Below are 56,609 nucleotides of genomic sequence, written 5' to 3'. Positions count from 1 at the left end.
ATATACTGGTATTTGATAATAATAATAATAATAATAATAATAATAATAATAATTCAACTATAAAAATGTGATATTTGCGTTATATAAATTATCTTATATAATTTTTAAGTTTGTGCCTTTTTGTCAATAATGTTGCAGGCGCGTGTACGTTGGGTGTGGGGTGGGGTGGCGTGGTCTAAACACCCCTCTTCAAAACAAATTTCTACCTGCCACAGTCTAGACCTCCCCCCTGCATAATTTACTGAACATGTGCCTGCTTTGTCAATTTTGCTGATTTTCAAAAATTAATTTTTATTAAGGTTTATCAATTAATAGAAATAGTGGGTTTTAGCAGCTCAATGGGCCACTACACCGACTAAGAAAAAACAGTAACCCTTGAACAATTATCATACTATCAATAATATGCACACACAATTTACAAAGATATTTTTAAACAGACTAACTATTCATGACACTTTTACACCTGACAGTTTTGGTCACAATAGGCATTCAGGCTCCCTTTTTGGGAGTAGAGGTGGGGTGGATGCAGGCTGATTTTTATTGCCCGAATGAAACGAAAATGTCCGAATCTGGAACACAACGTATATAATTTTATATTCGCATTACTACCAAGACGCTATATAGGATTCCAAACAAATCAGTCTGCATTTTTACATGGATTACAACTAATATTGTGAGTAGAATGATAGAAATACATGGTGAAGATTTCAGGCCAGCTCATTTTGCCCGAAAGTGTCCATTGCCCCCCCCCCCCCCCCAGCACTTTTATATTGTAGTAGGGCCTAACTGGTCATTATAGTACTAGTTATTAGTACTAACTACTAGAACTAAGTACAGTTTTCAAAGTTTTATTTCAGGGATTTTCAGGAATCATATATATATGTAATAAGAAAAATATCGGAAATAAATTCCAGAGGACTAGGAATACTAGGATTAAAAGTCCTGTGGACCAGGAGTACCAGGAATAAAAGTCCACGGACTTACATTCCTCGGAATCCACGTCCCACAGACTTAAATTCCTAGGAATACAAGTCCCACAGACTAGGATTCCGAGGAATGGAAGTCTGATCGGACAAAGATTAAGAAAATCACAAATAATCAGATCGTGATTTACCATCAAAATATAAACTTATAAAACATATTATTAAAAATTATGTTGGTATATACAGAAATTGTCTTTTGCTGTTCGCCAAATGTTAAGTTTTTTGGAGTTACCAGTTTTCATATATATATATATTTAAAACAATTTTGGGCTACATATTGATTTTTAGATATATATTTCTACGTGCTGAACACATAAACACATAGCCTACTTTATATCTGTAGTTGCATTATATACTTTTGAAAAAAGCAAGATATTCGTCCTACTTCAATATGCTAACAAAAATGTAAGACGATTACAAAAATTCACTCACGTATCTGATCCACAAGTCTATGACGTAAAACAATTATTAAGTTTATACTCAAACTTAAAAATAATATTTTGACATAGAGATTTGAACCTACAATAATCTCAAGAAACTCGTACACTTATCCATCACACTACGAGGGATGGCTGCCAAAACATCACTTTTTTTTCTCGTGTCTTTCTGGCAGCTCGTGCAAATTGCCGAGTATAATAAACGGGCATCTAATTTGCCGGACTTTGTATTTCTGTCACTGTTGTAGAAGGAATTTAAGTCCGGTAGGAATACAAGTCCTAGGATAAAAACAACTTAAAAATAAATCAGGTATGAAAGTCCGGGTAGGACTATGGTTCCTAAGCTATGGAGGTCCGATAGGACTACTGTTCCTAGGGACCTGCGTTCCTTTTACACCGGCCTTTCATATTAAAATAGGAAAAGAGATTGCGCCCAATAACCTATTATACGAAAATTGGTTATGATTCATCAATTACTGAACGCCAAGATTGAATCTTAAACCTTCCATTTAGAAGAAAAATTAAAAGAACTTACGTCAGTATTAAGATGTAACAGTAACACGGATTTTTTTTATTAGGCCTATCACTACTGCAGTTGTAATCCATGTGAAAACGCGCAGTGATTCGTTTGTAACCCCTATATAGTTGTTTGGCAGCAATGCTAATTATGAATAAATGATGTCCAGATTCGGTACCTTTATTTTAATGCGGGCAAAAACAGTCCACACACACACACACACACACACAGACAGAAAGAGATAGACACACACAACCGCTACACAAATAGGAGTCTGTACGTCTATGGGCTGTTTAATCCTATTTCATAGTGCGACATTAATTTTATCATAAGACGGAATCGCCGAGAAAATTTTAGATTGCGTCGGATAGCCCACCGCGTTGTGTACGGTTGGGTGGGCAAGCAATGGCGTCACTAGCGGAACACGATGTTCGATTACCTCATTCACAGCGGCTGTTGGCGGTGACTTATATCGATAGTCCCGGTGTTGTTCTTCCTGCCCAATCAAGCGTGCAAGCACGCACGTTTTCCCGCCAGCAGTCGTCATTAAGAGGGATTTAATGGACAGGTTTGGGTTGTTGCTTTTTAAAGTCATGGACGCTGTGCCCTGTTGACCCGATGCAGGTGCACTCTACAAACGTTAAGGATCAATGGGATTTTTTTTTTTTTTTTTTTATTAAAAAGTTTGTTTTGTTTAACGACACAACTAGAGCACATTGATTTATTAAACATCGACTATTGGATGTGAAAAATGTGGTAATTTTGAGCTATAGTCTTAGAGAACAGAGGCGTAGGCTGGGGTGGTGGTTCGGACGAACCCACCCCCCCACCCCACCCCCCGCTGAAGCAAATGGTCCGCTTTCAGAACTAAAACATACAGGTTTATATATATATGGAGTTTCTGGTGGTGCAAAATCAAAATAGAAAAAGGGTCCACCTGGTTCATATTCGACCCCCCCCACCCCCCCCCCCCCCCACAGGTCAGATCACGCTACGCCCCAGGAGAAGAAGCCCGCTACATCTTTTTTCCATTAGTAGCAAGGGATCGTTTGTACGCACCATCCCACAGACAGGATAACACATACCACGGCCTTTAAATTTACCAGTCGTGGTATACTGGCTGGAACGAGAAATAGCCCAATGGCCCCACAGACGGGGATCGATCCCAGACCGACAGCGTATCATTAACAAAAATGGAAAAAGCACTAATGATGCTACGCATATCCAGTAACAGAGAGATTTATTTATTTATTTACTAGATGGTGTTTACGAGAAAGTGCACATAGAGAATCCCTTGATGGTAGTTAGTAGAAAATGCCTATGTAGCGGCAGAGGGTTTCCTCTCTCACTGGGGAGCGGGACGTAGCCCAGTGGTAAAGCGCTCGATCCCCGTCGGTGGGCCCATTGAGCTATTTCTCCCTCCAGTCAGTGCACCACGACTGCTATGTCAAAGGCCGTGGTATATGTTATTCTGTCTGTGGGATGATGAATATAAAATATCCCTTGCTGCTAATCAATAAGAGCAGGGCTGTGTGCCCTGATCAAAATCCGCACTACTTTTTATAAACAACTGAAACACTATACAAATTAAACCCAGAGATGTGTATGTTATTTTCTGGAGTAAAAAAAAAATGCGATTCTCAGGGAAGCAACTGCTCCCCCCCCCCCCCCCCGGAGAATACGGCCCTGAAGAGTAGCCCATGAAGTGGCGACAGCGGGTTTCCTCTCTCAATATCTATGTGGTCCTTAACCATATGTCCGACGCCATATAACCGTAAATAAAATGTGTTGAGTGTGTCGTTAAAGAAAAATCTTTTCCTTCCTTCCTCCCTCTCTCACTGGATCACCATACAGGTGCTGCGGTGTCGTTGAATATAATATTCCCTTGCTTTGACTTCGCAGGGTATCAAAACATTATCTAAAACGACGGGATAAACAGCATAATCTAATAAAAACATATTATATAGGCAGTTATTGATTATTATAATACGACCGGGTGCAATTGGTTTTATACTGGCGAAATAACTATTCCCTGGTGTGTTGTAAATAAACAAAAAAAACATCTTCTTTCAGTCCAACATTAATATACAAATGTACTCGACCTATATGCATTTTTTATAGCATTGGTTGTTCCTTTCTGTTCTAGCTGGGGTTTTTTTAAAATGTAATTGTCTATCTATTTTGAATAATACATTATATTAATCAGATGTGAACGATGCATTATCGGAGCCTTGGTTGTTGTTGCTTTCTGTTCTAGCTGGGTTTTTTTTTAATGTAATTGTCTATCTATTTTGAATAATGCATTATATCAATCAGATGTGAACGATGCATTATCGGTGAACCTAATGTGATTTTTCCTGGCGCTACCAGGTTCCACGACTGACATACCAAAGGTCATGGTATGTACTGTTGTGATAAAGTGCACATAAAAAATATCTTGCTACTATTCAGTAGAAGTAATCTGCATGGCGGTAAATACCCAACCCTAACCCCTGCAACTGCCCACAGCAATCGGCAATGCCGTGGAGTTTTTAATTTTCTACGGCACTTTTTTTAATGCTATGGACTGTATTTGATTTATTTTTCCTCGGCATGTTTTTGCCGTGGACATTTTCTTATTTACTGGGGTTGTAAACCTAATAAACCTAATATGTTAGACATAAACAGATAATTTGAAATATTTTGAAATGTTAAGGAAAATTTCCTTGCATTTAACTTCGCAAGTTGTCCAGATCAAGTGTTCTTGTAATAGTCTGTTTAACGCAAATTTAGTTAGGTGTCGTTAAACAAAATTCATTTCATTTATATAATAGTCCAAAGCCTCGTTACACAAAGCGATTTTAGCGCTAAGATCGTCTTATGTGCACAACAACCGTATACACTTAATGTGATCATACGCGTACGAGATGGGGTCAGGGTGAGCGACTGTCCCCCCCCCCCCCCCCCCCCCCCCCCCCCCCAATGTTGGAGCAAAACCTGAAATTCGGGCAAAAATTATAGTTATTCGAGCCAAATATGCTAACCTGAGACCTTTGTACCATGTATTTCTATCATTCTACTCTCAAAATTAGTTGTAGTCCATTTACAAATGCGTAGTGATTCTTTTGCAACCCTATACAGCTATTCGGCAGTAATGCTAATATGAATACATGTTGTTAACCGGATTCGGGGATGCCTTCTCTCCCCCCCCCCCCCCCCCAATAAAAATGGGAGCCCGAACGCCTATAAGGTGATCTTAGCGCTAAGATCGCTTCGTGGAACAGGGCCCTGTGGCTGATTCCGTATGCATGGAATGTCTGGTAAGTTACTCTTCATAGTACAGCATGTGAATGGATACAAAAAGTGAGGGTAGACTTTCCATAACCCGGCCATAACTGACAAAATTGACGTTGAAAGCTGTAGGCTCCATATGGCCAAATTATGGAATATATTTATTGGAATAACTGAAATTGTTCTATGTATCCAAAGGTAATATAACAACATAATGAATATGAAGAGTAACTTAGCGGATATTTCATGCACACGGGAACCCCTTTAGCCAAAGGACTATCATATTTAGGACAGACCACATTCCCAAGAAAGTAAAGTTTGGTTTATTTCACGACGCCACTAGAGCACATTGATTTTTTTTATCTTATCATCGGCTATTGGACGTCAAACATATGGTTTTTTTAGAGGAAACCCGCTGTCGCCAAATAGGCTACTCATTTACGAGTACATGCACACGGGATATTTTATTTGCGCTTCCCACAGGCAGGATAGCACAAACCATGGCCTTTGTTGAACCAGTTATGGATCACTGATCGGTGCAAGTGGTTTACACCTACCCACTGAGCCTTGCGGAGTACTCACTCAGGGTTTGGAGTCGGTATCTGGATTAAAAAGTCCATGCCTCGACTGGGATCCGAACCCAGTACCTACCAGCCTGTAGACCGTTGGCCTAACCACGACGTCACCGAGGCCGGCCCATTCCCAAGAAGCATAATATCTAATGACTACATGAGTTGTGTCCTTAAACATTATGGGAGTGGGACGTAGTCCAATGGTTTAAATCGCTCGCCTGGTGCAGCTTCTCTCTTACTAATCATTAGCATGCCTGTAAAGTAACATCTTCATAAATCAAGGCTAATATTCGTTCCTCGTATTCAGCCTTGATACATGTCGTCAAGAAATCGTGCCACAAAATGCTTAAATTTCATTGGATGCGATGAGATCTGATTGCAACGAATCGCAACGCTCCTTATAGATTCCCTTGTTATGTAAGCTCCATGTTGGCGGGCGAACACTGATATTGCTTTCAAGATTGTCACATGTTACCGATACTGTGATTGGTCAGCGATGTCATCGTGTAAGGGACATAATCGGTGTTACAGATTTTCTTCCAATAGAGGGCGCTAGTAGTGGATATCAGTAATCTTGACTACATGTATCAAGGCTGAATACGAGGAACGAATATTAGCCTTGATTTATGAAGATGGTAAAGTAATGACCTTGCACAAATTCCCAGTAGTAGCCATTGGCGGATCCAGCGGTGGGCCACAGGGGTCCCGTGATCTCCATCCCGCTAGACCGTTTGAAGTGCCCTTTTTACTGACTTATTTGAGTTTTCAATTCATCATCCACAATACAAAACACTAAATTACCATAAAAATGTGTCTTTTAGCATCTTTATTTCAAACTTTTTCTGAACCCACCGCACCCTACTCCTGATTTCGCTCCATTTCTCACATCCGCTCTTTTGCCTTCTAAAAACTGAAATTGTCCTTTTTTATAATTTTGTTACACACCCACCCCTTTATAAAATCCAGTATCCGCTTCTGATATGGGTTGTGATGGAGCTCTGCAGGATGATAGCGAGCAAATCAGACCAGCCTTCTTTGGGCGGTAATTTAGTTCAGTCGGTTGAAGGAAGGAAATGTTTTATTTAACGACGCACTCAACACATTTTATTTACGGTTATATGGAGTTGGACACCACACAGATATTGAGAGAGTAAACCCTCTGTCGCCACTTCATGGTCTACTCTTTTCGATTAGCAGCAAAGGATTTTTGTTTATATGCACCATCTCACAGACAGGACAACACATACCACGGCCTTTGATATGCCAGTCGTGGTGCACTGGCTGGAGCGAAAAATAGCCTAATGGGGCCCACCGACGGGGATCGATCCCAGATCGGCCGCGCATCAAGCGAACGCTTTACCACTGGGCTACGTTACGCCCCCTCAGTCGGTTGAGTGCTCGCTTGAGGTGCTTGTGTCGCAGGACAGAACAACCTCTATGGATCCATTTCGTTAAAACCAGTGCACCACCACTGGTTGAAGGCTGTGGTATGTGTTTTCCTGTCTGTGGAAAAGTGCATAAAAAAGATCCCTTGCTACATTAGGAAAATTGTAGCGGATCTTCTCTGATGACTGTATAAAATAATTAATGTGCTCTAGTGGTGTCGTTAAACAACACAAACAAACAAATATTTGCTTTAAGTCGTGAAAATGGCCGGTAATATTAAAACTACGGTGTGTATTTATAGTCGTTTCTAAAAGAAGTTAATGTCTGTAAGAATTTGGTGCTGGATAAGCCAAACATCATTTGGTGCTGACTTTAGTTCATGAACTCTTTGGTTCAGACTAACGTTTTAAATAACAAGGTTTTACCTTTATATTTGTATGGACAATAATTTAACTTCACAACGATGTGGATGTACATAGATTGTTCAGCTGCTTATATTTTCTTTGGAATTTATAAACTACAATAAAAACATAGACAGGCAAATTTCACTGATCTTCCAACTTCCGTTTTGCCCTTGCTTTTGAAAACTACTGTATAACTGGTAGGTCGTCCTCACGTTCAGATATGGTCATTTGGAAAGAACCTCTTTAAGGATTGTATTACCGGAGAGATAACACAGATCTATATGAGATTAATGTTTATTAATGGAGAACATTTTGAGACTTTTGAAATACTACCTTCCTTTCGTCATATCTATAATGGAAATGCATTCATTATTTGTGAGTTGATGGCACGATTTGATTAAAAAAAACACCCCCAAAACATCCCTTTGACACGTCCAGAATCACTTCAAGATCTTTAGTTACTGATTATTCCTGTTGTCTTGGATATGTTCATATTACAATATAGGGGAAAATCAATTGCGCTCAATATATCTACTAAACAAGTTTCTCTAGGCGGACGTAGCCCAGTGATAAAGGGCTCGCCTGGTGCTCGATTTTAAAACATTTTGATTAGTGAAATTTGCTGATCAGTTGAAAATGTGATTAGTGAAATTCTACATGTACTTTTTAGTGTTTTAGAACTGTGTAGCAATGTCTTAACGTAGCCCAGTGGTAAAGCGCTCACTTAATGCGCGGTCGGTTTGGGATCGATCCCTGTCAGTGGGCCCATTGCACTATTTCCCTTTCCAGCCAGTGCACCACGACTGGTATTTCAAAAGCCGTGGTATGTGATATCCTGTCTATGGGATGGTACATATAAAAGATTCGTTGCTACTAATGGAAAAACGTTTACGTTTCCTCTCTGAGACTATAATGTGTCAAAATATGACCAAATGTATAGCCCATGATTAATAAATCAATGTGCTCTTGTGGTGTCGTTAAACAACACAGACTTTAACTTTTTTTTTACCAATTACACTTTATATATCCACTAGACAAGGTGTGGAGTGGGAGTGACGACTGCCTACCCAGTCTCATGACATTTGGAATTTTTTTTTTTTTTTTTTTTATAGATGCTTTGACAATGCCTATATTAAAATATAATACAAAGATGACTTCATCGTTTGCTTTGGTTACGTCTCTCTTAAAATGTATTATATAGCTGATTTACATTTTTATCAAATGAGAGAGTTTCAGATCATGCGTTCAAATTTTACTGTTTAAACCGTCATTCTAATAATTATATTCACTGGATGATATAAAAGGACTGTCTCCAAAACACGAGAATCGATAAAAATACCAACAGCCATTGCAATACTGGTATTGTTCATGCAACGACAAACGAACATTTGACGCCATAAAACCGGTGTACAAAGGCTGATTAAATTTTAATGCTGGCAAAGCGATCGTTCAATGGCGTGACGTCACTAGGCATTACAACAATACATGGACACGAAAATCATTACTGTTATTCGTCGCCAAGAGAATATGTTTCTGTGAAATAAAAGTGTGGAGGGGAAAACGTATTTTCTGCACACATTTAGCTGGAAAAAAGAAGAATATATTCTTAACAGCAGATTTAAACTGGGTTCTCTTTGGTGAGCCAGTAAATCGTTCGTTTATATTAGAATGTTGTTCTTTAGCCTTGAAGGAACTTGATATGTGCGCATGTGCCCCTCACGGGTGAACATCTGGAAGAAAGATGATTGGTTAAAGGCTTTTTGACGTCAGAGAAAGGTTAATCCATCAACTTATAAACAGAGAGACAAAGAAATACTACTTACCTACAATCTGATTGTGAAATATTGTCATTCTAATAAACTATTATTAGTATGATGGCATAACTATTTTCGTTGCTTTTCAAATATCTAATTCCCTTTTTAAAATATATATTTTAGTGTCCCCGTCTGATAACACGACTTCTTATAAATGCAAACTACAAAGACAGCTATAATTTTAATAAATGTTTTCGATATCAACCTAGCTACACTGAAACCTATGCCTAAAACGCATAATGAAATTTAAACGTATCTACTATTCTGATATACTAAACATGAAAAGAAAATGCAAATATAAATATAGTTGTAAATGCTCCACTTTGACACTACCATTGTAAGATGTTTCTCATTAGTAAAACCATTTTTTAGCTCTAAATTACATATTAAATCTGAAAGACAAACCGTTATCCATGATCAGAACCGTATGTCTGCACAACTGATTCCATGAATCTCGATCTAATGCCTCGTCTGTAGGAGGACAGCCACTCCAGAGGATAGATTTACTGGACAATATACCCTTCCTAAACCGTACAGAGGACTGCCACTCCCTGACTAGTTTACTGGACACTATATCCTTCCTAAACCGTACGAGGACTGCCACTCCCTGACTAGTTTACTGGACGCTATATCCTTCCTAAACCGTACAGAGGACTGCCACTCCCTGACTAGTTTACTGGACGCTATATCCTTCCTAAACCGTACAGAGGACTGCCACTCCCTGACTAGTTTACTGGACACTTGTCACGGGTCGGTATCCCAAAAGAAACAAGACGACAACTCAGGAATCATTCATACACATTTATTTACATAACACTTCCCTCCCAACCAATACATATTGCACTTTCACGCATGTAACACATATCACATGTAAATTAAACTATGAATCACTATTAAATAGAGTAAAAATATTTTAACCACAAAATAATACTAAAATGTCTGTCTTCCATTATTCATCACATTTCACAATTCATCATCATAAGTCACCCTCATCATCACCCTTGTCATGATCATTCACTGATCATCTTCACCATTCCCCATTATCATTATCATTCACTAGAATCATCACACCTCATAATGATCATTCACTGATCACCGTTGTCGTTTACTATTAATACCCCTGTCGTTCACCAGAATCACTAACCCCCTCGTCACGGTCATTCACTGATCATCTCCGTTCACCAGAATCATTGGTACCCTCATCACGATCCTTCACTGATCATCTCCTCCATTCACCATTATTACCACCATCATTCACCCGAATCAGCAACACTCTTTGTCAGGATCATTCACAGATCACCTTCGCCGTTCGTCAAAATCATTGACACCGTCGTCACGATCATTCACTGATCATCTTCTCTGTTCACCATTATCACCACCGCCATTCACCAGACTCACTCTTCGCCAACTCCCAGAAGAAATCATCTACGTTCGTCATCACCAGGACACAATACACAAATACACTGAAATACAATATACCCTAATCAAAACCATGTAATATTTATATTACCATATCAGATGTTAAGACAATTTTCTCTTAATATAATGTCCGCACTTCACAAGTGTCTTAAATATTACATAAATCAGATTTACTTAAGACTTTTGTTTTGCAATGACGTTACATACAACTACTAACACATATACACAATAGTATACCACAGTTATACAACAAACAAACAAAATCTACTTACGGTTGTCATCAACCCAGAGTTATACAGAATAAAATATTTCACAATATCTTAACACACAGTTTCTCTCTCAAGAACGTTATGTGACTGCCCACAACTCATTACATCTCCCAACTATATCCCCACTATGCATGCTTCACTCACAAACAAAAGTGTTCACCAATGTAAGCCCAAGCCCAAGTTCTTTACAAACACCTCTGCTAGTGATTACAGTATAAAATATAGTTTGCCGTAGCAAGCTATGACACACAGTTCAACAATATATTCTCAATTACCCAAGTATTTACAATAAATGTTCTAAAATATAATATGGTTCTTATATTAGTACCCTTGACTTGTGACACACACCCCTACTTAAAATTTTACTTCACCGAATAAAATTATAACAAATAAACAATCACAAGTCACAGTACGTCAAAGTTACTCTCACGTTTCTACATCTCTCCCACCCGACAGCTCTACTATTCCACATCCTCATTATCACCACATCTACTTAAAAGATCTGCACACAGGTTGTCTTTGCCTTGTATACTCTTACATACAAACCTGTAGGGTTGCAGAGCCAACGCCCACCTAGTTACTCTTGCGTTTTCGAACTTTGATTTCTGAAGCCATGTCAATGCTCGATGGTCCGTTTCTAAAGTAAAATCGGTACCATACACATACTGAGCAAACTTACCTATTGCCCACACAATCGCTAAGCACTCTATCTCAATGGTTGCATATCTCTTTTCTCTCTCCTTCAACTTGCGACTGATGTATAATACTGGAAATAACTCACCTTCACTCTCCTGCATCAATACCGCACCCAACCCTTTACCTGACGCATCAGTTCGCATTGTGAAGTGTTCTCCCAACTTTGGTAACTTTAAGATTGGTGTTTTCGACATTTTGTCCTTCAATTCCTGAAAGGCCAAAATCGTTTCCTCTGTCCAACATAATACCTTGCCCTGACTATCCTTTGTCATATTGGTCAATGGTACTGCTATCTCTGAAAAACGTGGAACAAATTTTCGATAATAACCGATTAAACCCAAGAATGATCTTAACTCCTTTTTGTTTTGTGGTCTTGATATTCCCATGATTTTCCTAACTTTCTTTTCCTCTGGTCCTATTTCTCCATTTCCAACTACGTGTCCCAAGAATTGTAAAGTCGTATGTCCAACGAAGCATTTGCTAGGTTTTGCTGTTAGATTAGCATCTTTTAACCTTTTAAACACTTCTTCTACAACCTCCAGGTGATCTTTCCAGGTCTCATTGTATATCAAAATGTCATCAATATAATTTATTACATTTTCCATACCTTGCAATAAAGTTCTCATCATGCGTGAAAATACTGCTGGTGCGCTCACTATTCCAAATGGCATTACTTTCCATCTATACAGACCATGTGGTGTAATGAATGCGGTTGCATCCCGGGATTCCTCTTCCACTGGGAGTTGCCAATATCCTTTGCAGAGATCTAATTTCGTAAAGAATTTTGCTGTTGAAATTTTGCTCATTAATTCATCAATGTTTGGAATTGGTTCAGCATCGTATGCGACTATTTGATTTAAACGTCTATAATCGGTGCAAAATCTGTAAGATCCATCGGTTTTCTTCACTAACACAATTGGACTTGCATAAGATGATTTCGTTTTCTCTATCACATCCAACTCTAACATCTGTTCTATCTCATCTTTTACCACGTTTGTTAAACTATATGGTATAGGGTATGGCCTTACTCGCACTGGTTCTGCCGAGGTTAACTCTAGTTTAAATGTTTCCAGTGTTGTTCTTCCTGGTATATCGGTTAACACATCACCAAATTTCTCTAATACCTTCTCTATTGACTTTCTTTGTTCTACATTTAATTCATTTGACAGTTCACATCTTTCCCAAGTCTCTGTTCTACTCAAGGATGGTAACACCACATTTAACCGTTTATCTACCTTTTCTACCTCCTCTGGCTCAATCATTTCCTCGTCAACTACAGCAACACAAACTATTTCTACATTCTCTTTTTTTTCATCAACCCTTCTATCCAAATATTTCTTTAACATGTTTACATGAAAGGTTTTGATTTTTCCGTTATCCATTTTGATTCGATAATCTAACTTTCCCAACTTCTCAACTACTTTGTATGGTCCCTGCCACATCATTTCAAGTTTATTTTTACACTTTGGTAATAGTAACAACACTTGATCTCCTACCTTTAACTGACGATCTTTCGCTTTTGCATTGAAATGTCTTCTATATCTTGTCGATGATTTCTCCAATTCATGGTGAGCAAGCATACAGGTTTCCTCCAATCTTGTCCGTAAATCTATTACGTACTGATATGTTGTCTTGATTTCTGGATCGGTTGTTGCATCGGTCCATAATTCTTTTAGAATTTGCATGGGGCCTCTTACTATCCTACCATATAGCAACTCAAAAGGGGAAAACCCTAAGCTATCTTGTGGTACCTCTCTATATGCAAATAACAGTGGCGCAATATATCTGTCCCAATCGTTTGGTCTCTCGATACACATTTTCTTTAACATAGATTTCAACGTTGCATTGAACCTTTCAACTAATCCGTTGCACATGGGATGGTAAGGGGTTGTGGTCAACTGTTTCAAAGATAATAACCTTCCTACCTCCTTCATCATGTCCGAGGTGAATTGTGTTCCTCTATCCGTCAGAATTTCCTTTGGTACTCCAACCCTACTAAACACTCCTACCAAGGCTTCTGCAACTGTTCTTGTATCGATGTTTTTTCAACGGGACTGCCTCCGGATACCGTGTTGCATAATCCACAATAACTAATATGTACCTGTTCTTTTGGTTAGTCATTGGATCAATCGGACCAACTAAATCCACAGCTATTCTCTGAAATGGAATGTCAATTAATGGCATCTTACCTAATAATGCGTTTCCTATTCTACCTTTTGGAATGGTTCTTTGACATATGTCACACGACTGGCAGAATCGTCGTACATCTCCTTGCAACCCTGGCCAATAAAAGTGCTGCTGAACCCTGTCAATAGTTTTCTTTGTAGCCATGTGTCCTGCCATTATTGTTTCATGGCCGATCTTCATCACGCCTTGTCTCAACTTAGTAGGCACTACCACCTGTTCAAATACTTTACCATGTTTAACATTTGGCGATTGTGCTTTCCTTTTCAACAATCCTTTCTCTATCACAAATTTAGAAACGTTTTGACCTCTCATGGTTTCCTCGCCCTGTTTTGCCAAATTAAACAATTTATCTAAACTTCCATCCTTACGTTGTTCTAGCTTTATCTGGTCAGCATTCATCTCCTTTATTTGTACTGTTGGTGTTATCAGTGATTGCATTTTACAAACTTGCCTTTCTCATCTGTGCTCTGGTTTCCATTATTCCAATGGTCTGTGCTATATCTTTCTTCGTTACACCTTCTGCTCCTGTTATATTTCCAATTACAATGTCGTAAATAGGATTATCCAATACCATAGCTCTGACTTTTCCAGTAAAGTACGGTGTCTTGATATATGTTTCACACCAAGGTGCTTCCTTAACTTCCCCATCCAGTGTAACGTAACTTCCCATTTCACCTGTCATGTCATTTTCGGGTACTAATGCTCTTCTTATTACCACTGTTGAACAACCCGTATCCCTAATGATAGTTGTCTCCTTTCCTAAGCATGTTCCAACAAAGACATTCATATTGCTATCTCTATCCAAAATTTTCTCTTTCTTTAGTGAAACCATACAACCAATGACTTCCTTAACACTTGTCTGTTCTGGTCGTTTCCTACTGGGACATATTCTAGCTATATGACCAGTTTTATTGCAAATGAAACATTTTGGTGGCCATGGTCGAGAATCTAAGTTTCTATCGAGACTACTTCTGTCATTTCTATACTGATCAGTTAACCCTCTTCCTTTCTCAAATCCTGACTGTCCTCCTCTAACTCTACTATCTCCTAAATACTCACATCTACTTCTTCCCGCTTCTTTCTTACCGTGATTCGTTTCTTTTCTTGCTTCCACAAACGTCTCTGCTAATTTCGCCATTTTAGAAGCATCTTCTGGAGTCCTTTCTTTTAGGTACAATGTTAATTCAGTCCCAGCTGAATTCAAAAGTTGTTCACGTATTATTAAATCAAACAATCCATCATAACTTTGCGTAATCTCACTCAGTTTGATCCATCGGTTCATATACCCAGTTAATCTGTTCAAAAATTGTGTGTACGTCTCTCCTGGTTCAATCTTAGCAGTTCTAAACTTCTGTCTAAACCCGTCTTGAGTAAGATCATATCTATACAGCAACGCAGTTTTTAATTTGTCATAATCCATTGCATCGTCATTACTCAATCTCACATACACATCTCTAGCTCTACCTGTTAATAAAGTACCCAAGTGAATAGCCCATTCCTCTGTTGGTGACTTCTGCACTGTCAACATCCTTTCAAAACTGGTTAAATATGCATCCATATCATCTTTCCCATCTTGAAATATATGCATTTTAAGTTTAGCTTTGTGGACACCCGAATTATCACTTGACCTAGATAAACTACCACTATCTCTCTTACTTTTCTCAAACTCCAACTCCAGCTGAAATGCTCGTTCACGTTCCTTCTCTTGTCTTTCATATTCCCTGACCTCTTTAGCCACCTCTCTCTCACGTTCCTTTTCCCTAGCATGTGCATCAGCTAACTCCTTAGCACCCTCTCTTTCTCTTGCTCGTTCTTCTCTATCTAGTCTCGTTTGTTCTCTCCATTCTTCCATCTGCTCCTTAACGAATTTCTGCAGCTCCAACTTCTCCAATCCTAGACTCTTACCTATATCCACAAATTTTTCAAACTCCATCTTAATATCTAAAAATACCAACCACAACAAACACAAATATACTATTACCTTCATTCGATTTGATCCAAACTAACGTGAACCTTACTTCCACAGTTTTATGCTTACCTTGTATCCGCAATGAAGTCATAAACACTGTACGTGCTCCGTAACTCACTAACTAACAATAGCTATCTGTAATACCTACCTTTCTTATCTATCCCCCCACAATGTACCTCTAGCACAAGTATACACAATGACGAAACTAAACGCAGATCTCTCAGCTTGTGGTATTATACACTAGCCCTTTTTATGTTCTAACAGTTATAATAACTAGTAGCCTACTACTAAGGCCAAACACTCTAATACAACGCCCTTGCTTCCTTTAGGTACCAACAATGTGACTTAATAAATAACAATACACTTGTTAGAAAATTATGTTGCCCTGCATCTCCACCATTTGTCACGGGTCGGTATCCCAAAAGAAACAAGACGACAACTCAGGAATCATTCATACACATTTATTTACATAACACTTCCCTCCCAACCAATACATATTGCACTTTCACGCATGTAACACATATCACATGTAAATTAAACTATGAATCACTATTAAATAGAGTAAAAATATTTTAACCACAAAATAATACTAAAATGTCTGTCTTCCATTATTCATCACATTTCACAATTCATCATCATAAGTCACCCTCATCATCACCCTTGTCATGATCATTCACTGATCATCTTCACCATTCCCCATTATCATTATCATTCACTAGAATCATCACACCTCATAATGATCATTCACTGATCACCGTTGTCGTTTACTATTAATACCCCTGTCGTTCACCAGAATCACTAACCCCCTCGTCACGGTCATTCACTGATCATCTCCGTTCACCAGAATCATTGGTACCCTCATCACGATCCTTCACTGATCATCTCCTCCATTCACCATTATTACCACCATCATTCACCCGAATCAGCAACACTCTTTGTCAGGATCATTCACAGATCACCTTCGCCGTTCGTCAAAATCATTGACACCGTCGTCACGATCATTCACTGATCATCTTCTCTGTTCACCATTATCACCACCGCCATTCACCAGACTCACTCAGGATTGTATTACCGGAGAGATAACACAGATCTATATGAGATTAATGTTTATTAATGGAGAACATTTTGAGACTTTTGAAATACTACCTTCCTTTCGTCATATCTATAATGGAAATGCATTCATTATTTGTGAGTTGATGGCACGATTTGATTAAAAAAACCACCCCAAAACATCCCTTTGACACGTCCAGAATCACTTCAAGATCTTTAGTTACTGATTATTCCTGTTGTCTTGGATATGTTCATATTACAATATAGGGGAAAATCAATTGCGCTCAATATATCTACTAAACAAGTTTCTCTAGGCGGACGTAGCCCAGTGATAAAGGGCTCGCCTGGTGCTCGATTTTAAAACATTTTGATTAGTGAAATTTGCTGATCAGTTGAAAATGTGATTAGTGAAGTTCTACATGTACTTTTTAGTGTTTTAGAACTGTGTAGCAATGTCTTAACGTAGCCCAGTGGTAAAGCGCTCACTTAATGCGCGGTCGGTTTGGGATCGATCCCTGTCAGTGGGCCCATTGCACTATTTCCCTTTCCAGCCAGTGCACCACGACTGGTATTTCAAAAGCCGTGGTATGTGATATCCTGTCTATGGGATGGTACATATAAAAGATTCGTTGCTACTAATGGAAAAACGTTTACGTTTCCTCTCTGAGACTATAATGTGTCAAAATATGACCAAATGTATAGCCCATGATTAATAAATCAATGTGCTCTTGTGGTGTCGTTAAACAACACAGACTTTAACTTTTTTTTTACCAATTACACTTTATATATCCACTAGACAAGGTGTGGAGTGGGAGTGACGACTGCCTACCCAGTCTCATGACATTTGGAAATTTTAATTATTTTTTTTTCCTCTTTGGGACAAAATCAGACCGTATCGGTAAGTATAGATGCTTTGACAATGCCTATATTAAAATATAATACAAAGATGACTTCATCGTTTGCTTTGGTTACGTCTCTCTTAAAATGTATTATATAGCTGATTTACATTTTTATCAAATGAGAGAGTTTCAGATCATGCGTTCAAATTTTACTGTTTAAACCGTCATTCTAATAATTATATTCACTGGATGATATAAAAGGACTGTCTCCAAAACACGAGAATCGATAAAAATACCAACAGCCATTGCAATACTGGTATTGTTCATGCAACGACAAACGAACATTTGACGCCATAAAACCGGTGTACAAAGGCTGATTAAATTTTAATGCTGGCAAAGCGATCGTTCAATGGCGTGACGTCACTAGGCATTACAACAATACATGGACACAAAAGTGTTCACCAATGTAAGCCCAAGCCCAAGTTCTTTACAAACACCTCTGCTAGTGATTACAGTATAAAATATAGTTTGCCGTAGCAAGCTATGACACACAGTTCAACAATATATTCTCAATTACCCAAGTATTTACAATAAATGTTCTAAAATATAATATGGTTCTTATATTATCACTTGTGACAACACTATATCCTTCCTAAACCGTACAGAGGACTGCCACTCCGTGACTAGTTTACTGGACAATATATCCTGCCTAAACCGTACAGAGGACTGCCACTCCCTGACTAGTTTACTGGACACTATATCCTTCCTAAACCGTACAGAGGACTGCCACTCCCTGACTAGTTTACTGGACACTATATCCTTCCTAAACCGTACAGAGGAGTGCCACTCCCTGACTAGTTTACTGGACACTATATCCTTCCTAAACCGTACAGAGGACTGCCACTCCGTGACTAGTTTACTGGACAATATATCCTGCCTAAACCGTACAGAGGACTGCCACTCCCTGACTAGTTTACTGGACAATATATCCTTCCTAAACCGCACAGAGGACTGCCTCTCCCTGACTAGTTTACTAAATCAAAACTAGCACAAGACAGAGCTTATTAAAATTAAATATAGCTGTGATAACATGTACTCGTGAATCACTGTCAAAGCAGTGATGATATGAGGTGTTCGCGAGAGATGAGCATATCCTGCCCCACCGGTTGCACCCGAGATGAGGACTGTATGTCTGTATATACACAACATATTTCTGGTCGCTTTAATGTTTAGGATAGCCCAAATGGAACTTTTACCTCCCAATAATTTTGTATTTATATATATAAAAAAGACATTGAGAAATAATACGAAGTTTGAGCTATTAAAAATAGTAAGACGAATACAAACATAAGAAACATAATGTTGGGTATACAGACACTGATATTCTACATAAAAATATAAAGACGGTCTCTTTAAAATGTGTAAAATGATTTCAGTGTTTCATTCAATTTTGGCAGGCTCAGATCGCGTTCAGAGGCTGCAGATTAAATATAACAATGACAAAGACATACATGTTTAATGACATCTAAAGTTCAAACACAGACAGGCGCGTGTGTATATTGGATGTTTCGGAGTCACCGCATCCTGCTTAAAACGATTTTTGTTTTAATTCACAAATCTGTATGTACATTTTGTCATGATGGATTTGACTTGTAGAATGTTCCGAGGGAGCATGCCCCTCAAAACCACCCCCACCCCGGAACCCATCTAGAATTTACGTAAAACGCGTTATATTATCAAGGGAGTCAAACCAGTTTTTAAAATTCAATGTCGTAAATAATGCATTGCCAAATAATCGATTTGTTTGTTATTAATATACACGTACATGATATTTGATGTTGTAATTGTAACGTATTATTAGATTGGGTCGTACAATTCTTCATTGTAAGTATTTATCTCATCTGATCCAACAATTCGGGACATGATTGTGGTGTTTATGTACTAGTATATATTTCCCGTATAGGTATACACATGTTTAAAAAACAGTATACGTCCTGGAAAATTGCATTTAAAAAGTATTGCATTTACCAGCATTTGTCCTCATGAATTTTACTTGTAGAATGCAGAAAAATGCATTTCAGGCTATCTGATTTTACAAATTATATATTTGAAAAGACTTTCTTGTATGCCTTTGACCCTGCGGCATTCGTGGTTACAGGTTACAGTCTACCCCCACCCCCACACCACCCCCACCCTTGCTGTATAATTTCCTGCACATGTTCCTGATAGGATATTAAAATTTAATGTTTTATGGATACATACAAATTTTGTTCACCTTGTTCTGGGTACAAAATACCTTCCACTTTTTTCTACTTGATTTGAAAAATGAATAAATGAATGAATGAATGAATGAATGTTTAACGATAGCCCCATCACAAAAAAATAACTCACAACCTCCAACATATCGGCTATTGTGTGTCAAACGAAGGTAACACTATGAAGAAAATAATGAATGACAGTGTAAGAATTCTAACAGTTTGGCGCTTAGGTGGTTTGGGGTTTTATGGGCAGTTGTCAAATAGAATAGTAAAATACCCCCCCCCCCCCCCCCCACCACCACCAATAAACACCCCTTTATCCAATTTAAAGTGCCTTCTTTGTCTCCCCGAAGAAGGTCCTATGTTACGGTGTCATAATTTATTTATATTTACCACCACCACTTTTTTTTTTTTCGGGGGGGGGGGGGGGGGGGGGCTAAGTTGACTCTGAAACCAAAATGGAATACATGATATAAAAGTGCCAAAAAGCTAAATTTGAGCATTTTTATGCATTTAGTATTGAACAATAAGGACTTGTGGAGAACCAGAGTCTATTTTAAAGGAAAGCAACACACTTATGGCAACAATTACTTCACGTCTTCAGCACACCCAGCAATAACATCAATTTTCTGTCCCAACTCCAAATTCACAGATTCCGGCAATTGGAAATAGATAGGCGATTAAATATATAAAATAATAATGATGATGATTCTGTATGTGATCGTGTATCGACAGAGATCTTGGCGTTACTTAACCAATAAAAATCGATCTCTGATATTGTCCCAAGACAAAGCTCAAACACCCATAGTTCTTTTATTAATGGTGTGTTTTGTTGTCAAAGAACGGGCAACTGTCAGCCAGTTTCAGGTCGATACTTAAACTGAATATATGTTCATGTTTGTGACGCAGTCATTTCCTAGGCGACACGTGTAGGTGAACACGCGCTGGTTGCTCAGCAGACGACACGAGTCCTGGGCATTGCTGTCTTCACGGTATTCGTACCTGTCTATTTAAAAGTAGAAAAAGAACAATTCTAGTCGAAGAGTAAAAAAAAAAGAAAAAAGAATACAAGTTCGTAAGAAAAAGGTAAGAATTTGTCAAATCGAATTGGGGTGGGAATGGGGGTTGAGATGAGAACTATTTAAATATTAAATACGGATTTTATAGCATTTTTTGTGGTGCTATTGTGCTTTCATGGTTCATTAAAATCAATGATTGGGTTTTTTTTAATCTACGGACGAATTTTTTTTTAATCAACAAATCAGTCGATCAATGATTAACTTAATTTACAAACTGATGTAAAACCTTTCTCTTTCTTTTTTGTGTAAATTAAACAACCAAATAAACACTTATTATTAGTTCGCTCGCTCGCTCGTTTGTTCGTTTGTTCGCTCACTCAACAATTCATTTATTGACTCACAGTCCCTCAAATTCTTTCATGTCCAACTCCAAAAAGAACAAAAATATTTTTTCTCGACAAAACTCTACTTCGAATTGGTCCACAACAGCGTAAAACTTTATTTAAAAAAAGAAAGAAAAAAGCAAGCGTTACTAATATAGCCAATATCCCTAATTAGAAGAAATTATCAAGCACAGCAAAACATTTCTGTACCCATGACGGGATCCATCGGTGGGGCAGTATGCATCGTTCACTTTTCAAGAACATCTCGTAACATTGCCTTTTGACAGATATTCGTGAGTGAATGGCACCACAGCTTTGTCAGAACGTCTCTTGGACTCCATAGAACTGGAATTGAATTTTGTTCTGATTTGTAAACATCTTTGAGAACATTATAAGGGCGACACATCACAATTCTAAAATTATTATTATAAAACATCCACTATAACCAGGGTGGTGGTCTGGCTCTACGGACGTGGTTGATAACCATGTAACATATATTATACAACTCTGTAATTAGGTCTACTAAAATCCAGTATCAAGTCCATTATAATATCAAATTTAAAGCATCACGTCATACCCTTTACCACTGATTTCTGAATCTACCATTACATCAAAACCATTCCATGTTGTTTAACAACGTCTTCCAGATTCACCATTACATAATAAGTAGCCCGTAGTTTTTACCATTGTTGTGTATACATCGTTAAATAGAATTGTTTGCCCTGTGAATCGACCAGTATATTAAAATCATCACATAGTGTTTACTAGTGGTGTAACAATACATCCAACTATCGATATATTGCGATAGTCAGTGTCTTGATAGCAATGCATCGATAGTTAATTCAACTTATCGATAGTTTCGATAGTATGCATAGTGAATTCCTTTGATCTTGTGGAGTAAAAGTAATCAAATATGTTCATCTTTATCCATCATTACAAAGAAGTACCTCTGCGTCCCTGCTACGTCGGTGCCTTCAAATAGTGTTTTCAATAGCCGGCGATATTGTCACTGCACAGTGATCGCAATTAAAGTCAAAACACGTGGTCAAGTTAATTTGTATACACAAACATTGGAAACCATAAAAATTATATTTTTCTGCAAAAACATTCGAAATCATAAATATATAGTCTAATAATAAGTTGATCTTTCTGCCAAAAAATATGGACACCATAGAAAATAAAGCATAACAACAACAATGTGGGGGTTTTATATTATAAATTTATTAAATATCATTTCACTACCTTGTGACATTATTACAAATACAAACAAGTACAAACACAGACATACACACAAACACAAACGTACGTACAGATGCACGTACACTTACACAAACAGACATACATACATACATACGTACATACATACATACATATAATGTATAGTCATACATCTAAACATGCTTCTATTGGAAGATTGAAGTAAATAGTTTGCGAAATATCTATTTATTTTACTGTTATCAAACGATTTAACAATTCACAATACTATTGCAATACTATTGCAATAGTACTATCACAATAGTAGTTTAACTATCGCAATACTATTGCAATAGTAAAATTGACCGCAATAGTCACCCCTAGTTTTTACCACTGTTATCTTTATTCATTACATGCAAACCATCACACGGTTTTACCACTGTCATCTTTATCGATTACATGCAAACCATCACATAAGTTTTACCACTGTCATATTTATCCATTACATGCAAACCATCACATAGTTTTTACCACTGCCATCTTTATCCATTACATGCAAACCATCACACAGCTTTTACCAATGTCCGCTGCTTCCATTACATGCAAACCATCACATAGGTTTTACCACTATCATCTTTATCCATTACATGCAAACCATCACTCAGTTTTTACCTCTATCATCTTCATCCATTACATGCAAACCATCACCAAGTTTTTACCACTATCATCTTTATCCATTACATGCAAACCATCACACAGTTTTTACCACTATCCTCTTAATACATTACATGCAAACCATCACACAGTTTTTACCACTATCCTCTTAATACATTACATGCAAACCATCACACAGTTTTCACCACTGTCCTCTTAATACATTACATGCAAACTATCACACTGTTTTTACCACTGTCCGCTGATTCCATTACATGCAAACCATCACATAGGTTTTACCACTGTCCTCTTAATACATTACATGCAAACCATCACACAGGTTTTACCACTATCATCTTTATCCATTACATGCAAACCATCACATAGTTTTTACCACTATCATCTTTATCCATTACATGCAAACCATCACACAGTTTTTACCACTATCATCTTTATCCATTACATGAAAACCATCACATAGTTTTTACCAATGTCCGCTGACTCCATTACATGCATCCGACGCCATATAACCGTAAACAAAATGTGTTGAGTGCGTCGTTAAATAAACCATTTCCATTACATGCAAACCATCACATAGTCGGTGCATTTTCCGTCTAAGGTGCTTGGGTCGTAGTTTTGAGCCCCCACAGTGGACGTTTTATAGAGTTTTTCCCTTTACAATCAATGTAGCACGATTAGTATCAAATACCATGGTATGTGCTATCGTGTCTGTTCGAAAATGCTTATAAAATACCTCTTGCTGCTAATGGAAAAATGTAGTGGGTTTCCTCTAAAGACTACACGTCAGAATTTTATGATTAATAAATCAATGTGCTTTAGTGGTGTCGCACTCTATTCTGAATCAATCAGTCATCAAATTACATCAACCCTGCATGTTTTACCATTTATTTAATAAAGCAATGTGGAAAATTATTTTAAGTACTTTGACCATAATCATCCTAAATGTCAAAGCTGACAGAACATCATTATTGACAATCATAGTGTGTTCACGTGACGGAGTAGGATTTAGGTCACAACTTGTTGATGTAACTGTGTAAAACTTAAATCATATACAGTTCACATGACGGAGTAGGATTTAGATCACAACTTGTTGATGTAACGGTGTAAAACGTAAATCATATACTGTTCACACGACGGAGTAGGATTTAGATCACAACTTGTTCATGTAACGGTGTAAAACGTAAATTGTATACTGTTCACACGACGGAGTAAGATCACAACTTGTTCATGTAACGGTGCAAAACGTAAATTATATACTGTTCACACGACGGAGTAGGATTTAGATCACAACTTATTCATGTAACGGTGTTAAACTTAAATCATATATTGTTCACATGACGGAGTAGGATTTAGATCACAACTTGTTAATGTAACGGTGTAAAATTTAAATCATATACAGATCACATGACGGAGTAGGATTTAGATCACAGCTTGTTGATGTAACGGTGTAAAACGTAAATCATATACTGTTCACACGACGGAGTAGGATTTAGATCACAACTTGTTCATGTAACGGTGTAAAACGTAAATTGTATACTGTTCACACGACGGAGTAAGATCACAACTTGTTCATGTAACGGTGCAAAACGTAAATTATATACTGTTCACACGACGGAGTAGGATTTAGATCACAACTTATTCATGTAACGGTGTTAAACTTAAATCATATATTGTTCACATGACGGAGTAGGATTTAGATCACAACTTGTTAATGTAACGGTGTAAAATTTAAATCATATACAGTTCACATGACGGAGTAGGATTTAGATCACAACTTGTTCATGTAAATGTGTAAACTTAAATCATACACAGTTCATATGACGGAGTAAAATTCGGATGGCATCTTGTTCAGCTAAATGAATAGGATTTGGATTTAAACTTATTCACAGGGTAGGACTTAGAACTTGTCCACATAACGGAACACGGATTTAAACCACACCTTGTTGATGTAAGGACTGGGGTGAAAACGTGTTCACTTAACGGTGTAGGATTTAGATTAAAACAATATTGTTTACATGGCGGAAAAAATCACTGTGTCGGGTTGGAGTTAGAGAGTAACTTTATCGATCTGATCCCTCCCCCCCCCCCCCCCGCATAAAAACAACAACAAACAAACAAAAACCCACAACATAAACCAACCCCCCCCAAAAAAAAATCCCAAACAAACCCCCAACACCCCCCCCCCCCCACAACAACAATAACAACAACAACAACAATAATAATAATAGTAATAAATAAAATAACATAAAATAAATCTGATTTCGTATCCACATCAATTTTAGACTTATTGTTGTTGTGTGCAAAATTTACAAAGATCCAGAAGTTGTCATAGTAGTTGTTGATGCAAGCTATTGTGGTCTATGTCAGTGTACCTTATGGCCAATACCTCAATACTCAGTACTCAATATTTCTGTTAGAGTTACCTCACCCTTGGTCCATATCAGTCTAGACTCTACCCACCCAGCTTGCGTGTCCCTAGCAGTAGCCTAATCTCCCTGTAGAATAGCTCTATTTGTCACTGAGGAACATAGGTCTCATCACCACGTCAGAGAATGGACCTCAGGGGCAGATCCTGAGTTTTGCAAAGGGGTCACAAAATTCTAAAAAAAGTGCAATTTGAATTTGTCGAAGTCAAAATTTAATGAGCTAAGCTCCCAAAGGGTGCGAAATCTTTAGGGGTGTCCGGGAGCATCCTTCCTGGAATATTATGACATAAAGATGCTCAGAGGCGTGTTTCGGGGACAACTTAGTGTTGTATATTGTGGATAATAAATTTTTAAACAAAACAAAAAAGTCATTAAAAAGGGCCACTTCAACGGGAGGGGGCAGGGGTCACGGGACCCATGTGACCATCACTTTGAGTGTGTTTACAGAGATCACGCAGTAATGTTTTAAGTATCTAAACCTGTATATTCACATAACCTTTTTATGTATATTGACATTTACCCAGAATGCTGTTCAAGAGGTGAACTCGATAGCATACTTCCGGTTACAAGACAGACTCGAATCGACCGCGTTCTTCTCACTACTTAAACCGAGTTTACCTTGCGACACCATTACTATTCGACAAAACACTCGAATGTGTTTTGTGGATACAGAACTGTATAAGCGGGTCGCTAATAAACAGAAACAAATCAGCTGTATAACCGGATATCGTATAACAATTATAGAAGTAAAGAAAACCCCGGATGTTGGAATGTATTCGTAGTATGCCGCAGTTATGCTGATTCATAACTGTCATCGTGGCGATTTGTGTCAACATGACATTATATTAGTTTTGAGTCGCGGTGTAATTTAAAGAAAGATTACTAAACCACCTGCGAATTCATATAATAAATACCTACAAGACACTCATAAAAATATCTGAGTAAACTGAGATCTGATTTTTCACGAGAGAGAGAGAGAGAGAGAGAGAGAGAGAGAGAGAGAGAGAGAGAGAGAGAGAGAGAGAGAGAGAGACAGGCAGACAGACAGACAGACAAACAGACATACAGAGACAGGGGAGAGCGAGAAAGGGGGGGGGAGCGAGAGGGGAGAGAGACGAAAAGTTAGAAAAGGTGAATGAGAGAGATGGTGAATGAGAGAAGGGCGGGAGGGAGAGAATGAGAGGGTGAGAGAAAGAGAATGAGAGGGGTGGGGGGGGGGGGGGGGGAGAAAGAGATAGCATTGCCTCCGAGATCGAGAACATTTGCTTTTCCTGACATAAGCTAAGCTATAATTACTACATTTTAACTTTTCAAGACATCTATTATTTGAATTTCTCAAAAAGATACAGTTAAACTCTTAACACAATATTTAGTATGTAATCTATAAGTTAGAGTTATGCTAGTTTATTTAGTCAATCCGTGTATCCAGTACAGGTGTTGACAGGTTACTTGCTAGTGGAAGATAAGTCAGTTTAGTACCTTTAATAAAATTTTCTCATGGAACCATAAAACGTATAGTGTTGGATTTGATATTGGATCCAATACATTTACATCTGGTTTCAAAATGTAAAAGTGCTCTATGTGAAGAAGACAATAATAAAACAAAATTCATGTACATAAATAAAACAAAACGTTTCCCTTAATTAGTAAATAATGTATGGATATTTTGTTTGTTTGTAGCCATTGGGTTTAATCATTGCAATGCCTTGTTTGTGTTTTGTGTTTTCTTTTAGCAAACCTGCTTTCTAATTATCAAACACATAGAGAACTGTATTGCGTCATTTCTATATTTTCTTCATTCTTTCTCTCTCTCCTCTCTCTCTCTCTCTCTCTCTCTCTCTCTCTCTCTCTCTCTCTCTCTCTCTCTCTCTCTCTCTCTTATTTATATTTCTGTTCATATTTAAATTGCAAAAATTAAAAAAAAAAATACTGTATTGTATAACTTGTGCCTAACCTATTTGTTCTTTTTAAAAAGTAATAAAATATGTCACAATCAATCAAAAAACAAAACCGACAACTGTGGCAGGTCTAATGTGATCGTACATGGAATAGACGGAATTATCGATTTGTCCTTTTAAAATCCTCATCAAATGTCAAAAGAAAGTCAACTAGAATTCTAGTGTATCGTGTTGCAGCATATGACATTAAAAATACATAGACATGTGCATGTTTCATTAAATTCTGTAGTAGGCCTACATCATGACTACTGGCACCAAAATATCAAATTTGAGGTATCTTCAGAAAGCCGTTCTAACGCGGTCTTTTGCTAGACTGGTTGTTGCGCCAAAATGTTACGTGCATGTAAGAGGAAAAAAGAAAGAAATGTTATATTTAACGACGCACTCAACACATTTTATTTACGGTTATATGGCGTCAGACATATGGTTAAGGACCACACATATTTTGAGAGGAAACCCGCTGTCGCCACTACATGGGCTACTCTTTCCGATTAGCAGCAAGGGATCTTTTATTTGCGCTTCCCACAGGCAGGATAGCACAAACCATGGCCTTTGTTGAACCAGTTATGGATCACTGGTCGGTGCAAGTGGTTTACACCTACCCACTGAGCCTTGCGGAGCACTCACTCAGGGTTTGGAGTCGGTATCTGGATTAAAAATCCCATGCCTCGACTGGGATCGAACTCAGTACCTACCAGCCTGTAGACCGATGGCCTAACCACTACGCCACCGAGGCCGGTGCATGTAAGAGGATAGGGTGGACATGAAACTAGTCATATTTGATACTTAGTCTCGCCATCTGCTGTTAATGACATCGAAACATGATATTACCAAAATTATAACAACCATAATTCTCTCCTCTGAAATCACATGCTGAAATTTAAAATAATAATTATAGTTATTTATTTTATTTTATTTTATTTTAATTAATTAATTATTTATTTATTTATTTATTATTATAATATATGTTTGATACCACTGCCCCCTTTCCTTTCTCTCCTTTGAATTCTATCTCATTTCTTCCCGATCTGGCAACTCCTCCTATTTTTCAACTTCTTTCACTGTCCACCGTCGCATCCCAGTTCTTGTCTCTCCGACCGCGACAGGTGCTTGTCTTTTGTGGCTATCCGTGCCACATACTTGCCATTTTCCATCAGCTTTTATCTGTGCGCCTAGTCTGACCACTTCAGAGAGTGTTCAGTAGTTACTTCTGTCATCGTTAAGAGACACTTGTAACCACTTACTATACTACCCTACTACCGGCGGCACTTCTAAGAATATTACAACAGACATATATATATTAACATATATTGGGAATTTTTGGCATAGAAATTGAAAAAATTTAGTGCCACTTTCTTTTGGGAAGGGGTTTATCTTCGGACCCACAGAATGCCTGGATAAATCCCAGGCAATACTTCTAAGAATATTGGTTAGATTTGCTGAGTGAATTCTGTTTTGTTGGTAAAGTCCTATATCAAATTTGATCATGGAAGCTGTTACTATAGCACACGTTCAGATACCAATCGGGTGAAAGTTGGATCAACCCCAAATTTTAATACTAGTAGACTAGGAATAGAATCTCAAATGTGCTTAGAAATCGCATCAGGATTAATGGAATTTTACAAACTGCCACTAATGCTATCGGTCTTTTTGGTCACAAATAGCCTGGATAACATTATTATAATTTGTTACAATATATTTTATGAAAAGTGTCCTTGGCGACCTTTAGCATATTGGTTTGATTGAAAACATATTTTATTGCATATTATGTAGATATACAAAGGATTGTGCACAAGTTATCCATACACATATTGGTTGATGTGTCTGTCTCGTTCCAGCCAGTGCACCACGACTGGCATATCAAAATGGTATGTGCTATCCTGTGTAAGGGATGGTGTATATAAAATATCCCTTGCTACTAATGGATAAATGTAGCGGGGTTCTTCTCTAAGACTATATGTCAAAATTACCAAATGTTTGACATCCAATAGCCGATGATTAATAAATAAATGTGCTGTAGTGGTTTCGTTAAACAAAATAAACTTTAACTTGTTTTACTGTCCTAAATATGCATTAGAGGCCTACCATAAGTAAACATAGTATCCATATTCCATCCACGGACACTTACCTTGGACTTAGTCACTCGCAAATTCATAGCCTTATCCGAGTTTGATGTGCCAAAATATTGAGTGAATATGAGCAGGTTAATAGACTTGCAGTTCCAATTCCAATTCATGTACGTAAGATAATTGTAAGCGAGTTGTTAAACAATTAACAGATAGTTTAAGATGCTCATGTTTAAACATGTTTGGAAGGGGTTTCACCATGTTTATTAATGCTTTGGAAAAGCTTCGAAAGGTGTTTTGTGTAGAAGATCGTGGTCCTCCTCAAAGATTGGTAGTGAGATGATCATTGATTCTAAAACCAGAAGTACTGTTGTCTTTATCAATTTATGTGTGTGTATATATATATATATATATATATATATATATATATATGTGTGTGTGTGTGTGTGTGTGTGTGTATGTGTGTGTGTGTGTGTGTCTCTCTCTCTCTCTCTCTCTCTCTCTCTCTCTCTCTCTCTCTCTATATATATATATATATATGTGTGTGTGTGTGTGTGTGTGTATGTGTGAGTGTCTCTCTCTCTCTCTCTCTCTCTCTCTCTCTCTCTATATATATATATATATATATATATATATATATATATATATGTGTGTGTGTGTGTGTGTGTGTGTATGTGTGTGTATATATGTGTGTGTGTGTGTGTGTGTGTGTGTGTGTGTGTGTGTGTGTGTGTGTGTGTGTTTGCCTGCCTGCCTGCCTGCCTGCCTGCCTTTTTTTCTTTTTTCTTTTTTTGCATTCCAGTTTGAATGTTTTCCAGCGCTACGTTTTGCTTTACATCAAGGCCTGAACTATTTATATATATCTGTGTTCCATCTGCCATGTCCCAATGCATAGAATTATTTTCAAATAAATATTATATGATCTTGGACGTAATTTCCCCATACTGTTTTGGGACCAGTTTCAATGTGATTAAAATTAGCTCTACTGGTCTTTCGGTAGATCTAACAGCATTGCGTGGACTCCCATGTTCAGGTGACATTTCATCTATAAATAACAATTTAAATATCGACCTATTACGCTTCGCTTTTTATAGCGTTATTCGGGAGCATATAAATTCTAAAAATATCGGGCGAGACTATTTATGCAATAGGCGAACTATTTCAACGTTAAAAAACAGGGAGGAAAAGTGCAGTAACAAACTCTGGATTGTACACTAGTATAAATAGATTTTATGCCTATACCATCACGGTTTTTTTTTCGTCTTGAAACGAATTTTATATAAAATGTTATATTGAAATTAGTTTTCGGCATACTTCTTAATTCACCCGAATCATTTCGTATAGCCTCGGCATAATCCCTAATGTTTTCAAATTCTTTTCAAATCACTGGCATGATTTTGCAAGTAAGATTTTCATTGGTCGAATGAAAGATCAACTGGACATGAGCTCCAACGGGGTGCTGTTAGATCCACATGTAATAGTGGAGCTAATTTTAATTAGATTAGACCAGTTTCTAAACTATCTTGTGGCCATGAAATATATTTGCAGTTTCCCTATAATTTTTATAGTCTCTCAAGATATTGGCTATCCTGTATTATTTGTTTGCTGATCTTGTAGCCATTAATTACTTTCGTGTTTTCTTATCCTATCGAGTAGTAATTAAATTCAGTGTAGCTGACATATCCCATCTTATAGCCATTAAATACATTTGTTGAATCATCGCGCCTAATTAAAACGTTTTAAAGTTTTGTGCAGGCTGAATGCGCACGCGACAACTTTTTACTGACTAGAAGGAAATAACGATATAGGTATACCCTGCATATTACAAATCCTGCGCACTACTTTGATAATCAGAACTGAGGATCAATAGCAGTGCAACATTGTGTCAAATGAAAAGCTAACGCACACAACGAATACTACACTCGGCTGTTAGATGTTAGGTATTTTCTAAGAGAATGTTAACCCGTCATTGGGCATAGTTATATTCTTAACTGAGATATGAGTATTTTATTTTTTAATGTATCCTTTTACCTGTTCTTTGTCTAAGACGCACGTTCATTTTTTTATATATAACAGTAACAACAATAATTTTATTTGTAAAAAAATAAATTAAAATTAAAAAAACAATTTTACAATATAAAACATTGACTTGAAATTTTTTGACAACATTTTACAACAAACTATACACAAAATTAATATAAAAATGAGCAAATATTAAGATACTTGTACTAATAATAATAGTAATTATTATTATTATATTATTACTGATAGTCTCTTACAATTCTTGTAAGGAATGGCTTATGTACTTTTAGCAGTGATAATTTCATTGCATGATAATATCTTTGGCGCCCGGGTAATCGTCGTGGATCAGCCAATCAGATAATCTTTAAATCGATCTCACACGTGTGCGATCGTCATATGATACCTCGAACATCACACGAGTGTTCTCTCCATCGCGTGTGTGAGAAATTATCTTAATAAATGAATACCAAATATGGTTTTATTTCATTTTTAAAGCTACAATATCTATATAATTTAATATTTCCTTTTTTTTTCACTCACTTCACAGTGACTGTTAGATAGAGCTGTTCTTGTTTTGTTCTGTGCGTGTAAGTACTACCCCGCTACCATTAGCCTGATTATACAGTCCTAGGATGTCGACGCCATTGTCCCCGCCAATCAATGTCTTGATCACAAGAAGACATCGTCAAAACGACGTGTGTCACCCAATCAGGGAGGCGTTTCCACGGTGACGCTGAGGTGGTCGATTAAATTATTGATGGCAGCTATAGGATTCTTGGCAGCGGTAAACAATATATGTCAAACTTAGACATGTTGGGAAAATGGTTGGAGGATAAATATTTGTTAGGTATGATGGATTGTCAGAGCATGAAATGTATACCTGCGCTTTGACGCGATCGATAATCTATGAAGAGTTGCGTTAAATTATTCAACGCTTGTACCCGGTGCAAGTTAGAAGTAGAGAGAGAGACAGGGAGAGACTGAAAAAAAATCATTAAATCGTTGTTCATCAAGTTGGAATTGTAGTGTGCGTTCATCATAATAATGAGATAGTGGCGCTGATGGTCGTAAAAAACTAATCGCCACTCTGTCCGGTTAACTGCTTGATGCCGATTAACGTGGTTCGTATTCTCACTACTACTTCTTCTTTTGTTTTCAATGAATAGATATGGCGTGAAGGGTTGTTTGTTTGAGTTTCTATTTTTCCAGTGGTTGGGGTACATGAGAGTTACGAGAAATTTAAAAGGGGATCGTTTTCATAACGAGCTAGAATACTGTATGGCTAATATTTATTATTATTAACTTTTAAGTCAAAAACTGAAGAAAACAAGAATGAAAAATAGAACGAAAAAAACCCGGTTTGTTCGCACCCGATGAAACTCCTTGTTGGCGCGTCTGGAGTTGAATTTGATGTGCTGTGTCGGATACTTTATATTTCATTTTGTGTTTTAAAATATTTACTCTATCTGTTTTAGAATTATATTTTATTTCTATTTATTTAGGACTATCATATCATCATATATATAATATATCATCATGTTACGCCACGTCATTTTGTTATGTCATCATCATGCCATGGCATATGTCATGTCATATCATCATATTATGTATCATCATATTATATCACATCACATTATATCATATCATAGCATACATTATATTATATCGTATCGTATCGCATCGCATCACTTCATACAGCATATATGTCATGTCATATAACATGCGAGGGGCAATCAAGACCTTCGTAAAACTGGATATTAAATTTGGTACATCATTATATAAATGTAGTATTTCCGAAACCTTGTTCTTTGATACAACTGCCTGTTCTGTTTGACCAGATTAGAATAAAAACCCGTTATCAGGTTTCTCAGCAAGGAAGGTAAAAATCCGTTCTGAAATTTGAACATCTTCCTTCATAGTACCCAATTTGAAGATGACGAAAGGCTGAAGGCTGCAAAAATGGTGGTCGATTGGCCAACTTGAAGAGTTCTAGTTTTCTGGCTTTAGTCATATATCATATCATATCATATCATATCATATCATCATCATATATATATATATATATATATATATATATATATATATACATATACATATACATATACATATACATATGTATATACATATGTATATACATATGTATATGTATATGTATATGTATATATATATATATATATATATACATATGTATATACATATGTATATATATATACATATATATATACATATGTATATACATATGTATATATATATGTATATATATATATATATATATATATATATATATGTATATACATATGTATATATATATATATATATATATATATATATATATATATATATATATGTATATATATATATATATATGTATGTATATATATATACATACATATATATATATATATGTATATATATATATATATATATATATATATATATACATATATATATATGTATATATACATATATATATATGTATATATACATATATATATGTATATATACATATATATATATATAATATATTTGTTATCACTATTGGACATAAAGTGCTCAACACAATGTTAGTGGAGCAGGTACACTAAATTTTTAGTATTCACTAATAACTCATTACTCGGAGTTTCAGGCTCCTCGCCTTCATCAGATGAGTGTTTATAATTGTGACAGTTAAGGTGACGTCACGCTGTGTGTACGCGGCGGTGCGCTCCTGACGTCATGGCACGTCAGTCGTGAGACTCTCGGCTTGTTGCTGTGGCGGCATTTTGATATGAGTTCTGTCCTTTTGTTGAGTAGCTTGTCTCCTTTTTCAAATAGTATTGAGAGCTTCTCCTCGATGCACAGGTTGCATTGTCCCGAGCTGCGTTTCCGTGTGTCCGATTTCCTGACGATTTCCCAATTGATGTGATAGGCGGGTTTTTTTCGTTTGAGTTCCCAGATGTATTTTGACAGTTCTGTCTCTTTTTCATAGCGTTCATATTTGAAAGATTTAGTGTGGTTGTTAAACCTCTCCTTGAATGTACCTCCAGCAAGACCTATGTATGATCTGACAGTCTTACCAGATGCCACGTTTGCCCGGTATACGAGGGAGCTAGTTTGGCAGTTGCCGTTCAGGGGGCATTCGTTCTTCTGTCTGCAGTTACAAGGCTTTTTTTGTGCGGGATCGGTTGAGCTCTGGGTGATTTTCGTGTTGTGGCTTTTGATTATTGCTCCGAAGTTTTTCATGCAGCTGTAGCTGATTTTCAGGTTGTTTCTGTTGAACAATGTGTGGTACTTGTGATTACTTGGGAAATACTTGGATATCAATTTGATGAACACGCTACCGACGTTTGTCTTCACATTCTTGCTGAATGGGGGGTTGAACCATGTGATTTTTCTGGGTCTTTTCCTTTTCTTTGTGTCTGGTTGTTCTCTATGTTTAGGCGGGTCGTATTGGATGTTTACTGTGTAGCCACTTGCCCTCAGCGCTTTGTTGTACCCTAGTGCAGCTTCCGCGAAGTAGTCTTCATGGGAAGACAGAAGGGAAATTCGTTTGCCGATTGATTTTGGTATTTGCTTCGTGATTGCGGGTGGGTGGTTTGAGCTGACGTTGATGTAAACGGGTTCGTTGTTGGGTTTCCTGTAGGGTTTGTGGGAGTCAGTTTCAAGGTTCAGGGTGATGTCCAGATAGTTGACTATTTTCAGGTTGGTTTGGATGGTGATCTTTAGGCCAAGATCTTTGAATATTTTGATGAGCATTTTCCTCATTCTGTCTGCTTGGCTTCCTGAACTTCTGCGTAGAATTGCTAGACCGTCATCTCTGTACAGTCTGACGTTCATGTCGGAGGTATTTGTTTGAATTGTGTGTAGGATGAGGAGTCCTACTAGTTCGCACACTTCCGCTCCATCATATCCGCCCATGGTGACGTCGAATGCATTGGGAGTGTAATTTTTCACCCATGGCTGTTCTTTGTTGTCAAAAAGTAGTGATTTTCTTGCATGCATGATAGTTGTGTATTCTATATCTGGGATGACTGTATATTTCTTCGCCCATTTCAATGCCTTGTCGAGTAGTTCAGGTGTTATGGAAGGGTAGAAGTCCACAATGTCGAATACGAGGAAGGATAGTTCTTTTTTATCATGCAGAGCTGAGAACCATTCAAGTACAGCGGAAGTGTTTCTCCATTGGTTCATTTGCGTCTTGAGTCGTGTTTCACTGTTTATTCGGTCTAACATAATTTTGCTGATCCTACCGATTTCGCTTTTTGCTGGATTGATGAGTCTGCAACTTGGATTAGTGGCAAAATTGTCCTTATGATCTTTCAAGCTCCCTCGTATACCGGGCAAACGTGGCATCTGGTAAGACTGTCAGATCATACATAGGTCTTGCTGGAGGTACATTCAAGGAGAGGTTTAACAACCACACTAAATCTTTCAAATATGAACGCTATGAAAAAGAGACAGAACTGTCAAAATACATCTGGGAACTCAAACGAAAAAAAAACCGCCTATCACATCAATTGGGAAATCGTCAGGAAATCGGACACACGGAAACGCAGCTCGGGACAATGCAACCTGTGCATCGAGGAGAAGCTCTCAATACTATTTGAAAAAGGAGACAAGCTACTCAACAAAAGGACAGAACTCATATCAAAATGCCGCCACAGCAACAAGCCGAGAGTCTCACGACTGACGTGCCATGACGTCAGGAGCGCACCGCCGCGTACACACAGCGTGACGTCACCTTAACTGTCACAATTATAAACACTCATCTGATGAAGGCGAGGAGCCTGAAACTCCGAGTAATGAGTTATTAGTGAATACTAAAAATTTAGTATATATATATATATGTATATATACATATATATATATATATATATATATATACACATACATGTATATATATATATATATATATATATATATATATATATATATGTGTGTGTGTGTGTATATATACACATATATATGTGTATATATACATATATATATATATATATATATATATATATATATATATATATATATATATATATATATACACACACACACACACACACACATGTATATATATATCGTATCGTATCGTATCGTATCTCAATATCAATATCGTAAATATTTTTATGTATTTATTTAAATCATTTTATATTGATAACTTTTTTTTAAATTTCAGTTGAAGGTTAGAGAAAGAATAGCCCTTCACCTATACAAGAACTAGTAATACAAATCGCAGCATCGCCTGTGTCTGAACACGGATTCTAGGTGATCGCCGGAAGGCCGCCATCATGGGTACCAAAAAGCGTGATGGATGTTGCAGAAAGTTTACCAAGTTTCTCTTCTCCCACATCGGGCTGTCCGCCATGGTGATTCTCTACTGCGTGGCGGGAGGCTTCATCTTTGAGCATCTGGAAAAACAGAACGAGCAGCAGATCTGCTACGAGTCGCGATCCGAATACAACCCGATGGAGAACAAGACTATCGAGAGCATTCTGAAGATCTTCAGCGACTACGGGTTTCCCAGTCCCGCCAACAGAGAAATTATGGAAATCCAGATCGAGAGCGTGCTGCAGACGTTCAGAAACAACACTATCGCCATCGGGTACGACGGCAGAGACTGCGTCCACTACGGAGTGCCCGGAGGACCAGTCTACGAATGGTCCTGGCCCGGCGCTCTCATGTTCTCTGTGACCGTGATTTCGACAATTGGTACGCTTTTCTTCTCATTTATTTGTATAGATGATTTTAATTTATTTACCAGTATAAAAATATCTTTAATTTATTTATTAATTTATTAATTTATTTGTTCATATATTTATTGGTTTGTATGCTTGTATGTTTGCGTGTTGTTGAGTTTGTTTAGTTTTTTGCGTGTTTGCTTAGTTATTTGTTTATTTATTTGTTTATTTATTTATTTATTTGTATGCTTGTTTGTTTGCTTGTTATTTATTTATTTATGTATGTATGTATGTATGTATGTATGTATGTATGTATGTATGTATGTATGTATGTATTTATGTATTTATTTATTATTAATTTATTTATTAGATATTCATAATTATCAATAATTTCACAAGCATGACAAAGGTTCCGCTTATTTCTTTGCTGGGTACGCTTATTTCTTTGCTTCACACTCCTAAAAGTGCGCCTAAAATTATTTTACATGAAAGCTATTTTTATATAGATTTTTTTGTTGTTATTTTGTTTTAAAAGCGGCCTCAACATTGGATTTAATCCCGTCCCTAGCATAATATACTCACGTGCAAATGTTATTTATTTATCTATACGTTCATTTCATTTGTCAGCAAGGATGTGCGACAGGGGTAACTACTAAGCCGTGTGTGATTCATTGGAACTATAAATATATTTAAATACCCACTTGTTTCACGTCAGCAATTAAAAAAAGAGTAAATATTGAAAGCTTTCGTTTAACACGCAACTTATATTAAAAATGGATGAACTGGGTTTGGGTGTGGGGTGGCTGAGCTGGATGCAAACCTATATGTCTGCCCTTCCCAGAGATATTCCGGATGAATGACCAACTGTTTTTATTATTGCCCGTATTCAACACATCTTTTCATATATTAAAAAGACATAAGACATACTGCCAGGATATAGAGGAAGAGAAGGAAAACACTGTATATTTAAAATATAGGCTTTCATTTAAATTGATTAAACGGAATACAAACAATTATAATCCTTTATCACAAGTATATGTCATGCTCTTGATACGGTTCGAAGTGAGTAAGCTGGGGTGTACACATGTAACTCGGTGGTATAGCGCTCGCTTGAGATGCAATATGGCCATAAGATCAGTCTATCTCATCGTACAGATCTATGTTTTTCCAATTCCAGCCAACGCGCTACGGCTAGTACATCCAAGTCCTTGGTATTATCTTGTCCATTGGAAAGTCCTATAAAAGACCTCTTGCACACAACAGATCTATAAGAGTAGACCTAGACCTTGTAAAGGCAGCAAATATTCTTTTTCAGTTTTCACAGTGACTGTAATATGGCTGGCATCATTTATCATCGATTAAACAATCTGATGAGATTTTTTTTATAAAAACATGAAATAGAAATGAGTTATTCAATACTTGAATCGAATGTTTTGGTGGTTTTGAATTTGAACAATAGACCGTTAGAAATACCATGTATATCCCAGCTCTTTTAATGTTTAAATATCTCTTCGGGTATGATCGTTCATATCAAAAACATATATTTATCTTTACTTTGTACTTACAGAAATTAGACTATATTACCAAACGCAAAGCATGGGTTTAATACACGACATGGCGAGCTGCCTGTTGGTTTCATGTCAATTATTAGCACGTAAAGTTATTGGCGGCTATTAACGGAAACTGCCGGGGGTTGAATACATGACCGCAGTGCATACGAATCAATACGGTCGTATCCTGAGGGTTTTTTTCTTTTTTCTTCTCCGTCTAATAACAGGTACATAAAAATACAACACAGCCGTCACGGTTGCGTGTCCAGATTTTAATCTTCCTGTTAGCAGAACATCGCTTTCGTGTAAACATATTCAAGTGATTTATTCAAACTGTTCATGTAATCATACACTTCTTTGATCGTTGCAAATCGCAATTTCCGGTATCACGGCTGACCTGCCGGTAAAAGGATCGTCGCTTAGCAACAAAAACACCCGGTTCCAGTATCATGATTCGGTGGTTGTATAGTCTGAATGATAACATCATTCTACAGAATAATTATTTACCGGCTTCGCTGGTGTAGTGGTTAATCCATCGGACTTAGATACTGAGTTCACACCACGATACTGGGAGCCGCAAAGACTCAGTTTGTAGGACAGACAGCACAGAAAGATGGTGGTGTGCCAAGGACAACGTGCTTGAACCTGTATTGGATACAAGCACGAAAGTAAATGAAAATAATGAGTGAATAATTATTTAAAGAAAAAATGAAAACAGGGTGTTTGTTTTAAAAAAAACCCACTGGCACGAAAATAGTGAAATACTTATAAATCTAATATTCTAATACTCGCGTAGCATTTTACAAGGTCTTAACCACTCGGCCATCTGGCAATCCTAAAAAATATTGGAAGCCCAATTAACTGTAATTAAGAAAGTGAACTGTTAAGTTCGAAAGTAGTGAGAAAATTTCCTGTCAATTCAAACTCAGGGGTTTTAGATTTAAGACCAGAACCACACGACCTTTCAGGGTCAGTTTTGTGTGGTCAGGGTATCAGGGATTGTAAAAGGGTCCTGCGGCCCTAGCCTCAAATCCCATAATTGGGACAGTACATATCACGCCCTTTGATTTACCAATCGTGGAGCACAAAAACGAACCGGGTCCACAGAGAGCGGTCGATCCTTCAAACCATCACGCCTCAGGCGCACCAAAGGCCGCGTGGTATGCATTTTGGGGTATTGCAAAAATATGGATGATCAGAACCACTTCAGAGGTACAAAATTTAATATTCTAAATAATTAAATGTAAGCATTTCTAGTTTAAATTATTAAAACGGCTTTAATAGTGAAAAGGTGTAACAAAGGTCGTGGTATATACTATCCTGTCTGTGGGATGGTCCATATAAAGGATCCCTTGCTGCTAATCGAAAAGAGTAGCCCATGAAGTGGCGACAGCGGGTTTCCTCTCTTTATATTTGTGTGGTCCTTTACCATATGTCTGACGCCATATAACCGTAAATAAAATGTGTTGAGTGCGTCGTTAAATAAAACATTTCCTTCCTTCCTTAATAGTGAAAAATACGTTTTAGTGTTTAAAAACTAGGGTCTGTCACTTCAATGGTTAGCTGTAAGTGAAAGAGAAGACTATTTTACGGTCATACACCTTCCCATTAAAACTCGCTGTTGGTTCAAGCCGCTACTGCGATGCGAGCCCAGCACCTAGCAGCCTTATGGCCGATCGCTTAATCGCTTTGCCGAAGAGACTGGTTTCTAAAACCCATTAACTTTATGTATTGGACACATCCTTCATACTAGGTCTATAGGACTGCGGCTCAACCATGATGAAAAAAAGTTTGTTTTGATTAACGACACCACTAGAGCACATTGATTGATTAATCATCGGCTATTGGATGTCAAACATTTGTTAATTCTCACACGTAGTCATCAGAGGAACCCGTTACATTTTTCCTAATGCAGCAAGGGATCTTTTATCTGCACTTTCCCACAGACAGGAAAACACATAACACCTTTGACCAGCTGTGGAGCACCGGTTGGAATGAGAAAACAACCAAGATAAAACATTCTGTCTACGTATACTTCGTCTATAGGAAGACTACCACGTTCTCAGGATGATACATTCTGCCTACTTCGTCTATTAGTATTGATACTACCTTGGGGATGAGCGACATCGATCTGCAGTCACAACGCTATCTGCAGTAATCACATTTAGCGTTGCAGTTGCTGCCGCTATTTGTTATAGGATTCGACATCTGTAGTAGCTGAAAAAGGGACTTCGACACCATATATAAAGCTGCCACTCCCTGACTATCCTTCATATCCATAATTAGACTGCCACTCCAATGACGATCATTATTCATATTCTTATGAAGACAGCCACCCCCGTGATGATCATCTTCCGACCTATAAGAGGACTGCCACTCATGTGACGATAAATTATTTCTATCCACATTACTCCCACTCCCAAGATTTTGCCTTTACCATAGTTTGACACCCAATAGCCGATGTATTTTTCGTGCTGGGGTCGTTAAACATTCACTCACTCATTCATTCATTCATTCATTCATTCATTCCCACTCCCAAGACTACCATCTTTTCTGTAAGACTGCCACTCCCGTGACGATACATCTTTCATAGCATATGAGGACTGCCACTCTCATGGCGATAATCTTTCATATCAATAGGACTGCCACCCCCAGAACGACAATTCTTCCTATCTATAGAACTGCCACTCCAGGAACTACCATTCTTCATATCCATAAGAGGACCGCCACTCGTATGACGATCATCATTGATATCCATATGAGGACTGCCATTACAATGACGATCATCCTTATCCCAGAACGACCATTCTTCCTATCTATAAGAGGACTGCCATTCCAAACTATCATTATTTGTATCCATAAGAGGACCGCCATTCCCATGGCGATCACCCTTCCTATCCATAGGATTGCCACTCCACTGACGATCACCCTTCTTATCCATAGGATTGCCACTCCACTGACGATCACCCTTCTTATCCATAGGATTGCCACTCCACTGACGATCACCCTTCCTATCCATAGGATTCTGACGATCACCCTTCCTATCCATAGGATTGCCACTCCACTGACGAACACCCTTCCTATCCATAGGATTGCCACTCCACTGACGATCACCCTTCCTATCCATAGGATTGCCACTCCACTGACGATCACCCTTCCTATCCATAGGATTGCCACTCCACTGACGATCACCCTTCTTATCCATAGGAGGACCGCCACTCCCATGACGATAATCATTCCTATGTAGGTGGACAGGCGCTCCCAGGAATACTGGTTACAAATATGCCATCAGCAAAATATTATGGTTGTTGATCAGCTTTGATACATTGCGTGACGAGCAGGCCAGCCGTGAAGGTTTGTCAATAATTAACAAAGGCATGTTCACAACATTTGAGTCAGTCGGTAAACAACGCGTTCTAGCCTTCGTGTTTGTTTCCCCTTTACACAATATACCGACTCTCTATCAACTTAATATTGATTGGTATGAGCAGAAAAGAGAAAAAGCTATTCAGACCTATGTTATATCGTGTAAAACGCCATTAATTAGCATATCAAAGAGAGAAAAAACTGTTCAGACCTATGTTACATTGTGTAAAACACTGTTTATTAGCATACTGATGAACTTAAAAGAAAGGAATGTATTTCTAAAAAAAGGAATGTATTTCTAAAAAAAGGAATGTATTTCTAAACACCCCCCCCCCCCAAAAAAAAAAAAACAGCAAAAAAAAAACAACAAACAACAACAACACACAAAAAAAAAAAAAAAAAAAAAAAAAAAAAAAAAAAAAAAAAAACCAGGCCTTAGTGGTGTAGTAGTTGATCTGGCAGCTTTTAGGATGGTATGTTCCGAGTTCGCTTACCAGTACCTGCTGTAACACATTGTGAGCTTGAAAGGTTCAGCGAAGAGGTGTAGTGGTTTAGTTTGGGGGGTTAACAACACTAGAGCACATTGATTTATTAATCATCGGCTGTTGGATGTCAAATATTTGATACTTTTTACGTATTGTTTTAGAGAGAAAATCCGCTACATTTTTTCATTAGTAGCAAGAGATATTTTATCCAACAACCATTCAACAAACAATCAGCACATACCACGGCCTTTGATATACCAGTCGTGGTGCATTGGCTGGAACGAGAAATAGCCCACCGACGGTCCCGTCAATCCTAGACCGACCGCGCATCAGACGAGCGCTTTATCACTAGGATACATCCTTTTCGCTTACCACTAACAGCTAACCGGTGTCCTGCACATAGTGTGCCCAGGACAACGTGCTTGATTCTTCATTGAATTTAAGCAAACAACATTAATATATCTAAATTGCACAACCCTTCACAGCGAAGTGATTAAAATGTTCAGTACATTACGTACTGGATTCACATCCCAATGCTGGTAGTCCATGGGTCATATATTTCAAAGAGTGAGCGAGTGCTAAACTCAGTGGACATGGGTCATACCCTGAAACTTAATGAATTTATATCAACTTGGCGGGCAAAATAGCATGGTGTTTTTAATAGTGCTATCTATGCATGTAGTTAATAAATTAATACGATAGACTTTTGTAATAATGAGGCGAGGACAAATTTTTTTCAAATAGTTTTAGGTAGGTGAAAAAAAAAAACGTGTTATAATTTTGCGATCAACCAACATGTTGATAATAAACTCCTCTACAAACTGATATATGTCATGTACAAATTGGATTAATAATTAGGTCTCAGAAGGTCAAACGGTCATGAAACTTTGGTAATTTTGAAAAAATCTGACACGTTTGCATTCATGGTACTACTACTTTCACATTAACTGCCAAATATGTGAATGACAGACACCATGTGAGTAATTAAAGGGGTCATTCTTAAATTGTTTTGAAAACAAAAAGTGCCTTGAATACAAACGACAGAAAGTCAGTTTACAAAAACTAACAGAAAATTGTAAAAAAAAACGAGAAGAAGTTACAGATCCTTATATATTCTACCTCTAAAAAGGGAAAACGATAGGGTCTAGTAAGTTGGCAAACTTGTGCTCAATCCTTTTGTTGTTTATGTAAAAACCCTAGGTTCGCAACCGTTTGTTCTAACTCAGATTTTTGAGACTTGTGAATGCAGTTATATCATTTGAAATATAATTAGATGGATTCTTATAAAAAGGGATTATGGAGGAAAACAGCTGCAACGTCTGTTATGAGTCTTGCCATCATGTTTTGCTTTGGTATCATTCTGCTCATGCAAGAAGTTTCTATGGAACAATTTTCTTCGTATGCATAGTAAAAAATACACAGTTCGGTGGGACCTATTTGCAAGCAAATCTAGTGCCACATACACTCAGACTCTTTCAACCACTCCTAACTGCTCGCTTTGGAAGTCAAAATAAGGGTATTCCACACAAGAACCCAACACTGGTCGTTTTTCTTCCGAAGTACCTATTGACAATGATTCACGGGTGCGTATTACCACAAACGTCTCAATTTCAACTCAGCTCTGTCATGTGCTGATTTGGATAAATTTTGTCAAACCTGTTTTGGAAATGGCAGTCTTCCTAAAAGATAGGAAGGAAGGGAAGGGAAGGGAACTGTATTAACGTGCCCACATCCTTACGGTTCAGGCACGCCCACCATGGATTCGGGTTCTGACTCCGCCAGCCCACGATTCCATGGCGGGGGGTTATAGGAAGGATACCAGATTTGGGAGCAGCAGATCTTTTTTTAAAAACAAATCACCTGACAGTGATTCACGTGAGCAGGGCCTGTGTTTATAAAGCGTTACAGTCTGGCCGCAAATCTCTAATGACGTCACACGCATGCACTTTGTGTGGCGTTACCATGACTAAAAGTATCATACTCTTATTAGTCTTGATTCTAAACTTTAACATTTTATAAGCACCAGACCGAAAATCTAGACTCTAAATGTGTTATAAGCACAGGGTCAGGAACGACATTGCCAAAAACATCCTTGGTACTTAGACCTGTACCGAGATACGATATTGAATGCGTTAATGGATTTAACGTTCAGATTCTTAAATGCAGGTCTATTACACCTTATTGTTGACAGCATGTTTCTGTATTTTAAATTAAATTTAATAGAGAGATTTATTGTTAGTAATGTTTTGCTGTTTTATTGAGATTTGTTATAAAGTAACTGAAAGAAAATCTTACAAGTATTAAGTTTCAATAATTTGGGAATTATAACGTCCAGGCCAATTGCTTTTTTTAATAAAAGCAAGGCGTTCGTTTTCAAATCATTGCAATAATATTAATACATAAATCGAAGAAGCCAAAACTCAGAAGAAAGATTGCAAAATCAATATGACATTAACACATATAACTGTGGTGCCGTATATCCGCATTTCATGTTAACTGTTATACTATCTCCAAGGAGATTAAACTAAAAGAAATGATTAGGGAAATGAGTGTATGTCGATAACACGTAGGACAATGGCGGTATGTATATCTCCCATTTATTGATTATAGGATCCTTTGGTGAATACTGGAGATGAAACGTTTTGTTTTCAATCGGCTTTTGAGAAACTTCCAACCTCTATGACAACTTACTTCTCATTAATAATGAATTGCCCTATGATATTTTTGAACATAAATCAGCAACAAAAGAAGAAGTAGTCGTCATGGTGACACCACGCGGTATATTGTTACGGAACAAGAGCGACAATCGATAGTGTCTAAGCGAAAAGCTTTAACAACAACAAAAAATCCTTCAAATACCCCAGGGTATATGCGATTACAATGAAAAACATGAAACTGAAATGTGTTTTATAAAAATAAATCGATTCAACACAATAATGTTGTAAGACGGCATTACAAAACAATTTATGGAGGATAATTCTACATCTCTGTTTAGTTTTTAACTTTAATAAATTTATGTCGGGATGGTTGAACGTTTGGCAATAGATGACCATTTTGCAGTTCTGTGTGTTGTTTGTTTGCGGGTGGGGTTTTTTGTGTGTAAAGTTTAATAAATGTATTAGAATGGTTGGAATTTTATTTGGTTTTAGGGTTGCAGTTAGGTGTAAAATGTAAATAGACGTCATTTCTTTATATTGTTATAGGCTGTATCTGATTGTTAAAGTTTATTAAATGTATTCCGAAATGTTGAAAGTCTTGCAATGGTTGACTATTTTACATGTGTTTTTAAGTTTAATCAATATGTTGGGATGGTTGGAACTTTCGCAATCGCTGACTATTTTTCACTAAGATTAATTTATTTTTCACCTTTAAAAAGTGTATTATTGAGATGGTTGGAGCTTTTGCTGTGAACAATTATCTTAGATCTGGTTTCTAAACTTTAATAAATGTATCGTTGGAAGTTCCGTAAAATAATTCCATGTGGGTGACGGATAAAAGCTGTGGTGTGTGAAAATAGGGGTTCAAAGTTTAATACGCACGCACGCGCACGCGCACGCGCACGCACGCACGCACACACACGCACACGCACGCACACACACATTAGTGAGAGATAAATCAAGGGAAATAATATAGGGTCTTCTCCAGCAACTGCTCCTACCCGTTTCGCCAGAAACGTCCCTGACTGCTGTTACTACCACTACTGTTTATTTATTTATTTATGTATTTATTTATGAATGTATGTAGGTCCTATGTATGTATGTATGTATGTATGTATTTATTTTATTTATTTATTTAAGTCATATATAATTAATTAAAATAGTACTGCTGCTATTACCTCTACTACTACTACTACTACTACTACTACTACTACTACTACCACTACCACTACTACTACTACTACTACTACTACTACCACTACCACTACCACTACCACTACCACTACCACTACCACTACTACTACTACTACTACCACTACCACTACTACCACTACCACTACTACCACTACTACCACTACCACTACCACTACTACCACTACCACTACTACTACCACTACTACTACTACCACTACTACCACTACTACTACTACTACTACTACTACTACTACTACTACTACCACTACTACTACTACTACTACAGCACTATAGTCCTGTTCAATTGTTTAGACCCTAAGTTTTTTGCAAATGTTACGTTTAATTTCTATTCAGTCCATGTTTTCTCTACATTTGCATGAAAACAAACCCAAACCCCGGCAGGTTTTATATACAATGCATCACCTACAATGCACGAAGTTGACTTATTTCCATTAAAAAATCTATCTATGTTGCAATTTCATTCTCCTATAAAAAAAACTAAGGCTATTTGCACAACAAAAGATTAGGATACGAGGCTACCTGAAGGCCATTATAGCTTTTTTCATTAAACGCGGCCCCGAATGTCCAAAATACGATAACATTGCTTGTACACATCAAGTCGATGGTCAATAACATATTATTTTCGAAGTATAATATATGATTGCACGTGCTGTTGTAGCATTATGTAAACCATATGAAATGCAAGTAGAGAAGGGTATATAAGTTCACAGAAAATATATTACTGGACAGTCCATACATTATTGTTATATGAGTAAATTATGGGTAAATTGAAATTGCTTCTCCCTACCCATCAAACATATAACGTTCAATGCATTTATTAACTCTTTCACACTGAGGGGCGGGACGTAAACCAGTGGTAAAGCGCTCGCTTGATGCCGTGGTATGTACTATCCTGTCTGTGGGATGATGCATATAAAAGATCCCTGTCTGCTAATAGAAAATGAGTAGCCCATGAAGTGGCGACAACGGGTTTCCTCTCTCAATATCTGTTTGGTCCTTAACTATATGTCCGATGCCTTCCTTTAACACTGAAAACAATTTATTCCCATGACATTCATTCATTATCAGTCACTATCAAACAACCTATCAATTGAACAAATATAAACGTGTATTACAAAACACGGACAATCAATATAAAACCATATAAAATATACCTACATACGAAGCCAGAGGTGGGTGTGGGTTTGGACAGAGGGCCACGCCTCCACCAATCGCGGATATACAATATTCTGGCCATGTGTGTGTGTGCAATATGTTACAATGAACATCACGAGATTAAGACCTCACCCTAACCCCTCTCACTAAAAGGGAACGTGGCCTTGAGATGAACACTTGCCAGTGCATTAGTAAATAATAAATATTATATATTATTCATGGACATACAGCCTGACAGTCATAATGTATCAACCTATCTTATAGTTACTTTACAGTGTTTTATCCCCAAATAGCACCCAAACTTATTTATTTTTGTATTAGTACATTACATTAATGACATAGCAGGAGCGGATCCGGACGTTTTTTAATAGCGGGGACCCAAAACCCGTTATTGCTTTTGAACAGATGGATGGGATAATTTTTTATTTGTTTTTATTCTGTAATATATATTGGTTGACGAAAATTGAGGGGGGGGGGGGGGCGTGTCACCTGGACACTACTACTGCTGCTGCTGCTGCTGCTGCTGCTACTACTACTACTACTACTACTACAGACCTACTACTACTACTACTACTACAGCGGCTTCTACTACTACTACTACTACAGCGGCTTCTACTACTACTACTACTACTATTAGTACTAATACTAATACTACTACTACCACCACCACTACTACTACTACCACCACCACTACTACTACTGCCACTTCTACTTCAAAATTACTACTGCTGGTGCTATTAGAAATAGGAAATGCCACAAATCTCGCATGTAGTGTTCTAATTTAACGGCTTTGTAAGAGAAATTAAAAATACCATATTGTATAATTATATAACAACAGTATATTTTATTTTCCAGGGTATGGGCACATCGCCCCGAAGACAGTCTGGGGTCGACTGGTCTGTATAGCATACGCCGTGCTTGGTATACCGTTGATGCTGCTGTGTCTCGCGAACATAGGCGACGTGCTGGCGGACATCTTTCGCTTCATCTACGCCAAGATCTGCTGCTGCGGTTGCTGTCGCCGCAAGAAGAGGAGAACCACCAAGGTTGTCCAGATCAGACCAATGCAGCGTTCACAGGACCCGGCCTGGAAGACGGAAAAATCTGGAGTCATCGGCGGAAGCCTGACTGACGACTTCTCCCGAATACCCACGAAATCCCCGACGGGCAGTACGGACACCAACGACAACAAAAAGAGCAATACCGACATGGCGTCTCTGGTTCGTCCGGGTTCGTCAAAGTCCGGCTCCAGAGCACCGAGCCCGTCCGGAAAGACGGTGAAAATAGTTCCCCTCGATCTGAAAGCGTTCAACCGGCCACCGACGAAACACGACCCGGTAATTCTCGACGACGACAGCGATGACGACGACGACGATTTGGACGAGAAGAAGATCACGGTTCCCCTCACCATCACGATGATCGTCATAGGCGGCTACATTTTCGGAGGAGCGGTCCTGTTCGGCTTGTGGGAGGGCTGGGATTGGCTGCAATCGGCCTACTTCTGCTTCATCACGCTGAGCACCATCGGTTTTGGTGACGTGGTACCCGGAACTGATTTCGAGAACCCCCAGGCGCAGGCGCAGCTCATTCTTGGCGCCATCTATGTGATGTTCGGCATGGCCATTTTGTCCATGTGTTTCTCGCTAATGCAGGACGAGATTATCGCGAAGGGCAAGTGGGTTGGCGAGAAGTTGGGAATTCTCGACAAAACTGACGATTGAGATTTTTGGTCATTAAAGGAAAAGTAACTTTTTTTGTAAAATGATCATACCGCAGTTATGTAAGGACTAAAATAAAAAAACAAAAAACAAAAAAAATTAAAAAGGAAAACCAAAAACATAAGAACTGGAATTTGATTATAATCAGGTGTTAAAAAGGTTAAGTACCTTTTTTTTGAGGGGGGAACACTAGTATATATATTGTATCTCTAACTCTGAGGTTGACCTTGGAATGAGGTTGTTTATTTGAAAACCCGCTGATGCTAGTTACCTGAAGAGCTGACGCCCACCGAGTGCAGGGTTTGATGTTGCTGTTACCGCCGCCTCGTCTAGACCGGACAGACACACATGTGCCTCGTTTTGAACATGCCTTATTGACCTGTTGTTAGTTAGGCCGACCCTTCATTGGCGTTGACGTTATTTAAACTGTCGTCTTTTCTGAACTATACTGCTGACATTTTACCACGTCGAGTCGTGGTCTCCATACCTCTCGTATTGTTTCTAACTTGTTTCAAAAATCACTCCATCACAGTTACAATATGTCCAAAACAAAAAACCCTATATTTTACGACAATCACATGGCAGATACCAGTCTATTACATTCATACTATATCAAAAACCAGTTTATGACCATCACATGCCAGGTACCAGTCTATAATAGTCATAATATTATGTCAAACACCAGTTTACTATAATCACATGTCAGGTACCAATCTATAACAGTCATAATATGTCAAACACCAGTTTACTACAATTGCATGCCAGGTACCAGTCTATTACAGTCATACTATGTCAAAACCCAGTTTACTACAATGATAACATACCAGATACCACTACAACAGTCCCAACTTACCAGCAGTCACAATTCAAAGTGTCACAAACCAATTTATAATGACACAATCCAACAAAATTCTACATGATTCATTTCACTGACACTTGTAACACCTCACAAACATTCATTGCATATCACACACTTGTTACATTTCACGCACAAATTTTGCACCACATACACCAGCATTTTATTTCACAAACTAAGATAATAATTTTGTAACGAACCTTAAACTTTTTGACAACCTGGACTGAATTCGAGAATTTGGACTTGTTTTTAATCTATTCTATTGCTTTAAACTTCAAATTATTGTAGGTTTCTTTTTACATATTAATGCATGTGGCTATAGAGAGACATATATGCAACCTGGAGACTGTTATTTTAGTGTTGTGCCATACGTAAACTATCAACCAAAGCTTTGCTAATCTTTTGGGGGGCCTTAAGAAGGTTTTGGCAAGATACGTATAGATTAAAAGGCCGTGATTAATAGTTTCCATGTGATTAATTATAAAGAATTATATTTATTTTATATAATTTAGTTTATGTTTATTAACACCATTAGTAAACAACTCTGCAATATCTTAAGTGACAAACTCCAGGTGTATGAATGCACTTACATTTTTATTACGATAATCAGGTGAATAAACCACTTTGTTACTATTACGCAGAGAAATTACTCAAATTAAGAAGAAGAACAAAGAAAAATGCAGCAGATGAAATAATTGATAATATCTATTAATTTCATAAAAGTAAAATATAACCTAAAGTTTATTTGGCAGGAACTAAAATAGCACTGGAAGCAAATAATGTTATTTGATAGTCAAAATAAATTCACTTATGATGGGAGTCTGTACCACTGTGATTAACTTAGACAATTACATTCTTTTTATGGAAGTTACAGGACTTGAATGCTAGGCAATATTAATTGTAATGGTTCCTCGGGTGATAATATGCTCTCGCCATCCAAAAATGTTAATAATTGTGTGTGCGTGCGTGTGTGTGTGTGCGTGCGTGCGTGCGTGTGTGTGTGTGTGTGTGTATGTGTTCTTAGCTTATAACTGTCAATACGGTCATGATTCAAACGACCAGACACACGTACGAGGTTTGTGGATCATGTCACAACGTGATAGTTGTTGTTTGTTTTGTTTTGACAAGATTTTATGGAAGTTGTTAATGCTTATTAGGATTTATATTTTAATATAGATATTTTTAATTGATTTTCAATTAACAGCACATCATTTTATTAGCAGGCACTACTTACTCGTTGTGCTTTGGATAGGATGCACTGAAATCAAAAGGTAGTTCCGTTTTGTTCGTTATCTAGTGTGTAAACTTATGTTTGGAACAATTTACAAATAGTAAATGTTGATATCTATGCCTGTGCTTATTATGGATATACTTTTAAATTGTTATTTCGTTTGACCATGTAATAACTTTAAATACTTATGTAACAAAATGCAATATATTAATAATTTTGCAATGTTCGACTGCATGAAACCAAATAGCACAGAAATATTCCGTCCACTATAAAGATTCCAGTTTTTATTGTTATATTTTTATAGAACGATAGACATCGGTTTTGAGTTTATTGACAGTGTTAGATACTGCTGATATTCTATATGCATACCTCTTCAATAACATATCCATAATCAGAATTGCTGAACTGTATAATTTAGTATATGACCTTGGAAAAGAAGTATTGAGCTGATTACATAAGTGCTATTCGAAAATAACGTAATGGTTTTCCCGTAGTGCCATGCTGCTGAATTTTTAAGTTTAGTGATGTCTTATATTATCTTACATTTCGTTGCTTAGAAACACATTCAACTCGCCTTCGCTCGTCAGATGCGTTATGAAACAACTCATATGATAAATGATATCTATGTAGTATCATGTCCAAGTAAGGCCTACAAGGCATTCTGCAGTTGTTTTTACCGCTACATTTGTATGTTGTATAATATTTTTATATCATGAAATACGGTTTAGCTTTCCTTGGTACTGAATTTGCTTGCATTCAGGCATTGAAAAATGTGCAACAGTTCATTTACTGTTTTATTGTTAATCTAATTTTCCAAAATCTGTTCATTTTATTGTATAGTTTAATCTTGCATTTTGTTAAGTAGAACAAAGTTATCTACAGATTAGTTTAGAGTCACTTCATTAATTATGTGATGATGGTGATGATCAAGCAATCACTGTATCAATGTAGTCACCCATTTTTATAAAATGTTCAAGCTGATGATGCTTTTACGTTCATGCTTGTGCCTAATTAAAGTTCAAACACGCTATCCTGAACAGGTCACTAGGTTGCGTGGACTGTCCTTCCAAGGACAAGTTATTAATGTTGTACTGTTGTTCCGGAAGTGAAAACTATATCGACACCATTTATTAAAATTGTTCCGTTTCATGACGCGAGGCCTTAGTCTCAAACATTCAAATATCATTTGTACTTTAAAGAAACTATGCTGAGTTTGCAGTTTTCGACTAATAGAGCCTTTTTAATGACTACACTTATACATTAAACAAAGATCGGATCCAGGAAATATGGAAGGGACCAAGGGGAAAAAACGCATGGACCAACTCATGAAAAGGGCAACCCAATCAAAACACGTTTAAAGACAGAAAAAAGAGGCTGTTGAATAAATTTAGGGTTGGGGGTGGTGTCCACCTTTGTTAAATACATGTTGTTATTTAGAATATATCATATCGGAGATCACCTCTGTTAAATACATGTTGTTATTTAGAATATATCATATATGGGGGGGTTCACCTCTGTTAAATACATGTTGTTATTTAGAATATATCATATCGGGGGGGGGTCAACCTCTATTAAATACATGTTATTTAGAATATATCATATCGGGGGGGGGGGGGTCAACCTCTATTAAATACATGTTGTTATTTAGAATATATCATATCGGGGGGGGGGGGGGGGGGGGTCAACCTCTATTAAATACATGTTGTTATTTAGAATATATCCTACCAGTCTGTGTATTCAGTATGTTTCTGATCGTCCTAATCTTTGTAGTAGCTCAAACTTATTTATTTCCAAATTCATTTTTTTTTTTTCAATTGGGATGTAAAATTTGATGTATTTACAAATATTGGGGCAATTGAATATACAGACACTGATATTCTAAACAAGAACATACATGTATTTGATATGTCATTTCAGTCGTAAAAGATTTTATTAAGCCATTATAAAATAACATCCTTACAATGGCAGCAAACTCAGAACAGTCTCTTTAATGAATATCTTTGTTATTATTGCATGTTGGGATTGGTGGGGTTTTTAAAACATTCTCTCATCTTTTCTTTTTTTTTCTCTTTTTTGTTGTTTATTTATTTATTTTATTTTATTCAAATACTAGTAATATTATATAAATGAGACGAATTAATGAAAGGTTATCATCGCGCAATAAATTTAGCCGCATTTAAGTCTAAAACACGGATTTATTGTTGCTGCGTGCAAGTCTTAAACGGACAAAATATGACTTGTTCTTGTAGCTATGGACCATATTTTTATTGAAATTATTAAATATGTGCTTAGGGAAATTACACGTGAGTAAGTGATAAAACCTTCGTAAGTTCGGCCTTGAATGTTCTCGAGTGTGTGTTCCAACTCTACTCTGGTTTTTTGTATGTGTTGTTAGTTGTACATACATTGCTATATATCACTGTTGGTTATTGAACACGTATTTATATATGTCTATCTAGTTGTTACTTGTTGCATCTATACAGTACTGAAAACTGACGAATAACTTATTTTTTTAATCACGATGCCTTACACTTGCTGTTATGATTTTTATGTTTATTAACATTTTTTTTTTTCTGCTTGTTACTTGCTTGTGTCTGTAAATATAAATATATATATGTGTGTGTATATCAAATGTATATTTTTAAGAAAAAGAAACGTTTCATAATCATTCATATATTTATCTTTAAACGTTCAACTGTTACTGGCTGCACCGATAAAATAAAAATAAAAACTACGATGCAAACCGCACGGCATCACGTGATTCCAATTATTTGTCATCACGTGATCGCCGAATACCCGTCGTTACGTAGTCCTAGTTATTTGTCATCACGTCATTTGTAAGTTATTTGTCACAAGACCGCTGATTATTTACTTGTCCGTCTATTAAGTTGTTAAGTTAAGAAAGTTATTTTAAAACCAGATATAATAGTTTTCCATTGTTATCTGATTATTTGATTTCCATCTCTCTCTCTCTCTCTCTCTCTCTCTCTCTCTCTCTCTCTCTCTCTCTCTCTCTCTCTCTCTCTCTCTCTCTCTCTCTATATATATATATATATGCTTTCTCTTTTAATTATTTTTAATACATAAAATCATGTTACACAAAATAATTATAAACTTGAACCGAACTGCTGATAAATATGGTACAGATGATACAAATTTTAAAATATCATGTTAGCTTTTTTATATAAATATATAGGCCTATTATCTCCATTTAAATGGGGGTTTTTCTATGAGAAAGTTTTATTTAATGGTTTTTGCCATATTTCATGCATAACATTGAACGTATATGCAACAACAACAACACTGGTGTAGTAGAAAATGGCATGGCCGCCATTAGTCTATAAAATGATAGTATGTTCACACCTAAACAACGGATAAGGTTGCTTGATCCTGCACCGGAACACTATTGCGCACATTGTGGCTTTATGTTTACTGCTGCAAGTCTGTTATTTTATATACTAGTAGATACATGCACCTTTGATTTAGTCAAAGTTTGACTCATACACTACACTAAATTTTGTAATGAGAGATATGTGTACAAAGTACAGTACATCATTGATATGAATTAATTTTGTTCTACGTAAAATGTATAATATCCAATAAAATGCCGTCCAAGACTCATGTGATTTTTAAAAAAACCTTGATCACTTGATTAAAAACAAATTGAAAATAAAATATTATATTCAAGAAAATAGTGTATAATCAATATACAATTTTTTTTACAAGTGAACATTTGAACAATAAATAAAACACTGCACAAAATTTAATAAGCACAGCATTTAATACACATAATGCATAATTATTGTAATAATTTTAGAAATGTTAATTATTTATGTCGAAAACTATATTTATTAATGTTAATTATTTGCATTGAAAATAATTTATTTGTTAAACTGAGTGCATCTGAGTGCCCAATATTATTAGTCATCAAGTTGACAGGTATATCGATGTAATTTTAACTACTTTGTATAGTGTTTATTTATCTTAAGTGTTGAGTTGTATTCTATCTGTGATACGTCTGTACAAAGTATTAAAATAAAGTTATTCCTCGTACTTATGTTCTGTGTTTTGATACTACGGCGTGTTATTTTATTTTATTTTATTTTATTTTATTTTACTTCATTTCATTCCATTTTATTTTTATTTGTTTTAATATTTGTTTTTTGGGTATATATATATATATATATATATATATATATATATATATATTTAAAAAAATTAGGACGGGGGTGGGGGGGGGGCGTTGGTAGATCAGACTGTGGTAAAACACTTAAAATATCCCTTGCTACTAATGGAAAAATGTATCGGGTTTCCTATCTAAGACCATATGTCAAATTTCCAAATGCTTGACATCCAGTAGCCAATAAATCAATGAGTTCTAGTAGTGTCGTTAAACAAAATAAACAAAATGTCGCTTTGGGAGCGTAGCACAAGTAAGCCATGGGCTACATATGGTCGACGTGCACAATGAATGAATGAATGAATGTTTAACGACACCCAGCACAAAAATCGGCTATTGGGTGTCAAACAATGGTAAAAAATGCATGATGATCAACATCAATATAAAATTTAAAAAAACCAGTGTAAAAAAAACTGTGCGAAGTATAAATGTCGCAAGTATGTTAAAATTTCGTGTAACACAGATAAATATATTAAAATTTCGAATAAAAGTTTGTCTTCCAGAGGGGTTTTAATTGGATTACATTCCACCAAAACATGGTCAACCGTCACTGTACACTGCGGTGTAGGATCCTTCTTCAGAATAAATGAATGTATCAAGTATGTATGGCCGATGCGAGAGCGACACAAGACTATGTCATTCTTCCTACACCGTCCATAGGAGGACTGCCACTCTCCCAGGACTTTTTAGAATGAAGATTGTTTACAATCGCACCGTTCCAACCATCTTGCC

General features: G+C 37.1%; 1 protein-coding gene and 1 long non-coding RNA gene across 3 annotated transcripts; one reads left to right on the top strand and one right to left on the bottom strand.

Moving 5' to 3' along the window:
- Window positions 1-10,171: 10,171 nt before the first annotated feature.
- Window positions 10,172-11,904, bottom strand: LOC121378287. Its single transcript, XR_005958700.1, has 2 exons — window positions 11,075-11,904; window positions 10,172-10,846 (listed from the first exon to the last, which is right to left on the bottom strand). It is a non-coding gene; the product is annotated as an uncharacterized LOC121378287 (long non-coding RNA).
- Window positions 11,905-21,009: 9,105 nt separating this feature from the next.
- LOC121385506 (TWiK family of potassium channels protein 7-like) lies at window positions 21,010-55,750 on the top strand. Of its 2 annotated transcripts, none has more exons than XM_041516212.1 (3): window positions 21,010-21,156; window positions 36,963-37,495; window positions 48,748-55,750. In XM_041516212.1, exons 2-3 carry the CDS (start codon window positions 37,075-37,077, stop codon window positions 49,611-49,613), a joined length of 1,287 nt encoding a protein of 428 aa, XP_041372146.1. In that variant the 5' UTR covers window positions 21,010-21,156; window positions 36,963-37,074; the 3' UTR covers window positions 49,614-55,750. The 2 variants fall into 2 exon arrangements, with proteins under 2 accessions (XP_041372146.1, XP_041372155.1); XM_041516221.1 differs by lacking the exon at window positions 21,010-21,156 and adding an exon at window positions 32,562-32,934.
- Window positions 55,751-56,609: the final 859 nt, after the last annotated feature.

Source organism: Gigantopelta aegis, chromosome 2 (genome assembly GCF_016097555.1).
Source record: "Gigantopelta aegis isolate Gae_Host chromosome 2, Gae_host_genome, whole genome shotgun sequence".
In the NCBI taxonomy this organism is placed as follows: Eukaryota; Metazoa; Mollusca; class Gastropoda; order Neomphalida; family Peltospiridae; genus Gigantopelta; species Gigantopelta aegis.
This window is presented reverse-complemented; position numbering and strand designations above follow the sequence as displayed.

What these genes read in the sequence shown, in the direction of transcription:
- LOC121385506 (XM_041516212.1), top strand. Translation starts at nt 37,075, where the DNA reads ATGGGTACCAAAAAGCGTGATGGATGTTGCAGAAAGTTTACCAAGTTT. An exon ending in GACCGTGATTTCGACAATTG is followed by an intron (nt 37,496 to 48,747) that starts GTACGCTTTTCT and finishes TTTATTTTCCAG; the next exon opens with GGTATGGGCACATCGCCCCG.